A 65851-nucleotide genomic window follows, 5' to 3' on the forward strand; every position below is an offset into this window, starting at 1 on the left:
AAAAAAAAAAAAAAAAAAGGTATCTCCAAGAGATACACATAGTTTCTTATTTCTGGATAAAATATAATCTCCAGGATTTGCTTTAAAATTATGTAGGGTGGTTGCACACATAGGGACTTAGGTTATTCTGTATAATCAACTATTTGACTCATTGGCACAGAGCAGGTAGTCAAGGTTCAATAAAATTAAGTTTAAAAACGCTGGGCGCAGTGGCTCATGCCTGTAATCCCAGCACTTTGGGAGGCTGAGGCAGGTGGATCACCTGAAGTCAGAAGTTTGAGACCAGCCTGGTAAAACCCCATCTCTACTAAAAATACAAAAATTAGCCAGGCGTGGTGGAGTGTGCCTGTAGACCCAGCTAGTTGGGAGGCTGAGGCAGGAGAATCGCTTGAACACCGGAGATGGAGGTTGCAGTGAGCAGAGATCATGCCATTGCACTCCAGCCTGTGTGACAGAATGAGACTCTATCATAAAAAAAAAAAAACAAAATAAAACAATTAAATTAAATTAAAAAAATAAAAACAAAACAGAAAAAATACTCACTGAAGCCCCTCCCTGGTCAGGGCACTGATTCCAGCCCAGCTTCTTGCCACTGCCTAGAATTTGCCTTGCCACTGCCAAATTCACAAGCACGGTCTCACTTTTCCAATGAGTTTTTATTAGCAGGTAAGTCATGATTTAGGATCCCGGGGTGGGGATCACTAGGTACTAGGTCCCCCTTCACCATCCTGGGAGAAGGACAGAGGACAGAGGACAGGGAGGTACGGCCAGTTCAGATCTTCCCGGGAAACGTGCCTTCAGCCCGTTGCTCGTCCCAGTCTGTGACCTGTGGAAAGACAGTGTTATTCCCTCCGCAGTAAGGAAACCGCATGGGGGGACTTCTTATCTTCCTCACTTTGCCCACCTGTTTGTTCAACCAATATCCACAGGTACCTGCTGTGTGCCAACCTCTATTCCAGGGGCCGGGGAATCAGCAGTGACCCCAAAAGACAGAAATCACTGTTCTGAACAAGCTGACGTGCTGGGAGGAGAGTAACGGGCAGCAGGAAAACCCCAGGCCCGCTGCAGAGCTGTCGATAGGGAGATCTGTCACTGTACAGAGCTCCAAGGGTGGGCCCTGCTTTGAAAACCTCATGTCAACACTATGCTGTTTGTCCAAATAGGGGAGATGGAATAGCAGGCAGCTGTGAAAAAACAAAACAAGGCTGATTTATGTTCCAGCATGAATGGATGGATCTTCAAGATATACAGTCAAGTGCAAAAAAGGTGCCAAACAGAATACACAGTGCAATCCCACCACTGACTACAGGCAATGCTTAGTATAAATGATGATAGAGGCCGGGTGTGGTGACTCAGGACTCACGCCTGTCATCCCAGCACTTTGCGGGGCCAATGTAGGAGGACTGCTTGAGCTCAGGAGTTTGAGACCAACCTGGACAACACAGCAAGACCCCCATCTCTACAAAAAACAAAAAACAAAAAACAAGCGGGACATGGTGGCTCGTGCCTATAATCCCAGCACTTTGGGAGGTGGAAGTGGAAGGATCGCTTGAGCCCAGGAGTTTGAGACCAGCCTGGTGAACGTGGCAAAACCCTGTCTCTACAAAAGATACAAAACTGGCCGGGCGCGGTGGCTCAAGCCTGTAATCCCAGCACTTTGGGAGGCCGAGGCGGGCGGATCACGAGGTCAGGAGATCGAGACCATCCTGGCTAACACAGTGAAACCCCGTCTCTACTAAAAATACAAGAAAATTAGCCGGGCGTGGTGGCAGGCGCCTGTAGTCCCAGCTACCCGGGAGGCTGAGGCAGGAGAATGGCGTAAACCCGGGAGGCGGAGCTTGCAGTGAGCCGAGATCCGGCCACTGCACTCCAGCCTGGGGCACAGAGCAAGACTCCGTCTCAAAAAAAAAAAAAAAAATACAAAAACTTAGCCAGGCATGGTGGCATGCACCTGTAGTCCCAGTGACTAGGGAGGCTGAGGTGGGAGAACTGCCTGAACCCAGGAGTTCAAGGCTGCAGTGAGCTATGATGCTACCATTGCACACTGCCCTCCAGCCTGAGTGACAGAGCAAGACTGTCTCTCTAAAAACAAAAATAAAAATAAAAATAAAAAAAAGATGAAAAGGCCCATATAAGGCCTATGTCAAATTAACACTCCCTGAAAGTAACACTCTACTCTGTGGGCCTCACAGGCAGTTACAAGCATAAACTTCTTTATATACATATGCGCTCACATTTTATGCTATAAGGCAGGGGTCCCTGAGCCCCAACCAGGTACTGGTCTGTGGCCTGTTAGGAACTGGGCCGCACAGCTGGAAGTGAGTGGCAGGTGAGCGAGAGAAGCTTCAACTATATTTACAAGCACTCCCTAAGGCTCAAATTACTGCCCGAGTTCCACCTCCTGTCAGATCAGCGGCGGCATTAGATTCTCACAGGAGTGCGAACCCTATTGTGAACTGCGCATGCGAGGGATCTAGGCTGTGCGCTCCTTATGAGAATCTAATGCTTGATGATCTGTCACTGTCTCCCATCACCCCCAGATGGGACCATCTCATTGGAGGAAAACAAGCTCAGGGCTCCCACTGATTCTACAGTATGGTGAGTTGTATAATTATTTTATTATATATTGTAATAATAGTAGGAATAAAGTGGACAATAAATGTAATATGCTGGACTCATCCTTACACCATCCCCAACCCTGTCTGTGGAAAAACTGTCTTCCATGAAACCCGTCCCTGGTGCCAAAAAGGGTGAGGACCACTGGTGCAAGGAACAGTGGATGAAAGCATGGACAACGGAGAGACTGAATCTGAATCCCTGCTCCATCACTTCCGAGCTGTGTGACCTTGGGCAAGTTACTCAACCTTTCTGGGCCTCAGTTTCCAATTCCGTAAAATGAGGATACTAACAATAGTACATACCTCATACAGTTGTTTTAGCATGTTGACCTCATGTGATGTAAAGTGCTAACATGGCCGGGCGCGGTGGCTCACGCCTGTAATCCCAGCACTTTGGAAGGCTGAAGCAGGTGGATCACCTGGGGTCAGGAGTTTGAGACCAGCCTAGCCAACATGGTGAAACTCTGTCTCCACTAAAAATACAAAAATCAGCTGGGCGTGGTGGCAGGCACCTGTAATCCCAGATACTCGGGAGGCTGAGGCAGGATAATTGCCTGAACCTGGGAGGCGGAGGTTGCAGTGAGCTGAGATTGCACCACTGCAATCCAGCCTGGGAGACAGAGCAGCAAGACTCCATCTCAAAAAAAAAAAAAAAAAAAAAAAAAGTGCTAACAACATAGCTGGCCCATAATAAGTGCCATCAGTGTATGCCTACTTTATTTACATACACACACCACACCATAAAAACTCCGTCCTTGCAAATTGACTCCTACTATATAGATTGTTCTGCAACTTGCTTTTCCTGTGTCTTAGCATTCTTTCCGTGTGCCAGCACGTAGATCACCACAGTCTCCATAAAGACTATCAAGATAAATGTTTTAAGTTGGGTTATTTCCAAATATTCCCCATTACAAACAACTCTGCAATGGGCATCTTTGTACATGAAGATTTTTGTAGCATGCCTAGATGTGGAATTGCCAAGCTAAAGAAGGGTAATTTTTTTTATTTTGAAAGATTCAGCTGGGTGAGGTAGCTCACGCCTATAATCCCAGCACTTTGGGAGGCTGAGGCAGGCAGACTGCTTTGAGCTCAGGAGTTCGAGACCAGTCTGGGCAACATGGCGAAACCCCATTTCTACAAAAAAATACAAAAATTGCGCCAGGTGTGGTGGCTCATGCCTGTCGTCCCAGCTACTCAGGAGGCTGAGGCAGGAGAATCACTTGAACCCAGGAGGCGGAGGTTACAGTGAGCCGAGATCATGCTACTGCACTCCAGACTGGGCAACAGCGTAAGACTCAAGAAAGAAAAGAGAAGAAAGAAAGGAAATAAAGAAAGGGTGGGAGAAGGAAAGGGAGACAGGGAGAGAGGGAGAGAAGGACAGAGGGAGAGAAGGAGAGAGGGGGAGGGAGAGAGGGAGAGAGAGGAAGGGGGGGGAGAGAGAGAAAGAGAGAGAGAGACACAGAGAGAGGCAGGCACAGTGGCACATGCCTATAGTCCCAGCTACTCAGGAGGCTGAGGCAGGAGGAACACTTCATCCCAGGAGTTCGAGTCCTGCCAAGGCAACATCGTGAGACCCTGTCTTTAAAAACTTGCTTTTGTTTTTGTTTTTTAAACAAAGGGCAGGGGCATAGCAAAGGCTATTAAATATTGACAACAGATTTGCTCAGATAGGGGCTGAAGGGACTCTCTTACTGTGTCATTATTTAGAAGTCCACACTGAAGTAGGCAGGGGTGAAATGATGTGTCTGGGACTTGCTTTAGAATACTTCAGCAAAGGAAAGAAGAAAAAGAAAAGGGGTAGATGAAGAAACTGTGGATAAATCTTGATAACTATTCACTTTGGGTGATGGATGTATTTGGGGTCAATGAATTATTCTCTCTACTTTGAAAACGTTCATAATAGGGCTGGGCGTGGTGGCTCACACCTATAATCCTGGCACTCTGGGAGGCCAAGGTGGGTGGATCATGAAGTCAGGAGATCGAGACCATTCTGGCTGACATGGTGAAACCCCATCTCTATTAAAATACAAAAAACTAGCTGGGCGTGGTGGTGCACACCTGTAGTCCCAGCTACTCGGGAGGCTGAGGCAGGGGAATCGCTTGAACCTGGGAGGTGGAGGTTGCAGTGAGCCAAGATCGCGCCACTGCACTCCAGCCTCGTAACAGAGCAAGACTGTCTTAAAAAAAAAAAAAAAAAGAAAGAAAGAAAAAGAAAATGCTCATAATAAAAAAGGACAGGACTGCACAGAATTGTGAGCTATACAGGGATGGGAACCCAGTGCTGAGTGTGTATTTGGAGAGTGCATGAGTGAGCTACATCTAGCAAGATGCCCTGGTCACCTCAGCTGAGAGCCCTGACTGGTTGAGGCATCAGCAGAAGGAGAAAGGGAGGCAATTCTAGGAGGGAGGAAAGGCATTGAGTCCTGGGACAGTGTGGAGCCCTGTCCTCCCTCTGCCCCTCACAGATGAGCTCCCACCAAGCCACCACACTCCCCTCTGCAAAGACCCCACCCCAGCATCCCAAGGGCCCTGGTAGGAGGCACATACCCAGGATGTGGGGCAGAGGGACTGGTACACACGCTGGTACCATTCGCACACAGAGACATTGCCTCCTTTAGCGGTCATTGCCTTCTGGCAGCGGTGGAAGTCTGTGAAGAAAGGGGTTCAAGTCAGCCCAGATCAAGAGCTGGAACACATTTTTTTTTTTTTTTTTTTGAGGTAGGGTCTCGCTCTGTCACTCAGGCTGAAGTGCAATGGTGTGATCTCGGCTCACTGCAACCTCTACCTCCTCCCGGGTTCAAGTGATTCTCCTGCCTCAGCCTCTCAAGTAGCTGGAATTACAGGCGCCTGCCACTAGGCCCAGCTAATTTTTTGTATTTTTAGTAGAGACAGGGTTTCGCCATGTTGGCCAGGCTGGTCTTGATCTGCCCACCTCAGCCTCCCAAAGTGCTAGGATTACAGGTGGGAGTCACCGCATCCAGCAAAATTACATTTATAAAGATATTAACAGCCACACCATTTGAAAGAACTCCAAAATGAAAATCACACAAGTGTCCAGGTGTAGAATAAATTGTAGAAAACTGAACAGCAATGAAAATGAGCAAGTTATATGCCACAGCATGTATAGATTTGAGAAGGTATTCGAATGAAAAAATCCAAACACAAAAGAATACACACAGTATTTACAAAGTTCACAAAGAGGTGAATCTAGGCCGGGCGCGGTGGCTCACGCCTGTAATCCCAGCACTTTGGGAGGCCGAGGCGGGCGGATCACAAGGTCAGGAGATCGAGACCATGGTGAAACCCCGTCTCTACAAAAAATAGAAAAAATTAGCCGGGCGCGGTGGCAGGCGCCTGTAGTCCCAGCTACTTGGGAGGCTGAGGCAGGAGAATGGCGTGAACCTGGGAGGCGGAGCTTGCAGTGAGCCGAGATTGCGCCACTGCACTCCAGCCTGGGCGACAGAGCTAGACTCCGTCTCAAAAAAAAAAAAAAAAAAAAAAAAAGAGGTGAATCTAAACACAGTGGTAGCTGCACATGGTGGCTCACACCTGTAATCCCAGCACTTTGGGAAGCCGAGGCAGGTAGATCACTTGAGGTTAGGAGTTCGAGATCAGCCTGGACAACATGGTGAAGCCCTGTCTCTATTAAAAATACAAACAATTGGCCAGGCATGGTGGCTCACGCCTGTAATCTCAGCACTTTGGGAGGCTGAGGCAGGTGGATCACGAGGTCAGGAGATCGAGACCAGCCTGGCCAACATGGTGCAACCCCGTCTCTACTAAACACACAAAAAATTAGCCGGGTGTGGTGGCACGTGCCTGTAGTCCCAGCTACTCAGGAGGCTGAGACAGGAGAATTGCTTAAACCCAGGAGGCGGAGGTTGCAGTGAGCTGAGATTGCACCACTGCACTCCAACCTGGGCAACGGAGCAAGACTCTGTCTCCAAAAAAAAAAAAAAAATTGGCCAGGCACGGTGGCTCACACCTGTAATCTCAGCACTTTGGGAGGCTGAGGCGGGTGGATCATGAAGTCAGGAGTTTAAGACCAGCCTGGCCAAGATGGTAAAACCCTGTCTCTATTAAAAATAAAAAAATAAAAATAAATTAGCCAGGCATGGTGGCAGGTGCCTGCAATCCCAGTTACTCAGGAGGCTGAGGCAGAGAATTGCTTGAAGCTGAGACGCGAAGGCTGCAGTGAGCTAAGATGGCACCACTGTACTCCACCCTGGGCGACAAAGCCAGACTCCATCTCAAAAAAAAAAAAAAAAAAAAAAGTCACGCGCAGTGGCTCACGCCTGTAATCCCAACACTTTGGGAGGCTGAGGCGGGCGGACCACGGGGTCAGGAGATCAAGATCATACTGGCTAACATGGTGAAACCTCATCTCTACTAAAAATACAAAAAAATTAGCCGGACGTGGTGGCGGGTTGAGGCAGGAGAATGGCGTGAACCTGGGAGGCAGAGCTTGCAGTGAGCCGAGATCACGCCACTGCACTCCAGGCTGGGCGACAGAGCGAGACTCTGTCTCAAAAAAAAAATTAGCTGGGTGTGGTGGCGGGTGCCTGTAATCCCAGCTACTCAGGAGGTTGAGGCAGGAGAATCACTTGAACCCGGGAGGCAGAGGTTGCAGAGAGTTGAGATCGTGCCACTGCACTCCAGCCTGGGCAATGAGAAAGAAACTCCATCAATAACATAACAAAATAACATAACATACATAACATATATACAATAAAATAAAATAAAAAACATGGTGGTAAAACAAAGATGTGAGGCCTTGTGCAGTGGCTCACGCCAGTAATTCCAACACTTTGGGAAGCCGAGGCGGGTGGATCACCTGAGGTCAGGAGTTCAAGACCAGCCTGATCAACATGGTGAAACCTCGTCTTTACTAAAAACAAAAAACACAAAAAATTAGCTGGGCATGGTGGTGGGTGCCTGTAATCCCAGCTACTCATGAGGCTGAGACAGGAGAATCGCTTGAACCCAGGAGGTGGGGGAGGTTGCAATGAGCCAAGATTGTGACATTGCACTCCAGCCTGGGCAACAAGACCAAAAAACTCAGTCTCAAAAACAAACCAAAAAAACCAAACAAAAACAAAGATGTGATCACCCCCAGTTAGTGGGGTCACTTCTCTACTGGGGAGAGCAGGGTGTTGTGTTCCAGACAGGACATAAAGAAGGCAGGGAGGTCAGGCGCAGTGGCTCATGCCTGTAATCCCAGCACTTTGGGAGGCTGAGGCAGGCGGACCACCTAAGGTTAGGAGTTCGACACCAGCCTGACCAACATGGAGAAACCCCATCTCTACTAAAAAAACAAAATTAGCCGGGCGTGGTGGCACATGCCTGTAATTCCAGCTACTAGGGAGGCTGAGGCAGGAGAATTGCTTGAACCTAGGAGGCAGAGGTTGCAGTGAGCCAAGATCGCTCCACTGCACTCCAGCCTGGGCAACAAGAGCGAAACTCCGTCTCAAAAAAACTAACTAACTAACTAAATAAATACATAAAGAAGGTGGGGAGATAAGAGTGTGGGCAATGTCTGCTTTTCTATCCAGGTTATGGTTGCACAAGGGGTTCACTTTAGAATTATTCATTTAGCTGTATATGTTTATTATGTGCTTTCTGTACATGTTACACTACACACACACATACAGCTTAAAAAAAAAAAAATCATTGTAGGGGCCAGGCACAGTGGCTCACAACTATAATCCCAACACTTTGGGAAGCTGAGGCAGGAAGATTACATGAAGCCAAGAGTTTGAGACCAGCCTGGGCAACAAAGTGAGACCTCTTCTCTACAAAAAAATTAGCCAAGTGCAGTAGTGTGGGCCTGTGGTCCCAGCTACTCGAGAGGCTGAGGTAGGAGGACCTCTTGAGCCCAGGAAGTTGAGGCTGCAGTGAGCTATGACTGCACCACTGCACTCCAGCCTAGGTGACAGTGAGACCCCATCTCTGGAAAACAACAACAACAACAACAACAACAACAACAAAACACATAATAATAATAAAAAATTTAAATTAAAAAAAAAAAATCATTGCAGGAACTAAAGTTTGTAACCCTGGCCTGGACCTGAACAGTAGGTGATGAGAGGTATGGGCCTTCCAGAGTAAGGATGTTCAGAACAAAAGGGAGGACGCTGGGGTGGATGAGTCCTCTAGGAAGAGGCAAGCAGTGAGTGACTCGAGGTATGTGGCCAGGGAAAGGTCCTGCTTACCCAGGTAGTTCTGCCAGCAGTTCCTGGTCTGGTTCTGGTTGGGGAAGCGGCTGTCAAAAGGGGCAGTCTTGTAGTTCTTGATTTTGGTCTCAATGTCTTCTTCCGCCATGGTGCTGAATCCTGGAGGTGAAAGGAGTGGGTGTTGGCAGGGGCCGCAGGGCCCCTGAGCAAGCCAGACTACCCAGGATCAATGGAAGAGGGCAGGCACAGAAGAATGGGCTGAGTGTGGACAAGTTCCTGCCTCTCAACATACACAGAGATGAGGGGCAGGGCGAATTCACACATCTGAATGTGGCGGTCATGGCAGGGTTGGGGTACAACTCCTCAGCAAAATCAAGCCTGGTCCCCAAATAACATGAGCTAATACTCACTGAGTGCTTACTACATGCCAGGTGCTGTTCTACACACATTACTCCTACTTTACTCTAAAAGGTAGGAATTATTACTATCACCATTGCCCAGACGAGGAAGGAACAGGGTGTCTAAGTGACTTCCTAAGGTTAAACAGCATAAACATAAATGGTGGGCTGCCTCCGTTGTTGGCATAATCTACACTGCAAAGATTCTTAATCTTTTTGGTGCCACAAACTCCTCAGCAGTCTGATGAATCCCATAAACCTCTCGCTGAATATTTTTTTTTTTCTTTTTTTGAGACAGAGTCTTGCTCTGTCACCCAGGCTGGAGGGCAGTGGTACGATCTAGGCTCACGAACCTCCGCCTCCCAGGCTGAAGCAATTCTGTTGCTTCAGCCTCCCGAACAGCTGAGATTACAGGCGCCCGCCACCATGCCCTGCTAATTTTTTTGTATTTTTAGTAGAGACAAGGTTTTACCATGTTGGTCAGACTGGTCTCGACTGATCTCAAATGATCCGTCTGGCTTGGCCTCTCAAAATGTTGAGATTACAGGAGAGAGCCACCAAATCCAGCCTGAATATGTTTAAATGTATTTAAAAATTGCATAGGTTCCATGAGTACACGAAGAAGAGAAAAAAAACCTGCACAGCTTCACAAAGAAAACCAGTTATATCCAGCTGAGGATTCATTAAGGAATACAATTTTTGCTGGGTGCAGTGGCTCACGCCTGTAATCCTAGCACTTTGTGAGGGCGGGGGGGTGGATCACCTGAGGTCAAGAGTTCAAGACCAGCCTGGCCAACATGGTGAAATCCTGTCTCTACTAAAAATACAAAAATTAGCTTGCATGGAGAGCAGTGGCGCGATCTCAGCTCACTGCAACCTCCACCACCTGGGTTCAATCCCAGCTACTCTGGATGTTGAGGCAAGAGAATCGCTTGAACCCAGGAGGCGGAGGTTACAGTGAGCCAAGATTGTGCCAGTGCACTCCAACCTGGGCAACAGAGCAAAAACACTGTCTCAAAAAAAAAAAAAAAAAAAGAATACAATTTTGAAGTAATCATAAATGAATATAGTACTTTGTGACATTTGCAGTTATAATGTGATATAAGAATATCTGTGATTTTGGGTGGGGCACGGTGGCTCACACCTGTAATCACAGCACTTTGGGACGCTGAGGTGGGAGGATCGCTTGAGCCCAAGAGTTCAAGACCATCCTGGGCAACATGGTGAAACCCCATCTCATCTCTACAAAAAAATATTAAAATTGGCTGGGAGCGGTGGCTCACGCCTGTAATACCAGCACTCTGGGAGGCCGAGGTGGGCAGATCGCCTCAGGTGAAGAGTTCGAGACCAGCCTGGCCAACATGGTAAAACCCTGTCTCTACTAAAAATACAAAAAAATTAGCTGGGGGTGGTGGCATGTACCTGTAATCCCAGCTACTCAGGAGGCAAGACCTTGTCTCAAAAAATTAAATTAAATTAAATTAAATTAAATTAAATTAAATTAAAATTAGCCAGGTGTGGTGGCACATGCCTGTGGTTCCAGCTACTGAGGCAGGATCGCTTGCACAGGGAAGCAGAGGTTGCAGTGAGCTGAGATTTCTCCACTGCACGCCAGCCTGGGTGACACGGAGACCCGGTCTCAAAAAAGGAGAAAAAAATAAAAAAAGGAATATATATGATTTTGATTGCTAACAAAATCACAGCTGCTGCTAGTACGACCGAGGTTGTTGCCTCAAAAGGTTAGTAAAAACACAGATGTAATTCCACCCCCCACCCCAATTCAAGTACTAGCATTCCTTGAATTCTACCAACTCTGCGGACCCAGGTTAAAAACCTTTAATATAATGTCTCTGAAGAAATGACAGTGTTCGTCGGGAACCTGAGAGAGTGTCTACTACATTCCAGTGAATCCTAGGAGTCGTGGGGCTATACAGAGACTTGCAGAGCTGTGTCAGATTCCAGCGACGCAAGGTGGTGGTGGGGGTCTGGAGCACTAAAACAGTCTTTCGGTGGGGAGGTGGGGGCACAGATGCAATCGGTAGGATCGTTACCGGCGAGATCTCGACCCGGTATCTGAGGATGAGGGTGCATCGGAAATGACGCTGCAGCCCCTCCAACGTCCAAAAGGGAGGATGGACTGGACACCCGGGAGCCAGGCTGCGGCCCAGGCAAGCCGCGGGAGGCCACGCCTGTGAATTAGCCGTGAAGAGCCCTGGAGGACAAACTCCTGGGTCAAATCCTGCTCTCTGTGTAGGCTCAGCTAGGTCGCTTGGTATCTCTGAGCCTGTTTACTGACAAAAGGGGATAATCGCAGGCCCTCTCTCACAGGGCTGCTGAGAGAGTTAAATGAATTAATTAAAGTTGTTTGGGATGTTGCCCGGCATCAAGGAAGAACTGTATCATTGTTAGACCTTACGATGAACAGAACAGGGCCCCGGGGCCCAGGGAGGCCAGACGCCGCCAGCCGGAAGCCTCAACCCGTTCTCAGGGAAGCTGGGGTCCGGCTCCTCGGCCCGCTAGACTGGGGTCCCAGGTTCCAGAACCCTCCACACTCACCTAAAGGCACCCCAGATGCAACTTGCAGCTCAATGTCACCCTCAGCAAAGATACCAGAGTCGGACAGGAAGCGGAACTATGACCAGCCGGAAGCTGAGCGAAGTGAGGACTAGGGGAGTCTTTCCAGAGGCTAGAGCTCCCTCGTAGGGGGCGGCCACCGAAGCCATTCAAGCCACGCCCAGCAAGAGAACTACGACTTTCTATTGAGTTGAATGCTTGTTCATCATCACTTCTGGCCCAATCGTGAGCTTGCGCGGCTGGGGCTTGGGCGCCTGTGGTTACCGGGTCTTGTCCCAGAGAGCGTTACAGATCCCTGGGCTGGCTGGAGGGTGGGTGCGGGTAAAAATGTCCCAGAGAAACTACTTTTATTCATACAAGAAATATTTATTGAACGCTTTTTCTGTGTCAGTTATTTCTTTTCTTTAAAAATGTTTTTTCTTTTAATTTTTTTTTTTTTTTTTTTTTTTTGAGACGGAGTCTCGCGCTGTCGCCCAGGCTGGAGTGCAGTGGCGCGATCTCGGCTCACTGCAAGCTCCGCCTCCCGGGTTCACACCATTCTCCTGCCTCAGCCTCCCGAGTAGCTGGGACTACAGGCGCCCGCCACCGCGCCCGGCTAATTTTTTGTATTTTTAGTAGAGACGGGGCTTCACCGTGGTCTCCATCTCCTGACCTCGTGATCTGCCCGCCTTGGCCTCCCAAAGTGCTGGGATTACAGGCGTGAGCCACCGCGACCGGCCCTTTTTAAACTTTTTGAGACAGGGTCTTACTCTATGGCCCAGGCTGAAGAGCAGTGGCGCGATCTCAGCTCACTGCAACCTCCACCACCTGGGTTCAAGCGAGTCTCCCGCCCCAGCCTTCCGAGTAGCTAGGATTACAGGTGAGCGCCACTACTCCTGGATCCATATATATGCATTTTGTAGAGATGGGGTCTTGCTATGTTACCCAGGCCGGACTCGAACTCCTGGTCTCAAGCGATCCTCCCGCCTCGGCCTTCCAAAGCGTTAGGATTACCGGCGTGACCCACTGTATTCGGTCATTAGGCACTTCTATAAGGGTTGAGAAAGCACGCTGCACAAAACGCAGAAATCCCTACCCTTATAATATTAAATAATTACAGCGCCAATTGTTAGGGGATTGAAAACGAACCAATCTCTCCCCAGGCGTCACTCGTCAGGGCATTAGGAATGCCCAGATTTTACCTCCCTGCTGGTTACCATCTTTTCCCAAACCTCTGAAAGCACAGATTAACAAAGATTTGAGTGGCCAAGGGCTCAAGAACCAGTGTTGCATCCCAGGCAGGTGGGGTTAGGAGTTAAAGCTTGGATCTATGAAGGGTCTGGCAGAAAGGATTCCGTTTGGGAAAATGGCTAACTCTGTCCTTCTGGCTACAGAGTTGTCCTTGTTTCCGATCTTTCTCTCACACCCGATAGCTGACCTATCAAGAAATCCCATTGGTTCTGCCTATAAATATATCCATAATCTTCCTCTAGCACATTTGATTTAAGCCACCATCACCTTCAGACTGGACTATTTTTTTTTTTTTGAGACAGAGTCTTGCTCTGTTGCCCAGGCTGGAGTGCAGTGGCCGGATCTCAGCTCACTGCAAGCTCTGACTCCCGGGTTTACGCCATTCTCCTGCCTCAGCCTCCGGAGTAGCTGGGACTACAGGCGCCCGCCACCTCGCCTGGCTAGTTTTTTGTATTTTTTAGTAGAGACGGGGTTTCACCATATTAGCCAGGATGGTCTCGATCTCCTGACCTCGTGATCCACCCGTCTCGGCCTCCCAAAGTGCTGGGATTACAGGCTTGAGCCATCGCGCCCGGCCTAGACTGGACTATTGCAGCAACCCACTCCCTGGTCTCCTGGCTTCCAGCTGCCCTCTGCAGTATGTCCACCCAGCCAGAGGAACACGGGTCTGACTTTTAGTCTAACGCCAATGTCCTTATAAATGATCTACACAATTTGGCCCTTCTCTCCTCTCCTCCCCTCCCCTCCTCTCCCCTCTCCTCTCCTCTCCTTCTTGAAACTCAGTCTCACTCTGTCGCCCAGGATAGAGTGCAGTGGTACTATCTTGGCTCACTGCAACCTCCTCCTCCTGGGTTCAAGTGATTCTCCTGCCTCAGCCTCCCGAATAGGTGCAATTACAAGTGCACACCACCACTCCCAGCTAATTTTTGTGATTTTGGTAGAGAGGGATTTCACCATGTTGGTCAGGTTGGTCTTGAACTCCTGACCTCGGTCTTGAACAGGTGATCTGCCCACCTCGGCCTCCCAAAGTGCTGGGATTACAGGCATGAGCCACCCCACCTGGCCAATTTGTCCTTTTTTAGACAGAGTTTCGTTCATGTTGCCCAGGCTGGAGTGTAGTGGTGCGATCTTGGCTCACTGCAACCTCCACCTCCCAGGCTAGAGCGATTCTTCTGCCTCAGTCTCCCGAATCACTGGGATTACAGGCATGCGCCACCACACCTGGCTAATTTTGTATTATTAGTAGAGATGGGGTTTCTCCATGTTAGTCAGGCTGGTCTTGAACTTTTGACCTCAGGTGATCTGCCCGCCTTGGCCTTCCAAAGTGCTGGGATTACAGGTGTGAGCCACCGCTCCCAGCTATATCTGTTCTTTTAAATTATATTTACCTCTTTTTGCCTCCCTCAATAGAAAAGAATCGTCATAAAGGAAGAATTTTTGTCTGCCTTATTCACCATTGTATCTAAAGCAGTGCCTGGTACACAGGAAGTACTCTATAAATATTTGCTGAATGCAAGAATTTCTTGTGGAAATGAAGGAAGCATTTGGGGACTAGGAGAGGGAGCTATGAAAGAGAACTGCTTTCCTTCCTCCCCTATCTGGCCTCTAAAGCTTCTCCCACACCATCTGAGGTGCAGTGTCCAGATGGAACTGGGTTAGGGACCTCTTCTTACACATTCTGTGTCCATCAACATTGTGGTTATTTGTGGAATTACCTGTTTACATGCATGTATTCATCCCCTGCAATGAGGTCTTCCTAAAACCCAAATCCCTCTCCCTGCTTAAAACACCTTGATGGGGGCCAGGCATGGTGGCTCACTCCTATAATCCCAGCACTTTGGGAGGCCAAGGCGGGCGGATCACCTGAGGTCAGGAGTTCCAGACCAGCCTGACCAACATGGTGAAAACCCCATCTTTACTAAAAATACAAAAATTAGCTGTGTGTGGTGGTGTGTGCCTGTAATCCCAGCTATTTGGGAGGTTGAGGCAGGAGAATTGCTTGAACCTGAGAGTCGGAGGTTGCAGTAACCTGAGATTGCATCACTTCACTCCAGCCAGAGTGACAGAGTGAGACTCCATCTCAAAAAACAAACAAACAAAACCCTCGATGGCTCTTCAGGAGCCCTGGAGACAAAGTCTGGGCTCCTCACCATGGCCCACAGATCCTTTATGAATTGGTCCCTGTTGCTGCTGTAGCCACATTTATTTTTAATTTATTTTTAATTTTTTTTTAATAGAGATGGGGGTCTCCCTTATGTTGCTCAGGCTGGTCTGGAAATCCTGGCCTCAAGCCATCCTCCTGCCTCAGCCTCCCAAAGTAATGAGATTACAGGTGTGAGCCACTATGCCTGGCCCACATTGATAGTTTTGAGCAGTGGTATGAGATCGTCCACCTCTGGACCTTTGATCTTGTTCCTTCTGCCTGAAACATTCTTTGCCTACCTGACTTCTCAAATCAGCTGTCTCCTCCTCCAGGGAGTCCCCCCTGACCCTTCTCCTCCTGGGCTAGGTCAGGTCTCTCCTTTTGGCCTCCCTTGATCCCCTGGAGTCTTCTCATCCCAGCTCAAAACATTCTGGTGATGGGTCTGTCTTCCCACTGGACTGTGAGCTCCCTGAGGGTAGGGTCCACCGCTGTCTTGGTCCCTGCTCTATCCCCAGCATCGCCCACAGGATGACCACACAGCAGGCTCTCTTTAGGAGCTCAGTGGCTCTCAGAATGGTGTAGGCTGTCTTTAGAGTGTTGGTCTGAGTCCTGTGTCGAGCTTGGAGTGGGGAAAGGGTGAGTGGTGTTGGGGTGCAAGCACTAGTTTTAATTCCTTGACGATCCCTTGCACGGGGAGGACACACAGCACAGTAAGCCATTTTCGGAGTCTGAGTCTTCTCTTTAAGGGGACACAGCAGATATACTCTCATGATTGGGTCTGATTCCTTTACAAGTCCCGACACAGGGCAGGCACACAGTAGGCCCTATGGGCTTTGGGTTTAGTTTTTTTGCCTCTCTCATCACAGGGCAGGCACATGGCAGGCTCCCTAAGGGTCTAGGTCTCCTTTGGTCATTGCCCAGCACTGGAGGTAGGTGATTCGTTATCCCAAAACTAACCACGGAGGTGGGTGGTCCGCGAAGACTGCGGAGGGAATGAAAACTGAGTCGAGAGGCGGGGCTTAAGGGGGCGGGACCCGGGAAACTGACAGCGAGGGGCGGGGCTTAGGGACCTAGGCGCTTAAGAGACTTGGGGCTGGTGGCCCGCACTCCAGGGTCTTCGGGGAGGAGACGACTAAGGCACTACAGTCTTAGGGAGCAAAGATCCAGGCTCCTGGATTATGTGAGAGGAAAGAGATGAAGGCCCAGACGCCTGGGGTCTTCGAGGTGGGGAGGCCAAATTCCAACATGTGGAGCTGCACACTTAGGCTCCCTAGCGCGTGTAGTCAGTATCAGCGGGAAGAATGCAGCAGAGGAGCACGCGCCAAGAGGTCTGACCGGTAATTTTTATTGTGTCTCTGCTCCCCTTCCGCCCCCCGCACAGTTCGGATAGGCTAGGCTGGGCACGCGGCCCCCGAAACGGTACGTGTACTTGCGCCCCCCGCTCTTGCGCACGATGTCGCGGCGATAGTAGTAGCGCAGGCCTCGGCTCAGCTTCTCGTAATTCATGCCCGGCTTTCTCTTGCGCTCGCCCCACAGCCGAGCCACCTAGGACAGAGGCCGGGCTCGGTCGGAGTGGGAAGGGGCGGGGCTTGGCAATAGTTGGGCGGGCCGGGCCTGGGGGCGGTGTGCGGTGCAGACCTGGGCCAGGCCCCGCGGAGCCGGGTGGAGACTGGGTTGGTTGAGGCAGAAGTCCAGGCGGGAGATTGGGTTTGAGAAGGGTTGGGCGGGGCCCCGAGTGGGCCGGGGAGGGGCGGGGCCAAGGCCTAGGCGATTGAACCTAGCCCTTGGGCGGGGCTAAATTGAACCAGAGAAAACGGAGCAGGATTTGGCTGGGCGGGGGAGCTGCCCCACCTCTTTGGGGTCGCACAGCTGGAACTCGCGGCTGTTGCCAGTCCAACGGATGCAGCTGCTACGCGCCCCGTCGTGCAGCAGCTCCAGGAGGAACTGCCACAGCTGAATGGGACCTGCGGGATGAAGGGAGGGGCACACTCAGTCTTCCTGGCCCTAGATCACACCACTTCAATGATCTAGAGGTCCGGGTCCTCCCAACTCGGGACCCAGGAGTCCGGATCCTCCCCTTCTCTGAGATCCACGAGTTCAAATCCCTCTATATAGGGGACCCAACAGTCAGTCTTGGAGACTCAAGCGTCCAGGGCCCCAGTCTCAGAGATTTAGGAGTTTGGCCTCCCCATCTCGGAGACCCAGGAGTCTGGGCCTTCATCGCTTTCGTTTTATATAATCCAGCAGCCTGGGTCCTCCTCACCCCCTTGGTCCCTATAAGACTACCAGTGCCTTAGCCCTCTGGAGGAGAGGAGTGCGGGCCACCGGCCCCTCCTCCCTCGAGTCCATGGTCCCTAAACCCCGCCCCCTCGCTGTCAGTCTCTCGGGCCCCGCCCCCTTAGGTGCCTGGGTCCCAGCTCAAGACTCCAGCTTCGCCCTCCCTGCAGTCTTTGTGGTCTTCTCACCTCTGTGGTTACTTTTGGGGCATCGAGCCAAACTGGCACGGTCCGACTGCGGGCTCGGTTCGGAGAAAACGGTGAGAGCTGAGCTCTGGTACCCTTTCAAAGAGGTGGTGCCATCCGCACGCAGCCCCGGGTTCCAGGAGGTGGTACAGTCCGGGCCCGCGGGCCCGCCCCACGAAATGGTACAGTCCGTGCGCGGCTCCCCGCCCAGGCCACTGCCCCAGTAGGTGATGTTGGGGCCCACAGAACAGTTCCAGGTGGTGTTGCTCCCGGCCGCCTGGGCACACGACCACGAGGTGGCCCCTCCCTCCGCGGGGATGCAGTTCTGGCCCGCGGCGCCTTCGGAGCCGGCAGCAGGGGCGGGGCCTGGGCCGGGAGGGGCGGGGCCCAGCGTCTGCGAGGCGCCACTCCAAGAGTCCCAGGGTGGGCACGCCACGTCTGTCCAGTCCCCTGACCACGGAAGAGCCTGAGAGTCGGGCTCTGTGAGGAGTAACGGACCCTGAGTGAGGGGAGCCCAGGTGCACCCTCAAAATCTCTAGGGGTCTAAGCTCTCAGTCCTGGCACTTGGGGCCGGGCTGTCCCTGATCCAGGCCATGCCACCTTGAGAGCGCAGGTGTTCTCAGTCCTCAAAGATCAGGGAGTCTACACCTCCAGCCCTGGTGCCTCGGGACCCCAGTCCCCTCCTCCCACCGCCTCTCCCCACACTCACCCGCCCCCCATGGAACTTCTGGGTGCAGTAACGCGGAGCCACAGTCCAGCTGTGGGAAGCTTGTCAGGGATGAGCTTGTACCTGAGTTTATGGAGGAGTGTGAGCAATGACAGTGAACCCTCAACTACCCACTCTCTGGTCTTTACTTGTCAGGGACTGGGAGTTATGACCCCCCAGCCCCTATTTCAGCACCCCACGCCCCCTTTTCCTTCACCCTCAGGGAGTCAAGCACGCGGCCCCTCCCCACCCAGTCCCAGGAGCCTAGGCACGCCCCCCTCCTCCCTTTTCCCTAGGATTCCACCCCTCCCCGCTTCTTTTCCAGCACTCAGAGGTCCCAGCCCGCAGCCACCTTTCCAGCATGTCTCTGCTGTCGCTGTCGGCGTGTCCCCTTGGAGTGCCACATCAGGGACATAGAAGCCTAATTCGGCTCCTTCTGCAGGCGATAAGGGTTTAGGGTTAGCACAGGCCCCACCTGGACACCCTCCCCACACACGTTGTGGCAGCCCCGGCAGCCTACCCAGCCCTGGCAGCCTACCCAGCCCTGCCAGCTTGTTCCCTGGAGGCACTTCCTGTGGGGATGCCTCATCCCAGTTCCACAGGTCCATGGATGCGATGCCTTCTGAGTGTTCTGGGTCGGGAAAAGTCCAGATGGCAATGGGTGAGCTGGTGACACTTGGAGGCCCTGGAGTCTGGGCCCCAGCCCTGGCTTCCCTCACAGCCAGGAGTCCAGGCCTCCGCTCCCTCCTTCCCCAGGAGCCTAGAATCTTGGTCCCGGGAGTGAAGGACCCCAGCTGTCTTCCTCTCTCAGACCCAGGAGTCCAGGCCCCTGGCCTCTTGGGAGTCTAGTCCCCAGGTCCTTCCTAACCCAGACACCCAGGCATTTAGTCCTCAGTTCATGGCTCACCTCTGGCGTGTTCCTCTGCCCCCAGCCGGGGGTCTCAGCCCCATTTCATACCATGCACCCCCTCCCCCAAGGGCCCGGGCAAGGGGGAATTTTCCGAGACGTCAGAGCAGGGGTCGCAGCCAGGCTCAAGTTGCAGGGGCAGGGGCGGGGCCGAGCCGCGACCCCCGCCTCGGGGATGGGTGCTGGCCTCTGGGGCTGCCCTGCTGCAGGGGTGGCGTGGGCTTGGAGCGGGGCTTGGGGAACAGCGGGCTGGGTGAGGGCGGGCGGAGGCTGGAGAAGTTTACGGGGTGATGGGGGCGGGGCGGGGGGCTTGGTGAACAGGCTCTCTGCCTCAGGGTCTTGATCCTGCGACATGGGGGGAGTGAGGGAAGAGGGTCTGGGGTCAGCTGGGCTGAGCTGGGCTTATCTGCAACAGGAAGAGGGATTTCCGGCCAGATTCCCCCACCCGCCCCCAGCGTCAGCTGACGTCACAATCGGCAGAGTAACTTCAGGGGGTGGAGCAGGAGTGAAGGCCGACCCAATCCCCCACCGGGCCCCTGGGGGCTGCTTCCCAGGAGTGCCAATCATAACAATATTGACAAAAACAATTTCAACAATAACAATAGTAGCAATAATAGCCAACATTAAATGAGGGCTCATTGTGTGAAACCAACTGTGCCATGTGCCTTCATTGCATCCTTCTATGAGGCAAGTACAATACATACTCTCATTTGATGAAGGGGGAAATTAAGGCAGGCATCCTCCCACTGCCCTTCTCCAGACCCCATGCCTTCCGTGCTGTAATAGTTTAGGACAATTGGGGAAATTGGAGTATGAACTGAATATGAAATATCATAGAATTATTTTCTTAGGTTTGATAATGGTATTCAGGATGAAATATCATTTAGGAAATGAACTCAGAGATGAAATGTTATAATGTCTGTAACTTGTGGTTGGGTGCGGTGACTCACACCTGTAATCCCAGCACTTTGGGAGGCTGAGGCAGGTGGATCATCTGAGGTCAGGAGTTCGAGATCAGCCTGTCCAATATGGTGAAACCCCATCTCTACTGAAAATACAAAAAATTATCTGGGCGTGGTGGCGGGTGCTTGTAATCCTAGCTACTTGGGAGGCTGAGGCAGGAGAATTATTAGAACCCGGCAGGTGGAGACTGCAGTGAGCGGAGATCGCGCCATTGTACTCCAGCCTGGGGAACAAGAATGAAACTTCACCTCAAAAAAAAAAAAGTCTGTAACTTGCTTAAATAATTCAGCAAAAAACAAAAAAAACCCCAGCTATACATGTAACATATACATACATACATGAAATATTTAGGACATGCCTAAACTATAAAATAGTTCATTTAAATTCAATAACTGGGTGTCCTGTATATATATAATATTTTTCCAGACGGAGTCTTGCTCTGTAACCCAGGCTGGAGTGCAGTGGTACGATCTCAGCTCACTGCAACCTCCACCTCCCAGGTTCAAGCAATTCTATTGCCTCAGCCTTCCAAGTAGCTGGGATTACAGGCAAGTGCCACCACGCCCAGCTAATTTTTTTGTATTTTTAGTAGAGACGAGGTTTCACCATGTTGGCCAGGTTGTTCTCAAACTCCTGACCTCAGGTGATAGGTCCGCCTCGGCCTTCCAGAGTGCTGGGATTACAGGCGTGAGCCACCGTGCCTCGCAAGTGTCCTATATTTTTATTCGCTAAGTCTGCAACCCTTAACCCAGGTAACTTGGCTTCAGACTGTGCCCATCGTGCTATAGTTTTTTGTTTGTTTTTGTTTTTAGTTTTTGAGACAGTCTTGCTCTGTCGCCCAGGCTGGAGTGCAGTGGCGCGATCGCAGCTCACTACAAGCTCCGCCTCCCGGGTGGGCATTCTCCTGCCTCAGCCTCCTAAGTAGCTGGGACTACAGGCGCCCGCCACCACGCCTGGCTAATTTTTTTGTATTTTTAGTAGAGACGGGGTTTCACCATGTTAGCCAGGATGGTCTTGATCTCCTGACCTCGTGATCCGCCCATCTTGGCCTCCCAAAGTGCTGGGATTACAGGCTTGCCACTGCGCCCAGCCTTTTTTTTTTTTTTTTAAGAGATAGAGTCTCTCTGTCACCCAGGCTGGAGTGCAGTGGCACGATCTCAGCTCTCTGCAACCTCTGCCTCTCAGGCTCAAGTGATTTTCCTGCCTCAGTCTCCCAAGTAGCTGGAATTACATGTGCACACCACCATGCCCGGCTAATTCTTTTTTTTTTTTTTTTTTTGACAGGGAGTCTCGATCTGCAACCTCTGCCTCCCAGGTTCAGGTGATTCTTCTGCTTCAGCCTCCCGAGTAGCTGGGATTACAGGTGCCCACCACCACGCCTGGCTAGTTTTTGCATTTTTAGTAGAGACAGGGTTTCACCATGTTGGCCAGGCTGGTCTGGAACTCCTGACCTCAAGTGATCCACTTGCCTCGGCCTCTCCAAGTGCTGGGATTACAGACGTGAGCCACCATGCCTAGCCTAATTTTTGCATTTTTAGTAGAGATGGGGTTTTGCCATGTTGGCCAGGCTGGTCTCAAACTCCTGGCCTCAAGCTATCCACCTGCCTTAGCCTTAGTGCTGGAATCAGAAGCATGAGCCACTGTGCCCAGCCCGTCCTGCTGTATTTTAATAAGTACGTAATATTTACCATTAAAAATAACTTTTGCATATAGGCATCTTTCAATCCCCACGCAGCCTGTTGATCATTAACTACTTGCTGTTCTGGAGATCAGGGGGCACTGCTCCTCCTTCCATTTTACAGAAAGTAAACTGGGCTCCATGGGGTCCCATTGGGTGGGAGTGGGACTGGGATGGAATCAGTGTGGGGTGAGCCACAGAGCCCTGGAGCATCACTGGTCCCTCTATCCATCCAGTGCAGGGGCCTGAAGGGAGTCCTGGCTTCCTGTCCTTGAAGCTGGCCTCTTGTCTGACTGTCTTTCCATGTCTCCCTGCCCTCTTTCTTCAGGTTGGCATCTCTAAAGCTGGGTCTCTGTTGCCATGGGCCTGACTCCAGTGAGGCTTTGTCACTCAGTCTCTTCTGACATCTCTGTCCCTCCCCATCTGTCTTTGAGTGTTCCTATCTCATCTCCTTGTCTGTCTCCATCTGTCTCTTGGTTTTCTCCCCGTCTCCCTTCCCACTGCACAGTCTCTGATGGTTCTCATCTCTGCCTGAGCCTCCTGCTCGCAGCGCCATCTCTACCTCCGCCTGCCGCATTCTGTGTGTGTCTCTCCCTGTTCTCAGGAAGACTCATGTACATTAAAAAGAAAAAAAGATAAAACATTTCGGGGGTACAAGTGCAGATTCCTTACTGGATACATGTCACGGTGAGGCCTGGGCCTTTAGTGCACCCGAATAGTGAGCAACGTACCCAACTGGTAACCGTTCAGTTTCCCCCACGCTCCTGCCTTTTGGAGTCTGCAGTGCCTGTTGCCCCACTCTGCATGTCCACCTGTACCTACTGTTCTGCTCCCACTCGGAAGTGAGAATCACATGCATTTGGAAGCGTCCTTTCTGGAGCCATCCTCTCTTCCCATCTCCTCCCATGCCCCTATACTTGCAGTGATCACAAGGGGGGTCAGGGGTAGGAAAGACTAGTGATGGGGGGAAGGGGCTTTGAGGATCCTGGGGCTGGGTGGTCTGGCCCAGGTGGCAGGGGGCTAAAGGGTACTTCCTGCCAGGGAGGGAGGCGCTCAGCGTTTGACCGGACTGGAAAATGTGACGTCAGAGAGGGGGCAGTAAGGCAGGGAAGACAGGAACAGGAGAAATTCGACACCTCTCCTGGGGGACCTCCATCCCTGAGAGGCCTTGGTATTGTCCATCCCCCGACTTATGCCCCACAAAGTCCTGCCCAACCTGCTCCCTCCTAATGGAGAGTTCTGATGGCTGTGTCCCTGGGAGACCCCCTCTCCTCCCCATACTCAGACCCTGCCATCTCCCTCCTCTGGCCCCAGCCTCCTTCCAGACTTCCAGCCACAGTGGTGGTCGCAGGGCTTTTTTTTTTTTTTTTTGGAGACAGTCTCACTCTGTCACCAAGGCTGGAGTGCAGTGGCACGATCTGGGCTCACTGCAACCTTTTACGGGGTTCAGGCGATTCTCCTGCTTCAGCCCTCCCAAGTAGCTGGGACTACATGTGCCCACCACCATACCCAACTAATTTTTGTATTTTTCAGTACGGATGGGGTTTCACTATGTTGGCCAGGCTGGTCTTGAACTCGTGACCTCAAGTGATCTGCGTGCCTTGGCCTCCCAAAGTGCTGGGATTACAGGCCTGCGCCACCGCGCCCAGTACACATCTGTGCTGCCTAGGACCTTGCTGCTGCTTGAATTTTCTCAGATTTTTGGGGTTTGCTGCTGCCTTCTACATAAAGCTTAAGCTCTCAGCCTGGCATTCAAGTCCCTGCACAGACACCTCTTCAGACAGGCAGAGGCCAGCTTGGAGCTGGGAAAAAAGGGGGACAGACCCCGAGTCTCTGTACTCTCTCTCCATCTGTGGGTCTCTCCTCCTTTTTCATTTCCCAGCTTCAAAGGAAAGAACAGAGACCAAAAGGGATATAGAGGCTTAGAGACAAGAAATGGAGGGGTACCCACAGAGACAGAGATGCAGAGGTGCCCACCGAGACTTAGAGCACGGCGAGCTGGCTGGGCGTGGCAGACTGGAGAAGCTGGAAAGCCCAAGGAGACTTGGGGGTGGACAGTTCCTTCAGGAAGGGCCCCCTCACCCACAGGTCAGTGCCCTGGGTACCCCCATCCTGCCCTGACCACTCTGGGCTCTTACTGTCAGGGCATTGAGCCTATTTTCTGCCACTGGACCTTGAGCTCTAAGGGTGCAAGGCCCAGGACTTTTAGTCACCACTGTGTCCCCAAGCACTGTTCAGACCCTTGGTGAGTCTGCTGGATAGAGGGCCTAGAAGGCTGTGAGCTCCAGAAGGGAAGGGCCTAGAAGATCTCCTACCTTAGTGCTGAGAACACAGGAGGTAGCCAGGACACAGGTGTGGGCCTCAGCTTGGCTCAACCCTTGCCACCGGCGCCCCCTTTCTCCTCTGGAATAGGCGGCACTCGGCATGTGTGGAAGAGGTTTGAAGAGGGAATGGGTGCACAGGAAGGGCTCAGAAGCCCCTGCCTGGGTGTTTGTCTGGGTAAACTCTCAAGGCTCCCCGCCATTTCCACGTGTGGGGAAGCCAAGCCCTGCTCCCCACAGCGTGCTTCCATGCCCAGCCAGGGGTGGAAATGAACATAAATTTATTGAAACTGGTTTTGGGGCAGGGGATGGGTGGACAGCTGGGGGTTTTCCAAAGAGAACTGAGGGAGGAGCCAGCGCCCGGCCAGGTGGGAGCGGGTGCCTGGCCACAGACCCTATCTGAGGCCCAGCTTCTTCTTTTCCTTCTGCTTCTTGCGGACCACGTCCAGATTCCGGTCCTTCCACATACTCTTACGAAGCTTGATGGGGCGCGAGCCCACATACTTCCCTGTGGAGACAGAGGGTTCAAGGCAGCCTTGGTCAGGCTTAGGTCAGTGCGTGCCGTGCCCACAGTCCCCAGGGGAGGCCACACCCACCATTCATCTCACGCATGGCGCGCACGTAGTCGCTGGGGTCCTTGAAGCTGACGAAGCCGTAGCCCTTGGTCTTGCCTGTGCGCTTGTCACGGATCACCTTGGCCTTAAGGAAGGATGGGAAGCGGCTGAAGGCGCGTGCCAAGATGTCATCGTTCACCTCATTGCCCAGATCCCCACAGAAGATCCGGAAGTCATCTGGGTATGGGGGAGAGATGACGTCAGAGGATGCAGAGGCCTTGCCCGGTGTCTACCTTGTCTCAATGACCCCACCTTTTCGGAGGTATCCAGTCCCTGCCTAGGGACCTCTTAGTAATAATGGTCAACACCTACTGACCCTGCGCCAGGAGCTCGGCTGGGCACCTGGAGGGGTGTTTTCCATTTCTGGCACTCCCAACCATGCTTTTACACTGAGGCACAGAGAGGTCAAGTCACTGCTCCAAGTGACACAAGCAGGAAGTGGCGGAGTTGGGACAAGAGCTCAGGCATCTGGCTTGAGTTCTTACTTTTAACCTTGAACTGCACTGCCCTCCCCACCCCAGGGCCACCTCACTCATTCCCGTAGTAACACCCCTAACTCTGCCCCAGCCCTGGCCTTTCCTCTGAGCCCCGGCATCCCTTGGTCCCCTGGGCCCGTCACCCACTGGCTGCCCATCATGGCACCTCAGGAACATGGGCTTCATCTTTCCTCAGCCCTGCTTCCCCTGCAAAGCCTGCCCTAACTCCCCCTTGAGACCTGGACATGCTGCCTGCTGCTCTGCCACGGCTGCACCCAGCTGACATTCTCACGCTGCCTCTGAGTGGGGCCTGTGCTTCCACTGAACATGCTCTGTCCCAAAGAATCCCTGTCTCCACAAGGGAGGGGAGGAGGCAGATGAGGCTTAAAAGGCTAAGTGAGCCAAATGCAGTGGCTCACGCCTGTGATCCCAGCACTTTGGGAGGCCGAGGGAGGTGGACCACTTGAGCTCAAGAGTTCAAGACCAGCCTGACCAACATGGTGAAATCCCATCTCTACCAAAAAATACAAAAATTAGCTGGGTGTGGTGATGGGTGCCTGTGATTCCGGCTACTCGGAAGGCTGAGGTGGGAGAACTGCTTGAACCCAGGAGGTGGAGGTTGCAGTGAACCAAGATTACACCACTGCACTCTAACCTGGGTGACAGTGCGAGACTCTGTCTCAAAAAAAAGAAAAAAAAAAAAAAAGAAGAAAAACCAAAAAAACAGGCTAAGTGACTTGCCCAAGGTCACAGAGCTAGGGTCTTCTCTGGGCCAGGTGGACGGTCCCAGGAGAGGGGACGGAAGTCAAACACTGAGGCAGGAGGGGTCTATCTCCTTCCTCGGCCATTGCTGCGGCTGCTCCATGGTGTCTGTGATTTGGGACACTCTAAGCAGAAGTTAAGCGATGCCAGAAGCAAACAACTGGCCAAACTCAGAAGGTGGGACCTTGTACATGACAACTGCCCTGGACACTTCAAAAAATATATACAAAACAACGAAGTAGGAAAGAGACCGTTCTTATTAAAATATAATCAGGGCCAGGTGTGTATATGGTTTGTTTGTTTTTAGCTCAGTCATTTGAAGCAAGTTTTAAGTGATCACTTCTAAATCTCTCAATATTTATCTCCTAAGAAAAGAGATATTTTGGCCAGGCACGGTTGCTCATGCCTGTAATCCCAGCACTTTGGGAGGCGGAGGCAGGCGGATCACGAGGTCAGGAGTTCAAGACCAGCCTGGCCAGCATGGTGAAACCCCGTCTCTACTAAAAATATAAAAACTTAGCCAAGCATGGTGGCGCGCGCCCGTAGTCCCAGCTACTTGGGAGGCTGGAGCAGGACGATTATTTCAACCCGGCAGGTGGAGGCTGCAGTGAGCTGAGATAGAGCCACTGCACTCCAGCCTGGGTGATGGAGTAAGACTCCGTCTCAGGAAAAAAAAAAAAAAAAAAACAAAACCAAAAAGATATAATTGAGGGACATAAAACTGCATGCATGTTGATTCAGGGCAAAAATATTAATAGTTCTAACAGAGTTTTGGGACACCTAGGGAAATATGAATATAAACTAAAAATAAGATACTGAAGAATTATTTTCTTAGAGTTGATAATGGTCTTATGATATGCAAAAAGTATCTCATTTCTTTTTTTTTTTTTTTTTTGTTTTGAGATGGAGTCTCGTTCTATTGCCAGGCTGGAGTGCAGTGGCCTGATCTCGGCTCACTGCAACCTCCACCTCCCGGGTTCAGGCGATACTCCTGTCTCAGCCAACCAAGTAGCTGGGATTATAGGTGCCTCCCACCATGCCTGGCTAATTTTTTTGTATTTGCAGTAGAGACGGGGTTCCACCAAGTTGGCCAGGCTGGTCTTGAACTCCTGACCTCAAGTGAGCCGCCTGCCTCCGCCTCCCAAAGTGCTGGGATTACAGGTGTGAGCCACCGTGCCTGGCCAAAATCTCTCTTTTCTTAGGAGATAAATACTGAGATATTTAGAAGTGATTACTTCACTTATAACTTGCTTCAAATGACTGAGCTAAAAACAAAGAAACCATATACGTACACAAAGAGGAAAAAAGTGAACACAGCAAAATGTTAATTGCAGAATCTAGGTGGTGGGTAGACGGCTGTTTACTGTGCCATTCTTTGTTTAAAATTTTTCCCGGCCAGGCGCAGCAGCTCACGCCTGTAATCCCAGCACTTTGGGAGCCTGAGGCAGGACAATCACTTGAACCTGGGGGGCGGAGGCTGCAGTGAGCCGAGATTGTGCTACTGTACTCCAGTCTGGGCAACTGAGTGAGACTCCATCTCATAAAAATAAATAAATAAATTTTTTTTCCCTAAGAGTTGGGAAGAAAAAGAATGCTCTCTGAAGCCAGGCACCTCATGAGTAAAATGGGCTGCAAAGCCCCATGTCCCTGTCACCTCCACTGAGCTCTGGCCCATGGCTGGGTGAGGAACCAGCCCCTGAGCCACAGCCTCCCCTCCCCAAGGTGGGCTAACAACAGCGCCCACCCTACTGAGAGAGGTGCAGTTACCAGGTTCACCCTCCCAGTCTGCATCCCAAGGACAGCAGCCTGGTCTGACCTTGGCCGAGCCATGCCTGACCTCGAGCTTCAGCAGCTTACCTGCATCCCACTCCAGCAGGCTGGGGTCCTCCCAGCTGCTCCCTGCTGCTGTGCGAATGCAGCGTTTCAATTTCTCTGGCTTCCCCTTCTTCTTGTCTTCACCCAGGGGCTCTGGGACCTGCAGAGGAAAGGGGAGGGGTGCAAAAGGCTTGGTATTGGGGTCTCCCACTGTCCATTGGTCCCTGGCCCTCTTGCCACCACAGTAAGGGCTGGATGTGCTTCTGGATGTGGGGCACATGTGTCCACCTCCCTCCCCCAGGTCCTCCTGCTGCCCGGTCCGTCTGTGTGGAAGTTCCTGGGCCCCTGTCTGCCCCTTGTCCCCTCTGTCCCTCACCACTAGACTCCCTGCTTACCTCAAGAGCCATGAGGCCAGGGGGTGGCTCTGGCCGAGGGGGCCGGGGCCGAGGACGCAGGGACAGGAGTTCAGGAATGCGCAGTGGGGGCAGAAGGCCGCGGACGACCTCCAGCGGGAGGGGCAGGGGCTCAGGCTCAGGCAAGGGCATGGCCAGGGCCAGAGGCAGGCTGGGCCCAATGACTGCAGGGCCAGCTGGGGCAGCTCCTGCCCCCACGGCCACAGCCGCACTAGCCTCCTCCAGCCCAGCCGCTGCCGCCACCACTGCCTCTTCCTTCTCTTTCAGGCCCAACCCCAGGCCTAGGCCCAGCTCTCGGGGTGCTGCTGGTTCTTCCTGTGGGTAAGAGGAGAGCATGAGGGGGGCTGGCTCACAGGCTCTGACCTTACTCTCATCCCCATTCCATCCAACAAAGCAAGGGCCTGGAGGCCAGAGAGCAGCCAAGAGACACCCAGGCAGAGTCTCTAGCCAGACAAACACAGAGAAGGAGAAACAGGCAGAGAGAGACAGCCACAGACAAGAACATCAGGAACAATCAAAAGAGTAATATTCCAATAGCATGTTTCTCTCTGTAATTGCTTCACAAAAGGAGAGAACAGATTTTGCCACAGAAAGACAGATGCAGAAAGAGACAGAGATAAAGGCAGAGTGAGAAGGTAGAGAAACAGAAAGTCAGGGGAGAGGCCAACTCAGACATAGCCCATTGGGCCAGGATGGATGGTCTCCCCGTCCACCGCACGTCTGACCACTAGTTCCCTGTCCACACTCACCAGAGGGGGCCTCAGCGCAGCCATGGAGCCCAGCGGGGGACCTGGAGCCCGAGCCATTGGTGGCAGCATCATGGGTGGTCCAGGGGGCCCAGGCAGAGGGGGGCCCACGAGGGCCTGGTGAGGGGGCCGTAGGGCCATAGGGCGGGGGCCGGCTGCTGCAGAGGAGAGAGCAGAATCTGTCAGGGTGTTAGTGGGGAGTTCCAGGGCCTGGGGGGAGTTATGTGGCAGGGATGATGACCCTGGCCCCTCACCTGCTCTCTGTAGCACGTGGGGGACGAAGGCTGGACGCAGGATAGGGGCCCTCTGGGGGGCCACAGCTGTGGGAGAGAGAGATGGGGGTGTGTGTCATGGGGGACAGGGGCACTTGGGGCAAGGTATGTGTGCATGTGTGCGTGTATGTGTGTGCGCACTCTCAGCATACAAGAAATCCTGGAGAAGAGTCTGGGGAGCCCTCCTGGGGAGTCCTGAGGGCCTCTCCCCTGGTTCACTGCATGAAAATTTACCACTGAGGAGCTCCTCCGGCTCAGCCCTGTGGCAGGCAATGCTGGGGACACACCCACAGACCCAGGGTTCTCAGGGAGCTCCTGGTCCAGAGGAGCGAATGGAGACATCACTAGAGGAGAGACAATGGGGACCAGGGCTGGAAGTGGGGAAGCTCAGGCAGCGGGATCAGTGCTAAGAGAGGGGAGCCCTCTGACCCAGCCAGGCCTAGGGAAGGCTTCCTGGAGAAAGGGACCTGTGAGCTGAGACCCGAGGGACAATGAAGTGTTAGGCAAAGGGTGACTGCGAATATTATTGGCAGGGAGAACACTTATAAGCAAAACCTTTCCCTTTTCAGTTTAGTGTAACTGTAATAGAAGAAGCAGGGCTTAGAGAGTGTCATGAGAAGGGCTGAGCGGCCAGCAGACACCCAAGTAGAGCTGTTTTGTTTTGAAAGCACAGCATTCTTGGCTGAACCATGGGTGTCCTCCTGAGGGCAGTGGGGAGCCACAGCGGGTTGGAAGCTGGGCAGGGGGAGTAGGTCAAATTTGCATTTTGATCAAAACCATACTAAAAACTAAGAGACATTTCAACTTCTCAGAGATCATCAGATTAAAAAGTTTAACAGGGTTTAGGTAACATAAGTAGCATGTTTGGTTTAACAAAGATTATACCAGAATTTTACATCCAAATAAGAACACGCATCCTTTTCATACATATAAGGAAGTAATGTCCTGGAAGATTACAGCTGGGTGACAGTGAGCAGGGAGAGAAGGGACCTTAACAAAAGCACTGCTAGCACATCCCAGAAATGTTCGGGCTGCTGGGGATCTCTCCCTGCAAGAAGCAAGGTCATGTAGGGTTGTGACTGCCAGGGGAAGAGCCTGGTGCTTGTCTCAACAGTCTGTTCATCCCATCAACAGACAGAACATAATGCTTCCTATGTGGCAGGTACTGAGACTTCTGCCCCTCACGGAGCTTGTATTTCAGAGGATGCAAAAGATGATAGCCGTAGTCAATAAGAAATCATACAGCTTATTGAGGTGTTAAGTGCTGTGGCAATTTGGAATTAGGACTGACAGCAGGAGGGTTGGTTTGCAGTGATCAGGTTAAAACAAAATTGACTTGACATCATCAGGAAGGACATGATCAGGTTTGTGCTTTAGGATGACAACATCAAGTTGGGATGAAATGCAAAGGGTGATGTAGAGCAAGGATTCAGGCAAGAGGCTGAAGTCATGTAAACAAGAGTGCCTGATTAAATGTGGGGGTCCCTGGCCCCAGACTCACCTGCCCGCCGCAGGAACATGGCTTCTCGAGCCTCTGGACTGTCCAGGTGACTCCGATCACCAGGGCCAAAGCCAACTGTTGGGAGGGAAGAGGCAAGGATGGTGGGAGGAGAGTCCTGGGCACACCTTTTTACCACCCTGCCTGATTGCCCAACCCCCTCACCTTGCCACTCTTTACTTACCGGGGCCTACAAAAGGAGGGCCACCCACCATGGGAGGAACTACTGTGGCTGCAGCAGCTGCCCGGGCCTCCAGAGTCTGCTGGACCTGTCGGGGAAGAGGTCAGGGTGAGGGGCCTGACTCAGCCTTCCCCATCTGCTGAGGCTAGCTCACCCCAAGAGACCAAGAGCTTCATGTTTTATGCTCTGTATGTGACTGGCTATCTCAGGTCTCAGCTACAATGCCACTTCTCGGGGAGGCTTTTGGGATCACACTAGGGCTCTCTGAGCAGCAGCTTCTCTCACCACCTTATTTCATCTTCCCCACAGCACTTAGCACCGACTGCAACTGTGTCCAACCTCCTCCCCATCTAACATGCACAACCTCCATCCAAGCCACCATTAGCTCCTGTCTAGATTACTGTACTAGCCCCTTCCTCCATCTCCTGGCTTCTGCCCTTGTCCTTTACAGTCTATTCCTTTTTTTTTTGAGACGGAGTCTCGCTCTGTCGCCCAGGCTGGAGTGCAGTGGTGCAAGCTTGGCTTACTGCAACCTCCGCCTCCTGGGTTCAAGTGATTTTCCTGCCTCAGCCTCCTGAGTAGCTGGGATTACAGGAGTCCGCCAACACGCCCGGCTAATTTTTGTATTTTTAGTAGAGATGGGGTTTCACCATGTTGGCCAGGCTAGTCTTGAACTCCTGACCTCGTGATCCACCTGCCTTGGCCTCCCACAGTGCTGGGATTACAGGCAGGAGCAACCATGCCTGGCTGCCAGGGTTCTTAAAATGGCTGTAAGGCTCTCCAAGATTTGGCCTCACCTCTCTATCCTTATTTCCTCCCACTTTCCTCTTTGCTCACTCCACTGTCACTGGTCTCCTTGCTGTTCCTCGAACACAACAGGTTCAGGGCTTTTTTTTTTTTTGAGACAGAGTCTCGCTCTGTCACCAGTCTCAAGTGCAGTGGTGCGATCTTGGCTCACTGCAACCTCCGCTTCCCAGGTTCAAGTGATTCTCCTGCCTCAGCCTCCCAAGTAGCTGGGACTATAGGCACGTGCCACCACACCCAGCTAATTTTTGTATTTTTAGTAGAGACGGGGTTTCACCATGTTGGCCAAGATGGACTCGATCTCCTGACCTTGTGATCTGCCTGTCTCAGCCTCCCAAAGTGCTGGGATTACAGGTGTGAGCCACTGCACCCAGCGCCTAGCCTATTCTCAATAATTTCTCTCTCTACTAGTCATATATAGCTGGCTACTGAGCACTTGAAATGTGACTGAGAATAACGAACTATTAAATATGAATTTAAAATATATCAGAACATTCTCATTGCAGAAAGCTCTACTGGACAACATGCTCTAGAATATAAGCTCCCAAAGGGCAGAAATGTCTCCCTCAGTCATTACTGTGTTCTCAGTGCCTGGCACATAAAATATTTGTCATGCTAATTAGTCAACAAGCTAAAACGTCAACAGCTCTCTGTACACAAACACCTACCGTGTTCGAGGCATTGTGTTCCCTAACTTATATGCCTTAGCTCAGTCGTACCTGCTGGTATGTGTTGGTCGCGATAATTGGACGGATCACAGGAGCCGCTGGGACCTGCATCGCTTCTACCGTGGGGACCGTGGGGACCGTGGGCACCGCAGGCACAGCAGTTGGGATTCCGGGTACTGGAGCCCCCAGAACTTCCTGCTCAAACCTGGAGGAGAAGAACAGACACCAGCGCTCAGGACCTTGTACCAATTTTGTAACTCTGGGTATATCGCGAGGGGACCCTCACCCCTGCCAACCTCTCCCCTATCCCCGCCCCCACAATCCCGAAGGTCCCACTTCCCCATGTTAGAGCCGTATCTCTGGCCTATCGAGGCCTGGAGGCTCCGGGATTCGGTGGCTGTGGCTCTGGGACGACTTTTATTACTCCCTGTCGCGGGCCTTACAGGGCCATCTCCGCCTCCATTTCCTTCAAGCGTTCCTCGCCGCTCTTGCCCGGGATGCCAGCGCCAGGACCCGGGACCACGGGTCCTCCTGCACCCGGGAGTCCCGGGGCTGGCCCCGCCCCAGCCATCGCTGCCGCCGTCGTTGTCGCCGCTACTACTGTCTCAGCTTAGCTGCCGCCGCTGGTTCTGCTGTCTACTCTCAGCCTTCGTCTGGGTGGGCTCCCGAGGATGACGTCCAGCGAAAGCGACGGGCGGTGGTGCATGACGTCATACGTTCGGGCGCGAGAGCCAATGAGATTTTGCCACACCCTCAGGGGACTACAGGCCAATCAGAGTGAGAGAAGGACACACGAGCGCAAGAACCTGGGCCTATGAGAGCACAGCGAAGAGAGGCGGCCCCGCCTTCCTGGGGGACCACGGGCTAATGAGAGCGAAGCAAAGTCAGTTGGGCCCATCCCCAATGTGGAATCTGGACCTTTGAGAACGCAGGAAACTTCGGAGGACCGTCCTGTGCCACCGCGGAGCGTGCGCCGGAAGTTTAAAAAGACTCTAAAGTCTGCGTCAACCCCAGGATTGGGCAAGGCTGGGAGGCCTGGGGTCCCCTATCCTGGAGTAGGTTGACACCCGACCTGTGGTTCCCACGAAGACCAGAGACGCCCAGGAGGAAGCGCCTGACCCGGGCTTCCTGGACGACAGCTGAAGACTTTTGAGGAGGCTGTTCAGCGTGGGAGTCAAGGCCCAGAGACTAGTGCAACTCAGAGGAGAACGTCCTTGGGCTTGGTCCCTGTCCTTTCTTGGGCCACAGCTGACCCTTTTTTTTTTTTTTTTCTTTTTATCCCCGTAGCCCTCACAAGTGTTTTATTCTGAGTATTTTCAAACATGCACATTAGGGGGAATAGTATAACGAACTCTTAAGTACCTCTCAAACGCTACCAATATTCAACTCGTCTGGATTTCACTTGATCTATACTTCTCTTTGTCAGGCGCGTCCGTGTGAAGAGAGCACCAATTGGGCAGACTTTGTGTGGGCAACAAGGCTGTTTATTTCACCTGGGTGCAGGCGGACTGAGTCCGAAAAAGGAGTCAGCAAAGAGTGGTGGGATTATCATTAGTTCTTACAGGTTTGGGATAGGCGTACAAAGTACATTCTCAAGAGCGGGGAGAATGTTACAAAGTACCTTAAGGACAGGGGAGAATGTTACAAAGTACCTTCTTAAGGGCAGGGGAGAATATTACAAAGTACCTTCTTAAAGGTGGGTGGAGAATATATCGTTTCAGTTAGGGTGGGGTAGGAACAAATCACAATGGTGGAATGTCATCAGTTAAGGCTATTTTCACTTCTTTTGTGGATCTTCAGTTGCTTCAAGCCATCTGGATGTATACCTGCAGGTCACAGGGGATATGATGGCTTAGCTTGGGCTCAGAGGTCTGACACTCTTATTTTGTATTTTAATTTTAATTTATGTATTTGTTTTGAGACAGTCTCACTGTCACCCAGGCTGCAGTGCAGGTGCCATCTCAGCTCACTGCAACCTCCACCTCCCGGGTTCAATCTATTCTGCCCCGGCTTCCGGAGTAGCTGGGATTACAGGCTTGTGCCTCCATGCCTGGCTCATTTTTGTATTTTTAGAGGAGATGGGGTTTCACCATGTTGACCAGGGTGGTCTCGAATTCCTGACCTCAAGTGATCTGTCCACCTCAGCTTCCCAAAGTGCTGGGATTACAGGCGTGAGCCACCATGCCTGGCCTTTTATTTTTGTTATTATTTTTTGAGACAGCCCAATCAACCTTTCCCCTAATAGTTTTAGTAGCCCTTCATCATCATTACTTGTATCCATCACTTAATTAATTCATGGCAAATAGTGGTATTTGAATTCTAGTATTTTCTCTGAAGTTATTAGTTGTGATTCTTCCATAAATAACCTCTTCATCAGAAATTTGGTTACTTAGGCCGGGCACAGTGGCTCACACCTATAATCCCAGCACTCTGGGAGGCTGAGGCGGGCAGATTATCTGAGGTCAGGAGTTCGAGACCAGATTGGCCAACATGGCGAAACCCGGTCTCTAATAAAAATACAAAAATTAGCTGGGCATGGTGGCACGCTCCTGTAATCCCAGCTATTCGGGAGGCTGAAGCAGGGGAATCACTTGAACCCAGGAGGCAGAGGTTGCAGTGAGCCAAAATCTCACCACTGCCCTCCAGCCTGGGCGACAGCACAAGACCCTGTCTCAAACAAACAAACAAACAAACAAAAAATTTGGTTACTTGTACATATAAGAAAAATAGAGAACATGCTTCTTTTATTTTATATGTAAAATTTTTCAAAATAATGAATGGGTGCCTAGTATTCTTCAAAGGTGATTTCAATGAGGTATATGAGTATCAACATGAACTTACACATTCAGGCATATTTTATGTGCTTCAAACCACTGTGGTTCTTTTTACTGCTCAACATGTCCCACCTTTGGCCAGTGAGAGCCCTTCAGACTGGCTCCTGAGTTCCTTTGACTTGGCCACAGTAGTCTTGGAGGACTTCTTTGCTTCCTGGCACAAAATATCCTGTACACATTTTGCACATTTCTTGCCCCAGACCTAGAATCAGCTGTTTTCACAAGAGTCCCTAGTTCTTAGTCAGAAATGGCACTTAAGAGACCACAGTCTGTACACTAGTACTGCTCAGTTACTGGGGTGTCATTATATTTAGACCTTTTCAGGGGACTTAACCAGGGAAATATATATTTTTTAGAAAGAAAAATCATGACTTTATTCTGATTATTTCCAGTTCATATGAAAGACTACAGGTGTTTACTTCTTTGAGTTTATATTTATTATCTTTTTTCATTCACACTAAAAATCTCGGTCCCCAATGACATTATATCACTACTTATTTGCTTTAGTATATAATTTCAAAAAATATAAGGTAGAATCTCAAAATTTAAACGGTCTATTTTATCAAAATAAAAATGCCAGTGTTATTACTAACAATGTGACTACCGTATGAAGTTGAAAATTTTGTTGAGTTCAGTTGAAGGTGGGGGCTGGAAACTGTGATGAGGGGAGAGAGGAGGAGCAGATACACTAAGGACTGTGCATGGGAAAGCCAACGGGAAAGGCTGGGAAATAGCAACCAGGGGCAGGAGGAAAGCTGGGAGAGTGAAGGGGCTCCGGAGGCCAAGAGAGGAGTTGTGTGAGAGATGGACCGCAAGGTTTAAGATCATAAAGCTGCCAAACTTCCAAATTTGAAAACTTACTGCAACACCAGTAAAACTACCATCTGTGCATGTTTTTCTTCTGGGGTCAGGCAAATTAAATCTAATGTTCACTTAATTTGGGGAAAAAAATTACTGAGACAGGGGAAACCATAATCCCAGTAGGCGAAGATTTGGGAGGCAGAGGCGGCAGAATCACTTGAGGCCAGGAGTTGGAGAGCAGCCTGGCCAACATGGTAAAGTTCCGACTCTACAAAAAATACAAATATTAGCCAGACATGGTGGCAGGTGCCTGTAATTCCAGCTATTCAGGAGGCTGAGACATGAGAATTGCTTGAATCCAGGAGGCAGAGGTTGCAGTGAGCTGAGTTCATGCCACTGCACTTCAGCCTGGGCAACAGAGCCAGATTCTGTCTCAAAAAAAAAAAAAAAAAAAAAAAAAGGAAGAAAAAGAAAAAGAGCACCTAAGAGCATCCAGCCATTTCAGATATGACCATGTGGTTGGGTGCGGTGACTCACGCCTGTAATCCTAGCACTTTGGGAGGCTGAGGCTGGCGGATCACTAGAGGTCAGGAGTTCAAGACCAGTCTGGCCAACATGATGAAACCCTGTCCCTACTAAAAGTACAAAAGTGAGCTGGGCATGGTGGTGCGTGCCTGTAATTCTAGCTACTGGGGAGGCCAAGGCATGAGAATGGCTTGAACCTGGGAGGCGGAGGTTGCAGTGAGCTGAGATCACGCCACTGCACTCCAACTTGGGCAAGAGAGTGAGACTCCGTCTCAAAAACAAAAACAAAAGAAAACAAAAACAGATATGACAATGTGTCACAAGCCTTTCTATTAAGCTACTGTGGGAATGGCACATGGAGGGTTAAATACAAAGCAGTTCTGGAGAGAAGCCAGATATAATCCAATTAAACATGGAAATTTAGCGCATAAAAAGGTGGCATCTCAAAAGCATAAGGCTTTGCTTTATAAATGGAGTAACCCATGCAGTGAAATGCACAGGCCTTAAGACTACAGCTAGATGAGCTCTGACAAATCTCTATACCTGCATCACCTCCGCTGCTCTCAACACAGCACATTCCCATCAGCTAGGACATTTCTGTGTCTCCTCCTCAGTTGATCCCAGCCGCCCACCTTCCCTCAGAGGCAACTGCCACTCTGACTAGGAATTTCAGTCAGTGCTACTAGGATATATGTAAAATAAGACAGAATTGGATCCATGTGCTAGGATAAATTCCAAATGGCTGATTTACATGTAAAAAAGGAAACTAGACAAACTAGAAGGCATTCTCATCTTTTAATACATTCCTTATCCCCAATCTATATTGTCCCCCTCAATGGCCTTTATTCCAGCACATCCTGGCTCAGGGCCTTTGCTTGTGCTGTTGCCTTGAGCTGCAAGCTCTTCCTCAGCCACCCCGTTGCTCCTGCTCACCCCTTGATGGAGTGCGACCCAGGCAGTGTGGCCCTCAATTCAAATCACACCTCCCACCCCCTGCTGGATTTCCCACACAGCAGTTAACCTGCAGCATACTACATATATATTTTCCTTATCTTGTAAACTCTGTCTCCCTGCCCTAGAACTCAACTGCTGGAAGACAGGGTCTTCTGGCTCTTTTGTTCAGTGTGGACTCCCCAGCGCCTAGAGGAGGTGCTCAATTACTTTTTGCTGAGAATGAAAGTGATGAAAGGACAGGGTCCAGGGAGCTGAGCGGGGCAGCAGAACAGCCCGTGAGGGGATTGCAGGTGCGGGTGGGGACGACGGCCGAGGAATCCTGGCGCCACTTTCTTCCAAATGTCTTGGGGGAGGTGAGGTGTTGGGGTGAACAGTGTCAAGTTCTCGGCTTCTGTTTGAACACTCTCTTCAGCTGCACAGCTTCTGCAGGGCCCCCTGGGCCTGAACCCAGCGCAGCCGCCACTGGGGCAGGGACAGGCCCTGGCAGAGCTCCTCAGAGAGGGCAGCCTGGCCTGGCTGCTCCCACCTGGGGAAGGGCATGGCATCAAAGGGAAGGCCTGGCCCTCCAGACCCTCACTGGCCTCCCCCCAAAACCATGGCCTGCTCCTTTTCACCAGCTCCCTGGCTTGAGTCCTGACTTTTCTGTTTCCCACCCATAGCACGTTCCCCTCTCACCAGTCCCCCACGATCCCCTGCAGCTCAGGGATTCGCTCCAGCGCCTGTTTCAGCAGCTTCTCCAGCCTCTTCAGAGCCTGCCCCAGGTTCTCTTTCTGCTGTTTTTCCTGGGATGCCTGGATCTGCAGCAGCTCTGAGGGTGAGAAAGCCAGGAGGCAGCTTTGAGTCCTCTGGCTCGCTGGTACCTTACAGCAATGAGTCCCCAAGTCTCCAGTCCCCTAGTCTTGACCTCAGCATTTCCCGCAAACTAATGATGAGTCTGTCTCCTCTTCCCAGCCTGGAAGTCCCCTTCTGAGGGACTGCCCTTGAGATGAGGACCTGTCCCTCCTCCCAGGTTCTCATCTTAAGGGCAGTCCACACCATCCCCCCGGCCCCACCCAGGCCTCCTTCTGGATGCTTTCCTCCCTACCCCTGAGAGCCCATCAATCTCCATGGCCTGTCCGCTCAGTCTTCTGAGCGTTTCCTCTCCTCTGCTCCAGGCCTTGGTCTCCTGCTCTGGCTCACCCTCTGCACTATACACAGGGATCTTCTTGAAGCCTAAATCTGATGCTCTCCCTCCTGTCTAGAACCCTCCAATGTTCTCCAGTACCCCCAAGGCAGAGTCCAAGCTCTTCAGTAGGTATTTGAGTTTCATGATGTGGCAAAACCTGGCCGATTCCCAGGGCCCACAGTAGAGAGCATCTTTCCTCCTGGAGGCCCTTCCAACACTCCTCGCCCCAAGGCTTCCTCCTCCACCTGCTCTAGCTTCACCCTAGTGGTGCTTTCCTCTGGGACTGGGACTGGGCCTACTCCCTCTCCATGTGCGCAGAGCAGGCCCAGCTCAGCAAGTGTGGACGAGCAGAGTGATCAGACAAGCTGGGCCTGAATCCTGACCCCATCCCATCCCTGCCCTGTGACCTTGATCACGACACTGGCTCTTTCTTCAGCTCTGTCTGCTGTCAGGGGGAATTACTGGAGCTGTAGGCTAGTGGGGCAGAGGGCCGGGAGAACTCTGGGGATGGGACCCTTAGGGCTTGCTAAGAGGTTGAAGCTGGTGGGGGTGGGGGGATTAGGGAGATGGGGAAATTCAGGATGACTCCTGAGTTTCTGGGTACAGCACTTGGATGAGGAGGGTGAGATAATTTAACAAGGGAGGAAACAAGAAGATGAGGAACAAAATTGTTCTTTGGAGTAGAGAGAACCAGGAGTTCCATGATAGATGTGTAGAGTTCAAGATGCCCATGATTACAAGAAATATATAATTAGCCAGGCGTGGTGGTGCATGCCTGTGGTCCCAGCTACTCGGGAGGCTGAGGTAGGAGGATGGCTTCAGCCCAGGAGGTTGAGGCTGCAGTAAGCCGGGATGGCATCACTGCACTCCAGCCTGGGTGACAGAATGAGACTTTGTCTCAAAAAAACAAAAGCAAAACCAAAAAACACATGAGGTGGGCAGAGGGCACAGTGGGCCGAAGGCATGGTAGGCAGAGGCTGAGGTGGGCAGAGGCCATGCAGGGTCTGGGGCTGCTCTCATTGCTCCTGCACACTGCTCCCTCCCCTCGTGGAGAAGTGGAGGGCAGGGAGCCCCAAACTCAGAGGCCTGAACGCAGTCTCTTCCTCTAGTGCTGCTGGCACTGCCAGTTCATTTATCATCAATTCTCCTCTTCCATGTATTTATCCTTTCATTCTTTACTCTTTACTTCCATCCTGGGGAAACCCCTGGGGTGGGGGACCTTTCTCCTCACTCCCCATCAAGCCATCTGGGCCAGCACCTGGCAGACACCCAGTGAGAATCTGGTGAGTGAATCCAGGAATTAACGAACTTCTCTGACCTTCAGTATCCTCATCTGTAAACTGGGGGTCTTAAAGTCCCTTTCCTCATGGTCATGACTCCAAGAGACTGTGTGTGTACACAGACAATGATGCTAATCACACCAGAGATGCAGGGTGCTTACTGCATAGCAGGCAGTGTTCAGTGCCCTGTGCGGGTCCCCTGCCTGAATCTGCCCAGCACCTCGGTAAGACATTGCTTTATGCTTACTCCACTGAAGAGAAAGCTAAGGCACGGGCAGGCCGCACAGTTAGGAAGAGACAGGGCAGAGAGGATTCCCAGGCTTCGAACTGCTAAGGTATACTACATGACGGTGATGAATGAACATGTGGAAAGTCGACGGGCAGTGTGGCTTAGTGGTTGGGAGCACGGACCCATTTCACACCACCTGGATTCAAATTCCAGCTTTGCCATTTGGGCAACCTACTAACCTTTGCGTCTTAGTTCCCTTCTCTGTAGAATGGAGAGAACAGCAGCACTTACCTCATGGGACTGCTGTGCAGATGAAAGAAGGGAGAATGTTTAAAGCCCTTAGCACACAGTGGACACTGTGTAAGCAACGGGGTTGCTGGTAAGGACTCGTGGAGGCTGTTGGTAGTGGGAATGGGCGGGGAGGCTGGATGGGGCGGCAGGGCAGGCCTACCCTGGGTGGGAGGGCCCGGCGGCAGGCTGGTCTTCATGTGGAGCAGATCCCAGCACCAGAGGCTCTGCTGGTCCTGCAGGAACAGAAGGTCCTGGCGAAGAGAGGCAGCTGCCGGCAGGAGCAGCTCCGAGGCCTGGAAGGGGAGGGAAGGATAGTCATCTGGGGCAGGGCTGGGAAGACAGGTCACAGGAGACAGGCACTCACCTTCCCTGGGGGCAGCCCCAGCTTGTGGCTCAGTGCTATGAAGCTGGAGCCCCTTGGGGATGCGGGGTGCAGCTGGTGGATGGATGGGAGGACTGTGGGCAGGGGCTTCAACCTAGGGGTGGGGAGAAGGCTGGGTTGGGTGGGGACTGAGAAGAGGCCTTGGGTTCTGGAGGCTCTGGGGGCCCAGGAACTTCAACGTGGGTCTGGGGCCTAGGATACCAAGACCAGGGCTGCTGACCCAAGGGTGAGGTCTGGCAGCCTGGGAACACTGGGGGTCTGGGGTTATCTTTTCTGAGGAGGTTCAGGGAGCGACAGTCACCCATGGCAGGGGATGCAGGGCAGGGGTGGGGCGGCCCCAGTCTCACTCTCCAGGGCTGTGCCGCAGCAGCGTGCCCAACAGAATGTGAGGCAAATGCCGGACTTCCTCCTCCAGACAGCGCAGCAGCTCCCGGCTCTGCGGTGCCACTGCCTCAGATGTAGGGACCACCTTTCGCTGGACCAGAGCTAACACCTGCGGGGAAGGCGAGGGATGGGTGGGGCAGCCCATGTCCACCCAGCCCCACCTTGGCAGATCCAGCCCTACCCAGACCTCAGCCCAACGCCCATCTCACCTCCCCCGGGCTCCGGCACAGGCGGGTCTTGCTGGCTGAGTTTCCCTTGATGAGCAGGCGGATCTGTTCCTGGGTCTCCTCCTGAGGAACCAGGATACCCTGAGATTCACTCCTCCCAGCTCCCAGCCTTAGTGCGCCTCTCTACTTAGGTCCTGCTTCTGCCTGGGAGTTTCACCTGGGCTCTTACCTAGGAGGCCCAGTTCTTAATTTTTAAGTGACAGCATTCTTTTTTTTTTTTTAAGTGACAGCATCTTGCTCTGTCACCCAGGCTGGAGTGCAGTGGTGTGATCATACCTCACTTCAGCCTTGAACTCCTGGGCTCAGGTGATCCTCCCACCTCAGCCTCCCAAAGTGCTGGAACCACAGGCATGTGCTACCACACTGGGCTTAGGTCCAGTTCTTAGCCAGTTTTCAAGCCTCCCCTCTGGCCCTCCACAAGGCCCTGCCACCTCTTCCCGGGCCCAGCCTCTCACCACCAGCTGGCGCCAGTGCAGGATCCGCTGCTGTTTGGCCTGTAGCTCCCTCAGCAGGAGCTGCCGATGCCCGGCTGCATCCTCCAGCTCCTGGCTCTGAGCGCGCAGGGCCTTAAGCTCCGCCCACAGGCCACAGCCCCGAAGCCCCAGTATCAGCACCTGCCTGCAGGGCAAGCGGAGGAGAGCAAAGGAGAGGAGGGCGACTGAGCCACACAAGGGACCACAAACCAGGAAGAGAAACCGCAGGGAGAGGAGACAGGGATGGGAGCCACAGGGGCTGAAAAAGTCCAATGGGCTGAGACGCTCAGAAGCGAGACGGCCTAGAGGCCCCTGCTTGGGGAGCCCCTCACCTCTCACTGGATCCCAGGACGCGTCTCTCCATCTCTTCCATCAGGCCCTGGAGGCGCTGGGTCAGGACCTGCCGCTCCTTCAGGAGGGCACTCCGCTGGGAGACCAGCACACCCACAGTCCGCCAGCCCTCCTGCAAGGGGGGAACAGAGTCAGGGTACACCCAGGGCATGATCCATGGGTTAGGGGATTGAGGAAGTCTTGGAATGCGGTGGGGAGGCGAGCCCTGGGGTCACCTGGATGAGATGAACCATGGACGGCAGGGTCTGGCTGGAGTCTGACTGGTCCGGGGCCTGGCGTCTGGGGTGGGGAAAGAGCTGCTGAGGGAGCTGTGCGGTGGCCTTGCCTTGGTACTCGAGGGTGGCCAGTGTCAGTCCTGCCACCCCACTGGGCAGTGGGTTTCAGTTCCACCCCGTCAGCAGGTAGCTGGGCCAGGTCCTGAGGCTATCCCAGCTCACCCACTCACGCGGACTTCCCCAACTGTAGGGATACCCTGCCCCACACCTGGATATCTCTGTATCGCCAAGCCCATCCCCACTGCACAGGGACCGAATCTCTGCCTCCCGCTCTGCAGCCAGGTGCTCCAAGGCAGCCAGGATGTGGCCCGGGGGGTGGTTTGTCAGCAGCATCTAGGGGGAGGGAGGGTGAAGTCAGGGCAGGATCGGGGCAGGGCTGTGAGCTGAGACCCCATGGGAATGGGGCTGTCGTCAAGAGTTAGGTCCTGGTACCCTAAGTTTTGATCATGGGGCGGGAGGGTGTGCCTTTCCTGAGAGCCCTGCCCTCTCACCTCCGCAGAGCTCAGCCACTGCTGGTAGGAAGTGCCAAAGTGGTCTTCATGAGGGGTTCTGTGGGGTTGGGTAAGGGGACAGAAAATGTTACAAGACATGTCAATTATCCTCTAGTTATCACCACCGCCCTATAAGGTAGGGGCTGTCATCATCCCTATGCCTGTTAGACTTGAGTTCCCCAATTATACCAATCTGCTGGCCTTGGGGCCTTTACATGGGTTGTTCATCTGGGACACTCTCTGGACCCTTCACCCCAGCTGAGCTTCCTCACCAAAGAACCTCTCCCCTCCCTGTCTTCTTAGCTGGGAAAGGCACTGCCTCTGGGTGCCCAGAGCCTCTCAGGCCTCCTCACTCCCCCAACAGCCCTGACCACCTGTCACTGTGATGAGTCTGTCCCCTTCTATAGAACGTAACCCAGAAGCTCAGTGTCTGAGAAATTAATAAATAAGAGACACCCCCCTCTTAAAACCCAGGTTCTTTGCAGGGTCTTTGGGGGCTAGGGACACTCACAGGAGGCTGCCTCTCTTGGCCTGGGGAAGCAGGAGGTTCTGCAGGAACTGGGCCCGGAGGGTGCAGGCTGTTCGAACATCACGCTAGGGAGAAGAAGAGGAAGGGACCTGAGGGGGACCCTGGCGTCTGCCTGACTCCAGGCTCCCTGCCCCTTCTCCCATGATCGGGGACTCTTACCAGGACCACAGGCTCCAGGCCCAGAGCTGCTGATGTGAGGGATCCAAAGGTCACATCTACTTTGGCTTTCCTGGAGGGAGAAGTGCAGTTGGGGCTGGGGTCCCTGGGAAAACAGATGTCTGTGCCCCATCTCCTCTCACTGCCAGCAAGGCCAGTCAGAGGAATCATTAAGCCTAGATCCCGGAAGCCGTCTCCAGATTAGGCCACTGTCACCTCCCAGCTGGAATATCGCATTAGCCTCTCCACTGCTCTTGCCCCATGAGACTGTTCTCCACCCAGGAGTCAATGATCCTGTTAAAACTGGAGGAAGATCATGTCCCTGCTCAGATCCCTCCAAAATAATGTGATGTTTCCCCAGCACATTCAGAATAACAATGAGCCCAGCGTGGTGGCTCATGCCTGTACCCCAGCGCTTTGGGAGGCCGAGGTGGGCAGATCACTTGAGGTCAGGAGTTCAAGACCAGCCTGGGCAACATGGTGAAACCCCGTCTCTACTAAAAATACAAAAATTAGTCGAGCACAGTGGCATGCGCCTATAATCCCAGCTACTGGGGAGGCTGAGGCAGGAGAATGGTGTGAACCCGGGAGGCAGAGGTTGCAGTGAGCTGAGATCATGCCACTGCACTCCAGCCTAGGCAACAGAACCAGACTCTGTCTCAAAAAACAAAAAAACAAAAAAACAAAAAAAACCAGAACAATAACAATGGTTAACAGGCACTTTTCTAAGCACTTCATATGATTGAGTCCACCTAACGATCATGCCTACCCGATAAGCTTGGTATTAATGTTATCTCCATTCCACAGATCTTAGAATCTGAGGCACACAGAAGTTAAATACCGTGCCCAAGGTCACCCAATTTTTTTTTTTTTTCCAAATGGAGTTTTGCTCTCGTAGCCCAGGCTGGAGTGCAGAGTGTAATTTTTGTCGGCTGGTTTCAAACTCCTGACCTCAAGTGATCCACCTGCCTCGGCCTCCCAAAGTGCTGGGATTACACGTGTGAGCACCACACCCAGCCTAAGGTCACTCAATTTTAAGTGGCCAAGCCAGGGCACGAATCAGTCTCAGGGCAAAATCGCAACACATCATCCACAGTTCTCTGTCCACTCCTCCAACCTCAACTCCTCAGGTTCTCAGTCTTGCCTGAGAAACTTGAGCTGACATTGGCCCCTGGCTGTTCTTCCTGCATGCTGAGCACGCTGCCTCTGCTCTTGCTATTCCCTCTCCACAGAAATTCCTCTCCCAGTTCAGTGTTACCTCCTCAGAGGCCTTCCCTCGCTAGGGCAGCATCTCCCTCTCCCTTCTATTATAGGTTTTTCTTCACAGCATTCATCTCTACCAGAAATGATAGGGTCTGTTCGGTTCCTAGTTTACTCTCTGTCTTCTCCGTGTCACAGTGTAAGCTCCAGGAGGGCAAGGACTTGTTCTCTGTTTGTGGCTGTTTCCCCAGAGCTGGTGTTCTAGGTATACAGGTGTTATTCTAGGCACTGGAAATATCATGAGATGATAAAACCTCCTGGCCTCATGGACCTTCCATCCTAATGGTGGGAGTTGAGAATTCTGGAACCCAAGAAGGGATCAGGGCAGAGCCCTGAGGTCTCTAAGAGAATGTCTGGCCGCCCAGCCTGGTGAGGGTGTGTCCCTGAGGCCCACCTCTCCATGTCCTGCAGGCGCCTCAGTTGATTCTGCAGCCGCTGCATGGGATCTCGGAGCCTATGCTGCTGTCTTCGCATGGCCCCAGCTTGGGCCCGGAGGAGGAGAGCTCGACGCTGGGTGTCTTGAGTGTGCTGAAGTGCCTGCTCCATGGCTGTGTCTGTAGGAGGAACAAGGGTGGCCATCAGCACCTTTCCCGCCCCACATTCTGTTGCCCATTTTCTGGCCCCATGGCTCACCCTGAGCCTCAGTGTCTCGCTCCATCAGCTCCAGGCTCTGGTCGAGCTCCTGGATTTCTGCCCGCAGGCGGGTCACAGTAGCTTCCAGCTCTAACTTCCGACGGACCTGGGAGGATCAGATTCAGGGTCAGATGCATGGTCTGATCGGGGCTCAGCCTGGCCTGTCTTTTGGAGGTACCAGGCTCCTCAACTGGTGGCAGAGGGTTTTTGCTCAGCAGTTTCTGTGTCTGACGCAGAAGCATTAGGGTGCTGGCTCCCTCCTTCCTCTTAGGATTGAGTTACCCACACTTCCAGCCTGTTTCCTGTTTCCTGTTTGTGCTGGTGACAACCACATCTTTGTCCCAGTACTGATCTCTTCATGGAGCCCTGCACCTAGAAGTCCCAAGGACTCCCGGAAGCCTCCCCTTAGGTGTCGTATGAGCCACTTACACTCACTAGGTCCTACACTGGCCTCAGCATCTCTTCTCAGCAGCTTGGATGCCACATATCCATGTCCCACCTCTCTGCCCCCAGCTAATCCTATCTCTTTATATTTTTTTCTTCTTTTGAGACAGAGTCTCACTGCGTTGCCCAGGCTGGAGTGCAGTGGAGCAATCTCGGCTCACTGCAACCTCTGCCTCCCAGGTTCAAGCGATTCTCCTGCCTCAGCCTCCCAAGTAGCTAGGATTACAGGCGTGTGCCACCACACCTGGCTAATTTTTTATTTTTAGTAGAGATGGGGCTTTACCATGTTGGACAGGCTGGTCTCGAACTCCTGACCTCAGGTGATCCGCCCGCTTCAGCCTCCCAAAGTGCTGGGATTACAGGTGTAAGCCACTGCTCCCAGCTGAGCTAATGCTATCTCCACTGGACTTTAAGCCCTATGAGGATGGGGATCAGGGCTATCTTGTGATCCATTGTCCCCAGCATCACCCAGCACCTGGTTGGGCTTAGAGCAGGAGATCTACGAATCATTTTTCGGATGAAAGAGAATCTTGTAGCATATGCTTCTTACCTGTGGACTGTCCTGGTGGCCATACCTAGGAAAATGAGACCAGAGTCAGTGGATGAGTGGGGCTTCCAGTGGGGAGGGCAACAGGTGTGATGCTGTGGTGAGGACAGGGCTAGATGGGAGTGGAGATAGGAAGGGATAGCTTTAAGCAGCAGTTACCAGAGTAGGTTTCCTCGGATCTTCTTGACAGTCCTACAGTGCAGAGGCAAAAGGAGGAGTTACTATGGACCTCACCTGTGCCCCCTCCCCTACTCGAGCCCAGCTTACCTCTGACTGTGCACATGCTGCAAGATGTAGGCCCAGATGTCAGCCCCCTGGCCCAGACACAGCCTGTGGGGACAGTGTGTAAGCGTATGCCTGGGGCAGCACACAGGGTGTGGGATCCCCATTCCCAAGGTGATGTGGTAGGGAGTCTTTATTAGGGAGTTCTCACCTCTTGGGGAGGGAAGGCCCAAACTTTTTTTTTTTTTTTTTTTTAGAGACAGAGTCCCACTCTGTTGCCCAGGCTGGAGTGCAGTGGTACGATCATAGCTCCCTGCAGCCTTAACCTTCTGGGCTCATGCGATCCTCTCACCTCAGCCTCCAGAATAGCTGGGACTACAGGTAGGCACCACTACACCCGGCTAATTGGTAAAACATTTTTTTTGTAGGGACTGGATCTTTGCACTAAGTATGGTGGTATTCTTATTCCCCGGGGAGGCGGGGGTGGGGGTGAGTGGCGAGTGCTCCCTTTCTCCTGGGAGAGGGTTATCCAGTCACATTCAGAGGTGGAGGTGGGGGATGTACTGCCAGGAAGTGCCATCTCATGGCCAGATGTGGGGCATCACTCCTACAGATTCAATCCCCGATGGGGTGGCCACGGCTAACTCCTGAGTGTCCTTTTTGGTTAGGATAAGGGTGGGAAGGGGAGGTGCTGCGGGGACAGGCTCACCCTGGAGATCCCATTTCCATACGGAGAGGGGTCTTCGCTAACTCGTGGAGGATTCTCGCCAGTGCTAGGGACCTCACTCTGGGAAGCCTCCCAGGGCAGGGAGCCCTCAGTAACTCGGGTCACTTTCGAGGGGGAATGGGGGGTCGAGTCCTCAATGAGGGGTGGAGTTCTCACTCCCGGAGACTCAATCTCCAGGGTGGGGAGTCCTCACTCCAGGAGCGGTCCTCACCTGCGCAGCGTCGATTCCCGGGCTCGGGCCGCCACGGGCACCCCCATCTCTTCGGCCGCCCAGTAACTCAGTTCCCGCGCTTCCCGCGCTAGCTCCATGACAGCGCCACAGCTGCGCCACCGCCTCCCTCAGCCTCTTCAAGTGTGGCGCCCGCCTCTGACGTCACGGACGCGCCAACAGGACGTCATCGGTTGCCGGGCAGACAGCGGGCTCCGGCGCTGCGTAGTAATCTTAGCGTGGTAAGGTTGGGTCTCGCAGCGCTCACTCTTCCCAGGTGCGTCTCCTTGAGTGGAAATGAAAAGGGCGTGGAGAGACGGCGGCCCCGCCCGCCTTCCCTCGTTCTCTCGCTCACTACCAGCTAACCCGAAAGAGGCAAAACAGTCCTTGATGCTTTCCTTTATTTTCTTCTTCTTCTTTTAATTAAACATTTTTATTTTAATAGAGATGGGATCTCACTTGGTTGCCCAGGCTAGTCTCAGTTTCTGGGCTCTTGAACTCCTGGGCTCAAGCGATCCTCCCGCCTCGGCCTCCCAAAGTGTTGGGATTACAGGTGTGAGCCACCGTGCCCGCCCGCTTTTCTTGACAAAATGGGACTTGCATCCTAGGAGGACTGGAACCAGGGAATGAGATCCTGGACTTAGTGCTCTTTGATTTCAGAAACAGGTGTCCCATGTCTGAGTGGAGGGTAGGGGCAGATAGTATGACCCTAACATTTCCCTGGCATGCATTTTCCCATTCATTTGTGCTTACCATTCCATAAACTCAGGGAGCTGACTCTGTGCTGGGTGATGCTGGGGACAACATGGTGACCACGACAGCCCTGGTCCCTATTGTACAGAGCTCACAGTTCAGTGGGGATTCAGACACACCACCAGGTAGGGATGGTAAAAATAAGCAGCAGGGGTGGGTCAATTTGGGACACAGCAGGTGTGAGAGGTCTGCGGGATGCCCAGAAAGCAGTAGGTCTGGAGTTCTGGCGAGCCCGCTGGGCCAGGTCAGAGAGCTGGATGTGCTGTGGGCATCAGTATGAGACCAGAGCAGAGGAAGACGGGCCCTGAGGAAAGGCAGTATTTACGGAACTTTCGCTCAGCGGGCTTGCCTAGGCCATCACTTTCTCCTTGGTGTCCAGTTCAGAGCCTGGCTTTCGAAATAGTTGTTGAATTAGGCCGGGCATCGTGTTTCACGCCTGTAATCCCGCACTTGAAAGGCTGAGGTGGATGAATCATTTGAGGTCAGGAGTTCGAGACCAGCCTGCCCAACATAGTGGAACCCTGTCTACAAAAAATACAAAAATTAGCTGGGTGTGGTGGCTTGCGCCTGTAGTCCCATCTACTCTACTCAGGAGGCTAAGGCAGGAGAATTGCTTGAACCCAGGAGGTAGAGGTTGCAGTGAGCCAAGGTCCCGCCACTGCATTCCAGCCTGGGTGACAGAGCAAGACTGTGTCTCAAAAATAAATAAATAGTTTTTGAGTCAGCAAGTGGGGAAAGATGGTGGGGTGAGACTAGAGCTAGGTACCCAGGGAGGAGGCTGGAGCAGGATGAGGGATGGAGGGTGAGGACAGTTGCTGGGCCAGGGTGGGGCTGTGGGGAAGGAAGGAGGAGGCAGAGTAAATGGGTCATAAGTTTGATGAACTGGAAGAAGGGAGGGGATTCAGGGTGAGGCTCAGGGCTCTGGCCCAGGGATTGGATGGGGTGGACTTTGAAACAGGGACCTGTGAGGAACAGCTGTTTTGGGAGAGATGCTGAGGACAGCATGGAGTCTCGGGAGTGTGAGGAGCCAGGGAGACATCCAAAGGGCGCCTCAGGTCTCTGACCTAGGGGACAATGATCACCACTGAGATAGGTGTGCAGGAGAAGCTGAAGCCAGCTTCACACACCTGTCGAGGATTGAGAGGCAGAAGAGAGTGCCATGGGCTGATGCAATCCTGGTGGGCTTCCTGGAGGAAGGATTGCCAGCTGTGACTCCTGGATGTCTGGTTTCTTAACAGCTGCCATTTTCCCCAGATATGCCCATTCTTCTACCTGTGTAGATAATTTTTTTTTGCTATTTTTTAAGAAAATCAATTAGGCACCACATCTGCCATGGGTCTATGAGCTTTTCAGGGGACTCTGAATGTGTTTGAGACCTTTAAAACATGTTAAGAGAATGAGGCCGGGTGCAGTGGCCTGTGCCTGTAATCCCAGCACTTTGGCAGGTCAAGGCGGGAGGACTGCTCAAGCCTAGGAGTTTGAAACTAGTCTAGACAACATAGAGAGACCCCATCTCTAAAAAAAAATTTTTTTTTAAGTTAGATGAGTGTGGTGGCGTGTGCTGGTGGTCCCAGTTACTTGGGAGGCTGAGGCTGATGCGGGAAGACCACTTGAGCCAAAGAGTTCAGAGGCTGCAGTGAGCTAGGATTGTGCCCCTGCACTCCAGCCTGGGCAACAGAGCAAGATCCTGTCTAAAAAAAAAAAAAAAAGAATGAAAAGACGAGTCACAGACTAAGAGAAAATATTTGCAAAACACTTATAAAGGAGTATCTAAAATACATAAATAACTCTTAAGACAACAATAATTGGCTGGCCACAGTGGCTCACACCTATAATTTCAGCACTTTGGGAGACCCGGGTGGGAGGATTGTTTGAGCTCAGGAGTTTGAGACCAGCCTGGGCAATATAGCAAGACCCCATCTTTACACAAGAAAAAGAAATTAGCCAGGCATGGTGGTGTCCGCTTGTGGTCCCAGCTTCTTGGGAGGCTGAGGCGGGAGGATGGCTTGAACGCAGGAGTTTGAGACTGCAGTGAGCTGTGATTATGCCACTGCACTCCAGCCTGGGTGACAGAGCAAGACCTTGTCTCAAAAAACAAAGCAGGCTGGGTGCAGTGGGTCATGCCTGTAATCCCAGTACTTTGGGAGGCCGAGGCAGGTGGATCACTTGAGGTCACGAGTTGGAGACCAGCCTGGCCAACATGGTGAAACCCTGTCTCCACTAAAAATACAAAAATTAGCTGGGCATGGTGGCGGGCACCTGTAATCCCGGCTACTCGGAAGGCTGAGGCATGAGAATCGCTTGAACTTGGGAGGCAGAGGTTGCAGTGAGCCAAGATCGTGCCACCGCACTCCAGCCTGGGTGACAGAGTGAAACTCAGTCTTTTTTTTTTTTTTTTTTTTTTTTTGAGACGGAGTCTTGCTCTGTCGCCCAGGCTGGAGTGCAGTGGCCGGATCTCAGCTCACTGCAAGCTCCGCCTCCCGGGTTTACGCCATTCTCCTGCCTCAGCCTCCCGAGTAGCTGGGACTACAGGCGCCCGCCATCTCGCCCGGCTAGTTTTTTTTTGTATTTTTTTTAGTAGAGACGGGGTTTCACCGTGTTAGCCAGGATGGTCTCGATCTCCTGACCTCGTGATCCGCCCGTCTCGGCCTCCCAAAGTGCTGGGATTACAGGCTTGAGCCACCGCGCCCGGCCTGAAACTCAGTCTTAAAGAAAAGGGAAAAAAAAAAAAAAAAAAAAAAAAAAAACAAACCCAAAGCAAAACAAAGAAAATAAACCAGCTACATAAGCATTGTACTTTTAAAGGATATGAGCTCTTCTTTTCCATACACTTTGTGAACTGGCATACTTTTGTTACTTTTTTGGTTCATTACCAGCATGTTAGTAAGCTTTGGCAGAAACATAAGATCAGTTTGCCTAAGAAACTGTTTTTAACCTATTGGCTATCTACATTTTTTTTTCTTTTTCTTTTTCTTTTTCTTTCTTTCTTTCTTTTTTTTTTTTTTTTTTTTGACAGATCCTCACTCTGTTGCCCAGGCTGGAGTGCAGTGGCGCAATCTCGGCTCACTGCAACCTCTGCCTCCCAGGTTCAAGCAATTCTGCCTCAGCCTCCTGAGTAGCTGGGATGACAGGCATACGCCACCATGCCTGGCTAATTTTTGTATTTTTAGTAGAGATGGGGCTTCACCATGTTGGCCAGGCTGGTCTCGAACTCTTGACCTCAGGTGATCCACCTGCCTTGGCCTCCCAAAGGGTTGGGATTACAGGCGTGAGCCACCACGCCCAGCCTGGCTATCTACATTCTATTTCATGTATGATGTGGCTGTATATTTATATGTTTGAACCAGTGGTAGTAGGTTATCAGAACATATTAGTGCCACTAAGTTGGTATACAACCCCCAGTGCTAAATTTGACTGGCTTAAAAAAATATGTGTGGTGGGCAATGTATTAGTCTATTTTCATACTGCTATGAAGAAATATCCAAGAATGGGTAATTTATAAAGAAAACGAGGTTTAATGGACTCACAGTGGAGCATAGGTACATCTTACATGGCTGCAGGCAAGACAGCAAGTGCAGTGGAACTGCCCTTTATAAAAATCAGATCTTGCTGGGCGCGGTGGCTCACGCCTGTAATCCCAGCACTTTGGGAGGCTGAGGTGGGCGGATCACGAGGTCAGGAGATCGAGACCATCCTAGCTAACACGTCTCTACTAAAAATGCAAAAAATTACCTGGGTGTGGTGGTGCACACCTGTAGTCCCAGCTACTCGGAGGCTAAGGCAGGAGAATGGCGTGAACCCGGGAGGCGGAGCTTGCAGTGAGCAGAGATCGTGCCACTGCACTCCAGCCTGGGCGACAAAGCGAGACTCTGTCTCAAAAAAATAAAATAAAAATAAAAATAAAAAAAGATAATAATAAAATAAAAATCAGATCTCATGAGACTTACTCGAGATCACGAGAACAGCATGGGAAAAACTCACCCCCGTGATTCAGTTGCCTCCCAGTGCGTCCTTCCCATGAAATATGAGAGTTACAATTATGGGAGTTACAATTCAAGATGAGATTTGGGTGGTGACACAGCCAAACCATATCAGACAAAGAGTGTGGTCATGGTGGGCTGTTGTTGGTCTTGGGTGCCTGGCATCTTAGTTCTCTCTGTCTGTCTGGGAGGCCATCATCTCCCCAGATAAAACCCTCCTCACACTCTCAAGGAAGATGGCAGTTATGAAATCTCACAGCCTCCCTTGTAGCCAGGGCTCCAGCCTAGCCTATCTGGTTTTTCTTTTCTTTTCTTTTCTTTTTTTGAGATGGAGTTTCGCTCTGTTGCCCAGGCTGGAGTGCAGAGCTGCGGTCTCGGCTCACTGCAACCTCCGCTCCTGGCTTCAAGCGATTCTCCTGCCTCAGCCTCTCTAGTACCTGGGACTACAGGCATGCATGACCGTGCCCAGCTAATTTTTGTATTTTTAGTAGACACAGGGTTTTGCCATGTTGGCCAGGCTGGTCTTAAACTCCTGACCTTAGGTGATCCGCCTGCCTCGGCCTCCCAAAGTGCTGGGATTACAGGTGTGGGCCACTGTGCCTGCCCTGTTTTAACCTAGTTGTTCCTACACCTGATTCATCCTTTTTTTTTTTTTTTTTTTTTTTTTTGAGACGGAGTCTCGCTCTGTTGCTCAGGCTAGAGTGCAATGGCACAATCTCGGCTCACTGCAACCTCCGCTTCCTGGGTTCAAGTGATTCTCCGGCCTCAACCTCCCGAGTAGCTGGGATTACAGGCACCCGCCATCATGCCCGGCTAATTTTTGTATTTTTGTAGAGATGGGGTTTTCACCATGTTCGCCAGGCTGGTCTTGAACTCCTGACCTCAGGTGATCCACCCACCTCGGCTTCCCAAAGTGCTGGGATTACAGGCGTGAGGCACCGCGCCCGGCCACACCTGATTCATTCTTATTTCTTTTTTCGGTAAGTGGACACATTTTATCAAAAGATTCGAATACCTCTTAAATTATCAAGAATATAATTGCAGACCAGAAAACAATAAAGATTGGATAATAAAGACTGGTTAAAAAAAGAAAAAAAGTAATGGCCACTTCCACTTCTAAAAATGGAGGAATAGGGACCAGATGAAACAGTCTGAAACAATTTAAAAATGGGACAAAGTGTTGGCAACAATAGACTTGAAGACATTGGTTCTTAGGCAATAAAAGACCACGATCCCTCAGAAAAGGAAAACAAGTTGAGCCCTAAGATTGCCCTAGCTTACTGCCTGGAAAACGTTTCCAGGCCTAGGGCAAGGAGCAGGGACCTGGATGGAGCCTGCGGTCTCCCCAGGTTGGGATAATGGAGCTAAGAGTCCAGAGAAGCTGAGGCAGCTTAAGTTCACGGGCAAGGTACTGGAGAGAAGGGAACAGCACAGGGAGAGAACTCCAGAGATCTGCGGAGGATCCCCTCAAGTGATCAGTGGAGTGCTGACAAATACATAAATAGATGTGGGTGAGGAAATTATCTGAGGGTGGAGAAAGTGCCATAAGAAAATATTAGAGGGAACAATCTCCAGAGCCCACAGAGGGCCACGGAAAGTGGATGTTCATAATCCTGTGGGCACTGGATAGAGGAGCTGGCCTCAGCAGCAGCGAAAGGTTAGCCCTAGACCAGTGGTCCCCAATCTTTTGAGCACCAGGGACTGGTTTCATGGAAGACAATTTTTCCACAGTCTGGGGGATAGAGGGTGGGAGCAGTGGATGGTTTCGGGATGAAAGTGTTCCACTTCAGGTTGTGAGGCATTATATTCTCTCTCTCTCTCTCTCTCTCTCTCTCTCTCCTGTTTTTCTGAGGTGGAGTCTCCCTCTTTCACCCAGGCTGGAGTGCAGTAGCATGATCCCAGCTCACCACAATCTTTGCCTCCGGGGTTCAAGCGATTCTCCTGCCTCAGCCTCCTGAGTAGCTGGGATTACAGGCGCCCGCTACCACGCCCAGCTAATTTTTGTATTTTTAATAGAGACAGGGTTGCACCATGTTGGCCAGACTGGTCTCGAACTTCTGACCTTAAGTGATCAGCCCGTCTCAGCCTCCCAAAGTGCTGGGATGACAGGCGTGAGCCACCATGTCCCGCCTAGGCATTAGATTCTCATAAGGAGTATGCAATCTAGATCCTTCATATGCGCAGTTCACAATAGGGTTCGTGCTCCTGTGAGAATCTAATGCCATTCCTGAACTGGCAGGAGGTGGAGCTCAGACGGTGATGCTCGCCCATACGCCACTCACCTCCTGCTGTGCAGCCTGGTTTCTAACAGGTCATGGACTGGTATTGTTTCATGGCTTGGGGTTTGGAGACCCCTGCCCCTGCCCTAGATGAAATACTTCTCTGATGCTAACTGACCATGCTTAAAAGCAAGGCCCAAAAGGATCAAGCTATTATTTAGCTGCATTCCATAACAAAATTCAATAATATGTATAGAGACAAAAAAAAAAAAAAATCCAGCATCCAACACTGTAAGATTAACAATATCTGATGTCAGTAAAAAATTGTAAGGCAATGGCCGGGCGTGGTGGCTCATGCCTGTAATCCCAGCAGTTTGGGAGGTCGAGGTGGAAAGATTGTTTGAGGCTAGGAATTTGAGACCAACCTGGGCACCACAGCAAGACCTTGTCTCTATTAAAAATTAAAAAAAAAAAAAAAAGCCAGGCGTGGTGGTGCATGCTTGTAGTCCCATCTACTTGGGGGGTTGAAACAGGAGGATCACTTGAGCCTGGGAGGTTGAGGCTTCAGTGAGCTATGATTGCACCACTGCACTCCAGCATGGGTGACCCTGTCTCAAAGCCAAAACAAAACAAAACCAAAAATAAAATAAATATCTGTATTCATGTTTTATAATATCCTCAGTGGGTTTGTGCCTTTTTGGTGCAGTTGTCAAGCAGCTCAAGAAAGTGGTGGGCTTTATCTGCTTAATGTAACTGGCCACTCTTGATTCTGGTTCCCAGGAAGATCTTCAACCTGGCCCCAGTCAAAAAGGCTGCAAACTGGCCCCCAAGAACTCACACAGCTTTTCCCAGTTCAAATGGCTCCAGGATAGCATGCCCACCGGCTTCCAGGAATCACTGTGGTTACTGTGCCCGGGTGCCCGAGCCTCACAGTGTTGTGCATGGGGAGAAGCCTCTGTTGGGTGCTGACCTACCGGCCAAGGATGGGCCAGTTTAGGTAAATGGGAATGAGGAAGGAACACCCGGCCCCAGAAAACTTCCCTTAAAGTTCAGATGACCACAGGAAGCTCCCTGTGCCTGTCACCTGCGTCTCAGTAGCTCACTGCAGGCACCTGGTCTCGCTCCCTCCAGTCTGGCAGAGCTTGTTACATCACCTAAGACAATGAAGGAAAAAGTGACCCCTTCAGAGGAAGGCCCTGAGCACCTAGGGTGCTTTCTGCCCCCAGAACCCAGAGTGAATACCACGAAAGCCAGTTGTCTGGTTGGTGGTAACAGCACAGTGCAGGTTGACAGTCCCAACGTCCCATTGTCATGCTGGTGCTCAGCAGATGGTGAAGAACCTCCAGGCATGCCCCACAGCAGTCCCTGCTGCCTGCTTCCTGGTTGGGGTAGGACACACCCCTGTGACTTCCTTTCCTGCTATGTCTCTGCCCATCCTGCCCCAAACCATGTAGGTAAGACTGGGTCTCAGACCGCAAAGTCAAGAGAGAGGAGGAAGTTCTCAGTAACATGCAAGGCAAGCCTTACCGCCATGATTTGCAAAGTTTCACCAGTCTCCGCTTTGAGGAGACTTGATCTGTCCCTGTGATTTGGTCACAATTGCCTTTGGACTGAGACACCACCAAAGGACAATGGATGACCTGCACCCCCAGGAGCGGTCACCAAGGGTGCCTGTCTGGGCGAGTCTCATTCTCATTGCTATCTGGGCTTTTTTATTTGTTTGTTTGTGAGACAGGATCTCACTCTGTTGCCCAGGCTGGAGCCATGACCCAATCATGGCTCATCACATCCTGGAACCCCTGGGCTTAAGTGATCCTCCTGCCTCAGCCTCCTTAGTAGCTGGGACTTGAGCCAATTCTCCCAGCTAGATTTTTTCAGTTTTAATTTTTTGTAGAGATGGGGTCTCACTATGTTGCCCAAGCTGGTCTCAAACTCCTGGCCTCAAGCAATTTCTCATCTTGGCCTCCCAGAGCACTGGGATTACAGGCATGAGCCATTATACCTGGACACTGTCTGCTTTTTTATTATTTTATTTTTTATTTTTATTTTTTTGAGACAGAGTCTCCTTCTGTCACCCAGGCTGGAGTGCAGTGGCACAATCTCGGTTCACTGCAACCTCTACCTCTTGGGTTCAAGCAATTCTCCTGCCTCAGCCTCCCGAGTAGCTAGGATTATAAGCGTGCACCATCATACCCAGCTAATTTTTATATTTTTGGTAGAGACGGGGTTTCACCATGTGTTGTGGGAAGTCAGGGACCCCTAACGGAGGGACCAGCTGAAGTCGCAGCAGAAGAACATACATTGTGAAGATTTCCTGGACATTTATTAGTTCTGTAAATTAATGCTTTTATAATTTCTTATGCCTGTCTTTACTGCAATCTCTGAACATAAATTGTGAAGATTTCATGGACACTTATCACCTCCCCTTGTGATTTCCTGTGCCTGTCTACTTTAATCTCTTAATCCCGTAATCTTTGTAAACTGAGGAGGATGTATGTCACCTCAGGACGCTGTGATGATTGCGTTAACTGCACAAATTGTAGAGCATGTGTGTTTGAACAATTTGAAATCTGGACACCTTGAAAAAAGAACAGGAAAACAGTGATGTTCAGGGAACAAGGGAGATAACTTTAAATTCTGACTGCTTGTGAGCCAGGCGGAAGAGAGCCGTATTTCTCTTCTTTCAAAAGCAAATAGGAGAAATATCGCTGAATTCTTTTTCTCAGCAAGGAACATCCCTGAGAAAGAAAATGCGTCTCTGAGGGGAGGCCTCTAAAATAGCCACTTTGGGGATGACTGTCTTTTACGGTTGTAGACAAAGGGATGAAATAAGCCCCCGTCGCCATTAACGCCCCTGTAATCCTAGCTACTCAGGAGGCCGAGGCAGGAGAATCACCTGAACCTGAGAGGCAGAGGTTGCACTGAGCCGAGATCGTGCCACTGCACTCCAGCCTAGGTGAGAGAGCGAGATCCTGTCTCAAAAAAAAAAAAAAAAAAAAAGAAAAGAAAAAAAAGAAAAAAGAAAAAAGAGAAGAAAGGCCAGATGCAATGGCTAAGGCCTGTAATCCCAGCACTTTGGGAGGCCGAGGCAGGTGGATCACGAGGTCAGGAGTTCAAGACCAGCCTCACCAACATGGTGAATCCCCATCTCTACTAAAAATATTTTAAAAATTAACCGGGCATGGGGGCAACCACCTGTAATCACAGCTACTCAGGAGGCTGAGGCAGGAGAATGGCTTGAACATGGAAAGCCGAGGTTGTAGTGAGCCGAGATTGCACCACTGCATTCCAGCCTGGGTGACAGAGCAAGACTCCGTCTCAAAAAAAAAAAAAAAAAGCACCTGAACCTTCTCCTAGGCCCATCTGTGCACTTCTTTGTAAAATCCAGTTGTAGCAAAATAGCAAAATAACCCTTCTACGTCAGTTTAGCTAGAAACCCTCACCCTCTGTATCTGATAAACCTCAGCATCTGATCAGGTTCCTCAACCTCCACCATCCTCCTTGTGATGTCTGGTCACCCTGGCCTGTCTTCAACTAGAATCCTATTAGGTTGGTTTAGTCAGAATCCCCCTTACCCTCAATGTTTTCTCTTACTAATTTTCTATCCACTGACCCCTACCCTGCTCCTTGACTAGGACTTCCCACTTGCTCATGCTGTATTCAGTGTTGAGCCCCATCTTTCTCCCTCAGTGCAAGCCCCTGTTTTGCAGCATTCCCTCTGCATATTGCAATGGTTCTGAATCAAGTCTGCCTTACTGTCTTTTTTGTTTTTTTTTTTTTGAGACAGAGTCAGTCTTGCTCTGTCCCACAGGCCGGAGTGCAGTGGCGAGATCTTGACTCACTGCAACCTCTGCCTGCCAGGTTCAAGCAATTCTCATGCCTCAGCTTCCTGAGTAGCTGGGATTACAGGTGCCCATCACCACGCCCAGCTAATTTTGTATTTTTAGTAGAGACAGGGTTTCACCATGTTGGCCAGGCTGGTCTCGAACTCCTGAGCTCAAGTGATCCGCCCGCCTCAGCCTCCCAAAGTGCTGGGACTACAGGCATGATCCACTGTGTCTGGCCTGCCTTACTGTCTATAACGAGTGTCATTGAACAAGTGTTTCTTTAGTAATGCTTCCCCAGTTTTCTTCCATTATATATTGGACCACTCCAATTGTCACTGTCTGGCGGCATGTCTGTCTCTCACCCCAATTTATATGTTCTGAGGGAGTTGGGTTGAATTTGAAGTAGTCACTGCTAGGTCTCCAGGGTTTGGTAGCACAGGCAAGGCCCTTGGTAGGCAGAACTAGACTTCTGATGTGAATACATGAATGTGGGCAGGCTGTCCTCAAGCAATGGGTTCCTCCTCTCTCTCCCATGGCCCCCATGCCATGGCAGGGTCCTGGAGTTGGTCTTGAGTTCTGGTCGAGTGGGCTGCTGGAGCTACCACTTCCTTCCCTTCAAGCTGCCGACCCAGGCTGGCAACACTTGTGTGATACTGTGAAATATATATTGGTCTAGGTCCCATTTTGTGGCCCAGAGCTCCTAAAACCCTTGGGATCTCTGGAGTGATAAGAGTGTCTTTTTTTAAAAAAAATTTTTATTTATTATTATTATTTTTTTAGACGGAGTCTCACTGTGTTGCCCAGGCTGGAGTGCAGTGGTGCGATCTCGGCTCTCTGCAATCTCCACCTCCCGGGTTTAAGCGATTCTCCTGCCTCAGCCTCCTAAGTAGCTGGGATTATAGGCGTGTGCCATCACACCCAGCTAATTTTTGTATTTTTAGTAGAGACCGTGTTTTGCCAGTTGGCCAGGCTGGTCTCAAACTCCTGGCTTCAAGCGATCTTCCTGCCTCAGTCACTCAAAGTGCTGGGATTACAGGCCTGAGCTACTGCACCTGGCCAGCTGGAACAAATTAATCAGGCTTGAGAAGGGGGTTCATGGGAACACCCGATTTATAGCTTGTCAGTCACAAGTCTAGGTAACAACTTACCACTTGTGGCTGACATCCAAAGTTAGTGGGGAGTCTTATGGGATTGAGCCTTCAACCTGTGGGATCTGATGCCATCTCCAGGTAGATAGTGTCAGAATTGAATTAAATTACAGGACACCCAATTGGTATCTGCTGGAGAATCTGGTTGGTTGGCAGGTGGGGAAAGTACCCCTGCTCCCGGCTCTAATATTTGGTGTTAGAATGCTGAGGCCTGGTACGATGGCTCACACCTGTAATCCCAGCACTTTGGAAAGCTAAGGTGAGTGGATCACCTGAGGTCAGGAATTTGAGACCAGCCTGGCCAACATGGTGAAACCCCGTCTCTACTAAAAATACAAAATTAGCTGGTCATGATGGATGGTGCGCATCTGTAATCCCAGCTACTCAGGAGGCTGAGGCAGAAGAATCACTTAAACCTGGGGGGTAGAGGTTGCAGTGAGCTGAGATCACGGCACCGCACTCCAGCCTGGACAGAGCAAGACTCTGTCAAAAAAAAAAAAAAAAAAAAAAAAAGCAGTGTTATGTTGAAGGGCATGTAAGAATAGGAAGAATACTTTGCATTTGGTTTTTCTAATCTTAGATAGCTTGGCACTCCAGACATTGAGGAGCAGGTGTTCCGTTCAGCCCAAGTAGATGCTTAGAGGCAAGGTAAATTGCACTGCGGTGTGTATTTGGTGGTTTGTCCAAGAGCTGGGAAGCAGTTTACTATCTAAGTAAGTATAATAGGTAGGTGTACAAGATGGTGCCTAAGATTCCCACAGTGATGCTCGTGATGGCCCAGTAGAAGACTTGTTTGGAGGTCTTGGCTGCCAGCTCATAGTCACTGGATTTATTGTACTTCTTTGTCTGAGTTTTAGGAGAGAGGGAACAGGGAAAGATGAGTATAAAAGAGTTATTGCATGGCTGGGTATGGTGGCTCACGCCTGTAATCCCAGCACTTTGGGAAGCTGAGGTGGGCAGATCACCTGAGGTCAGGTGTTCAAGACCAGCCTGGCCAACATGGTGAAACCCAGCTCCACCAAAAATATAAAAATTAGCCAGGCGTGGTGGTGGGCGCCTATAATCCCAGCTACTCAGGAAGCTGAGGCAGGAGAATCGTTTGAACCCGCAAGGCGGAGGTTGCGATGAGCTGAGCTCGTACCACTGCACTCCAGCCTAGGTGACAGAGTGAGATTCTGTCTCAAAAAAAAAAAAAAAAAGTGTTATTGGGTGAGGGTGGGCTGTGGAACTGTAAGGACTCAGGGTGGAGGTCTGAGCCCACAGAAGGTGCTGGTGTTGCTCAGGCTCCTAGTTCAGAAGGGAGAACAGGCTGGGCGCGGTGGCTCATGCCTGTAATCCCAGCACTTTGGGAGGCCGAGATGGTCGGATCACAAGGTCAGGAGATCGAGGCCATCCTGGCTAACATGGCGAAACCCCGTCTCTACTAAAAATACAAAAAATTAGCCGGGCGCAGTGGCGGGTGCCTGTAGTCCCAGCTACACGGGAGGCTGAGGCAGGAGAATGGTGTAAACCCGGGAGGCGGAGCTTGCAATGAGTGGAGATTACGCCACTGCACTCTAGCCTGGGCGACAGAGCGAGACTCCATCTCAGGAAAAAAAAAAAAAAAGAAGTGGGAACAAGGAAGAAGTTGGGTCAGGGGCAGGGGTGAGATGGAGAGGGAGGGTGAGGATTGGCATGGTGCAGGTGCCCACCAGGCAAGAAAAGATCACGGCTGGGATGGCGAAGGGAATGCAACAGAAGAGGCTCAGGATGGACAGGCAGAGGTAGTCGCTGGACTCATCCTCATCAGACATCAGTTTAAACACCTGGGGGGCAGAGAGTTGGTTATGTCTCACTGTGGCTTCTGAACTCTAACAATCCTTTCTCACTCTCTCCCCACTTACCCTAACTCATCTCTCCTTGGCAGCTATACAATCTTCATTGACCCCATTTAAAATTCTCATTGACTTTCTCTAACCCCCACCATGTCTCCTCTAACCTCTCTCTATCCCTTTTATTTTTTGAGACAAGGTCTTGCTCTGTCACCCAGGCTGAAGTACACTGGCATGATCATAATTCACTGCAGCCTCGAACTCCTGGGCTCAAGCAATCCTCCTGCCTCAGCCTCCCAATAGCTGGTAGTACCATAGGTACAAACCACCACACCCAGCTAATTTTTTATTGTGGTTTTTTTTTTTTTTGTAGAGATGGAATCTCATTATGTTGCCCAGGCTTGTCTTCAACTCCTGGCCTTAAGTGATCCTTCTGCCTCAATCTTTCAAAGTGTTAGGATTATAGGTGTGAACCACCATGCCTGGCCTCTGTATCGCTCTTATTTATTTATTTATTTATTTATTGAGACAGAGTTTCACTCCGTTGCCCAGGCTGGAGTAAAATGGTATGATCTCAGCTCACTGCAACCTCTGCCTCCTGGGTTCAAGTGATTCTCATGCCTCAGCCTCCTGAGTAGTTGGGATTACAGGCATGTGCCACCACGCCCGGCTAATTTTTGTATTTTTAGTAGAGACGGGATTTCACCACGTTGGCCAGGCTGGTCTTGAACTCCTGACCTCAGGTGATCCACCTGCCTCGGCCTCCCAAAGTGCTGGGATTACAGGCATGAGCCACCACACCTGGCCCTTTCTTATTTATTTTTTATTTTTGAGACAGAGTCTCACTATGTCACCCAGGCTGGAGGCTGGTGGCACGATCTTGCCTCACTGCTCCTCTGCCTCCTGGGCTCAGGCAATTCTCATGCCTCAGTCACTCGAGTAGTTGGGATTACAGGTGTGCACCACTATGCCTGGCTAATTTTTGTATTTTTAGTAGAGACTGAGTTTCATCAGTCTGGTCGTTGGCCAGGCTGGTCTTGAACTCCTGGCCTCGAGTGATCCTCCCACCTCAGCCTCCCAAAGTGCTGGGATTACAGGCGTGAGCCACCACACCTGGCCCGTAGCCCCTCTTGTAACCTGTTAAATGTATATGTTTAGCCACCCTGTCATCATATCTCCACAGGAGCTCCAGGTACAATTGGCAGCTGGGAATGTGCCTGACAAATGCACACATCTCAGATAATTCAGTAAATGTCTCAATAGCCCTGAGAGACATGCACCAAAAAAATCAAAGCTATGTCTGACCCCACATTATCACCAGGTCAATGGTTGGCATCCTGTTGCAGGTGAGGACTGCTCTCACCTGGACAGAAGCTCCTTACAACTTTGGCCCTAGTTGCAATGATAGACATACTTCCCTGCTGTGGATTTTTCTGCTGTTTCAGTTTCTGTATGGGACTGCAAGACAGACTTTCCCAGAGACTTTCCAGACCTTACACCATATTAGTCCAACTAACTACTCATAAATATTTCCAACTCCAAGTGGATCAGTTCCATTCTGTTGATCAATCACAATGCCCTCTTTCAGCAGGAAGTAGCCAGCATGAATGTGGCATTGAAATCCCATAGAAATGGAATGGAATTTGACAGTGGGAAACTGTAATTGAGTACCCCATTTTTTTTTTTTTTTTTTTAAGGCAAAGTCTCGCTGTATCACCCAGGCTAGAGTGCAGTGGTGCAATCTCAGCTGCAACCTCCGCCTTGCGGGTTCAAGCAATTCTCCTGCCTCAGCCTCCCAAGTAGCTGGGACTACAGGCGCCCGCCACCACGCCCAGCTACTTTTTGTATTTTTAGTACAGACGGGGTTTCGCTGTGTTGGCCAGGCTGGTCTTGAACTCCTGACATTGTGATCTGCCTGCCTCGGCCTCCCAAAGTGCTGGGATTACAGGTTTGAGCCACTGCGCCTGGCCAGAATACCCCATTTTTAAAGAAAAAAAATGATTTTTTTTTTCTTTTTCTTTTCCCCCCATCTCCTACTTAGCTCTTTAGGAATGCAATTGTAACCTCCCTAGATGGCAAGCTTATCTAATTATATGTTTAGTTAGAAGTTCCAGGGACTGAACCTTGAAACAAATCAGGCACCCCCAGAATTCTCTCCCATCAGATTGCCTTGAGACAATGGTCAATTTCTCTGCTCACGATGGTGACAGCTAGAGCACCTGATAGATAAGACATCAAAACATGTCACATAGACCGCACACCTCCTTACCCCCCACCTTTATGTCATTCACATCAAGCCCCCCTTTAAAAGTCCCTGCTTTCTGTCCTGAAAGCTGAAGCAATACCCCTAAGGCAGGAACCTGTACCTCTTCCCCTCAGCTGAGTTCTGGAATAAAGTCACCTTCTTTATACCAGAACTTGCTCTTGTTAATTGGACTCTCCAAGAGTGGAGTGACTGGACCTGTGTTTGGGTATAAAACCTTCATTATAAATTCACCGTTCCCTTATAAAACTCTCACCCTATAAAACTTCTTTGTCTTCTCTCTCTCTCTCTCTCTCTCTGTGTGTGTGTGTGTGTGTGTGTGTGTGTGTGTGTGTGTGTGTGTGTGTGTTTAGAGACCAGGTCTTGCTCTCCCAGGCTGTAGGAGTGCAGAGGCACTATCATAGCTCACTGCAGCCTCAAACTCCTGGGCTCAAGTGATCCTCCTGCCTCAGCTTCCTGAGTGGCTGGGACTACAGGTGCACACCACCATGCCCGGCTAATTAAAAAAATTTTTGTTTTTTGCTGGGTGCGGTGGCTCATGCCTGTAATCCCAGTACTTTGGGAGGCCGACATGGGCGGATCACCTGAGGTCAGGAGTTTGAGGCCATCTTGGCCAACATAGTGAAATCCCGTCTCTACTAAAATTACAAAAATTAGCCGGGCGTGGTGGCACATACCTGTAATCCCAGCTACTTGGGAGGCTGAGGCAGAACTCAGGAGGTAGAGGTTGAAGTGAGCCGAGATACTGCCATTGCACTACAGCCTGGGGGACAGAGCGAGACTCCGTCTCAAAAAAAAAAAAAAAAAAAAAAACACCAAATTTTTTTTTTTCTTTTGGTAGAGATGGGGTTTTGCTATGTTGCCAGTGCTGGTCTTGAATTCCTGGGCTCAAGTGATCCTCCCACCTCTGCCCCCCAGAGTAAAACTTCTATTAGCTCTCTCACTGTTCCTTTTATAATATCCTTTACTTCGTCCCTATGAATCCTGCTGTAAACCTTTCCGGTTCGCCCATGAACTCCCTGCTCCTTTAGCTCCTCTACGACCTTATTTGACTACCTATTCACTCCTCTTGCTGGGACTATAGGCGCCCGCCACCACGCCCGGCTAATTTTTGTATTTTTAGAGACGGGGTTTCACTGTCTCTACTTCTGTGTCCCCTTACAAAGTCCTGCCCTGTCTCTCTCTAACACCTCTCAACTTCTGAAACCAGCTTTCTGACCTTTTGAACTCCTTCTCCATCCACGTACAACAGCCTTCCTGTTCTAAACCCTTGCCCCTCTAACATATGTCTCTGTCCACTTATATCACCCCTGAGGTTCCTTTATGATACCCTTTCTGCTCTCATCATTTCCCCGCTACTCTCTCTAACACTCCTCCTCCTACTCCTGCCCTCCTCGAACATTCCCAGGAGGGCACCTGGATCTGGCACTACCAGTGCTACATGGAAGCTCTTTCTTGATCACCAACCACAGGGGATTACCATGGTGGCCAGGCAGGCCCCACCTCCTAGCCTGTCTCTCTGCTTCTATTGGCCAATTGGAGGTGGTATGTCATAGGGTGGGAACCAATACCTGGCTTCTGATTGGTGTGATGGGGTGACGGCTCCTCCTACTCACTCAAGTCATTGGCCAATCGAGGAATCCCTGGTTCCACCTTCAAAACAGACCTATAAAAAAGCTTCATTTCCTTGATCATCTTTGTTTAAAGATTCCTTCTGAGCATCTTGAGAGAAAAACACTACTCGGGGCAAGAGTGATGTGGGCCTCCGAGTCTTGTGTTTCAGAAAAAACACAGTGCATTTTCTCTGCTCTCATACCACAACAGTCAACACAGAAGAGTTCTTTGATCAAATGTGTGGGTTCCCCCCCTTTTTCCCCACCCCCTCAATCCCCTCCAACACCAAACAAGCAATCATTTGTTTTCTTCCTTCCTTTCCTTTTCTTTATTTTTCCCTTCCTTTCTTTCCCTTCCCTTCCCTTCCCTTCTTTTCTTTCTTTTCCTTCTTTCGTTTCTTTTCTTTCTTCTTGCTCTGTCATCCAG

General features: G+C 51.3%; 4 protein-coding genes across 6 annotated transcripts; all 4 read right to left on the reverse strand.

Annotated features, from left to right (window-relative positions):
• Window positions 1-637: 637 nt before the first annotated feature.
• Window positions 638-11940, reverse strand: COX6B1 (cytochrome c oxidase subunit 6B1). Its single transcript, XM_037991550.2, has 4 exons — window positions 11746-11940; window positions 8831-8950; window positions 5166-5266; window positions 638-826 (listed from the first exon to the last, which is right to left on the reverse strand). Exons 2-4 carry the CDS (start codon window positions 8937-8939, stop codon window positions 773-775), a joined length of 264 nt encoding a protein of 87 aa, XP_037847478.1. The 5' UTR covers window positions 8940-8950; window positions 11746-11940; the 3' UTR covers window positions 638-772.
• A 4525-nt stretch (window positions 11941-16465) lies between these two features.
• Window positions 16466-19981, reverse strand: ETV2 (ETS variant transcription factor 2). Its single transcript, XM_073017270.1, has 6 exons — window positions 19212-19981; window positions 18657-18935; window positions 18308-18388; window positions 17602-18078; window positions 16988-17100; window positions 16466-16681 (listed from the first exon to the last, which is right to left on the reverse strand). The coding sequence occupies exons 2-6, from the start codon at window positions 18910-18912 to the stop codon at window positions 16481-16483; spliced, it is 1128 nt and encodes a 375-aa protein (XP_072873371.1). The 5' UTR covers window positions 18913-18935; window positions 19212-19981; the 3' UTR covers window positions 16466-16480.
• Window positions 19982-24437: 4456 nt separating this feature from the next.
• On the reverse strand, window positions 24438-33111 carry RBM42 (RNA binding motif protein 42). Of its 3 annotated transcripts, none has more exons than XM_007996385.3 (10): window positions 32866-33111; window positions 32474-32627; window positions 30954-31038; window positions 30773-30847; window positions 29254-29319; window positions 29003-29178; window positions 28236-28568; window positions 27883-28000; window positions 24770-24964; window positions 24438-24681 (listed from the first exon to the last, which is right to left on the reverse strand). In XM_007996385.3, exons 1-10 carry the CDS (start codon window positions 32991-32993, stop codon window positions 24569-24571), a joined length of 1443 nt encoding a protein of 480 aa, XP_007994576.3. In that variant the 5' UTR covers window positions 32994-33111; the 3' UTR covers window positions 24438-24568. The 3 variants fall into 3 exon arrangements, with proteins under 3 accessions (XP_007994576.3, XP_007994577.3, XP_007994578.3); XM_007996386.3 differs by having other exon boundaries at window positions 29003-29157; window positions 32866-33103; XM_007996387.3 differs by lacking the exon at window positions 29254-29319 and having other exon boundaries at window positions 29003-29157.
• Window positions 33112-37360: 4249 nt separating this feature from the next.
• On the reverse strand, window positions 37361-47976 carry HAUS5 (HAUS augmin like complex subunit 5). Its single transcript, XM_007996380.3, has 19 exons — window positions 47814-47976; window positions 46921-46983; window positions 46813-46845; window positions 46657-46681; window positions 45663-45768; window positions 45424-45583; window positions 43773-43842; window positions 43596-43678; window positions 43085-43142; window positions 42802-42926; window positions 42534-42597; window positions 42300-42430; window positions 41950-42112; window positions 41477-41557; window positions 41231-41376; window positions 40866-40977; window positions 40662-40794; window positions 38212-38344; window positions 37361-38062 (listed from the first exon to the last, which is right to left on the reverse strand). Exons 1-19 carry the CDS (start codon window positions 47909-47911, stop codon window positions 37945-37947), a joined length of 1902 nt encoding a protein of 633 aa, XP_007994571.2. The 5' UTR covers window positions 47912-47976; the 3' UTR covers window positions 37361-37944.
• Window positions 47977-65851: the final 17875 nt, after the last annotated feature.

Source organism: Chlorocebus sabaeus, chromosome 6, assembly GCF_047675955.1.
Source record: "Chlorocebus sabaeus isolate Y175 chromosome 6, mChlSab1.0.hap1, whole genome shotgun sequence".
NCBI lineage: Eukaryota > Metazoa > Chordata > Mammalia > Primates > Cercopithecidae > Chlorocebus > Chlorocebus sabaeus.

Coding starts and splice junctions, on each gene's coding strand:
- COX6B1 (XM_037991550.2), bottom strand. CDS start 8,939: ATGGCGGAAGAAGACATTGAGACCAAAATCAAGAACTACAAGACTGCC. Junction 5,267..8,830: donor CTGCTGGCAGAACTACCTGG/GTAAGCAGGACC, acceptor CTTTCTTCACAG/ACTTCCACCGCTGCCAGAAG. Junction 827..5,165: donor CCCTCTGCCCCACATCCTGG/GTATGTGCCTCC, acceptor GTCTTTCCACAG/GTCACAGACTGGGACGAGCA.
- ETV2 (XM_073017270.1), bottom strand. CDS start 18,912: ATGGACCTGTGGAACTGGGATGAGGCATCCCCACAGGAAGTGCCTCCA. Junction 18,389..18,656: donor AGCAGAGACATGCTGGAAAG/GTGGCTGCGGGC, acceptor CCATAAACTCAG/GTACAAGCTCATCCCTGACA. Junction 18,079..18,307: donor AGAAGTTCCATGGGGGGCGG/GTGAGTGTGGGG, acceptor TACTCCTCACAG/AGCCCGACTCTCAGGCTCTT.
- RBM42 (XM_007996385.3), bottom strand. CDS start 32,993: ATGGCTGGGGCGGGGCCAGCCCCGGGACTCCCGGGTGCAGGAGGACCC. Junction 32,628..32,865: donor ATGGAGGCGGAGATGGCCCT/GTAAGGCCCGCG, acceptor CTTCTCCTCCAG/GTTTGAGCAGGAAGTTCTGG. Junction 28,569..29,002: donor CTGCGCTGAGGCCCCCTCTG/GTGAGTGTGGAC, acceptor TCTTACCCACAG/GAAGAACCAGCAGCACCCCG.
- HAUS5 (XM_007996380.3), bottom strand. CDS start 47,911: ATGGAGCTAGCGCGGGAAGCGCGGGAACTGAGTTACTGGGCGGCCGAA. Junction 45,769..46,656: donor GCCACCAGGACAGTCCACAG/GTAAGAAGCATA, acceptor TGATCCTCCCAG/GTCCGTCGGAAGTTAGAGCT. Junction 40,795..40,865: donor TGGGGCTGCCCCCAGGGAAG/GTGAGTGCCTGT, acceptor CTCCCCTTCCAG/GCCTCGGAGCTGCTCCTGCC.